Source organism: Oncorhynchus keta, chromosome 18, assembly GCF_023373465.1.
Source record: "Oncorhynchus keta strain PuntledgeMale-10-30-2019 chromosome 18, Oket_V2, whole genome shotgun sequence".
Taxonomy (NCBI): Eukaryota; Metazoa; Chordata; class Actinopteri; order Salmoniformes; family Salmonidae; genus Oncorhynchus; species Oncorhynchus keta.
The window spans coordinates 53,519,268-53,591,356 of NC_068438.1; positions in this window are offsets into that span (position 1 = coordinate 53,519,268).

The window sequence follows — 72,089 nt, forward strand, 5'->3', positions numbered from 1 at the left end:
TACATCAGACACTAACCAGCCAAGCTTACATCAGACACTAACCAACCTGGATCAACATATGCTGCACATTCCATTAATAATAATCATGAATTGATCAAGTTTCTCAACACCCACGCTATATACGCTATATACGCTATATACGATATATATATATACATATATATATATAATAACCATCAGTACGACCATCTATACGACGTAATAACCATCTGTACGACCATCTATACGACGTAATAACCATCTGTACGACCATCTATACGACGTAATAACCATCAGTACGACCATATATACGACGTAATAACCATCTGTACGACCATCTATACAACGTAATAACCATCAGTACGACCATCTATACGACGTAATAACCATCTGTACGACCATCTATACGACGTAATAACCATCTGTACGACCATCTATACGACGTAATAACCATCTGTACGACCATCTATACGACGTAATAACCATCTGTACGACCATCTATACGACGTAATAACCATCTGTACGACCATCTATACGACGTAATAACCATCTGTACGACCATCTATACGACGTAATAACCATCTGTACGACGTAATAACCATCTGTACGACCATCTATACGACGTAATAACCATCAGTACGACCATCTATACGACGTAATAACCATCTGTACGACCATCTATACGACGTAATAACCATCTGTACGACCATCTATACGACGTAATAACCATCTGTACGACGTAATAACCATCTGTACGACCATCTATACGACGTAATAACCATCAGTACGACCATCTATACGACGTAATAACCATCTGTACGACCATCTATACGACGTAATAACCATCTGTACGACGTAATAACCATCTGTACGACCATCTATACGACGTAATAACCATCTGTACGACGTAATAACCATCTGTACGACGTAATAACCATCTGTACGACCATCTATACGACGTAATAACCATCTGTACGACCATCTATACGACGTAATAACCATCTGTACGACCATCTATACGACGTAATAACCATCTGTACGACCATCTATACGACGTAATAACCATCAGTACGACCATCTATACGACGTAATAACCATCTGTACGACCATCTATACGACGTAATAACCATCTGTACGACCATCTATACGACGTAATAACCATCTGTACGACCATCTATACGACGTAATAACCATCTGTACGACCATCTATACGACGTAATAACCATCTGTACGACCATCTATACGACGTAATAACCATCTGTACGACCATCTATACGACGTAATAACCATCAGTACGACCATCTATACGACGTAATAACCATCTGTACGACCATCTATACGACGTAATAACCATCTGTACGACCATCTATACGACGTAATAACCATCTGTACGACCATATATACGACGTAATAACCATCTGTACGACCATCTATACGACGTAATAACCATCTGTACGACCATCTATACGACGTAATAACCATCTGTACGACCATATATACGACGTAATAACCATCTGTACGACCATATATACGACGTAATAACCATCTGTACGACCATCTATACGACGTAATAACCATCTGTATTTGACAACTATAAGCAGTGGCTGTCGAAGTGATATCATGCAGCTCTCAAATTGAAATCTGGACAAGCCTCCAACCAGGGACTGTTTTAGACCCGGGACACCAGGTGGGTGATTCCCCTCCAACCAGGGACTGTTTTAGACCCGGGACACCAGGTGGGTGATTCCCCTCCAACCAGGGACTGTTTTAGACCCGGGACACCAGGTGGGTGCAAGACATGATCAGGTACAACAGAAAAGCAGTACTCCTGGTTGGGTGAGATTAGAGTAACCTTGTGATACAGGGAGGTTAGCATGTGTTGGAGGGGGGGTCTCTTTGTGCATTTGTAACTGTTGTTGTTGTTGTTAGTTTGTACCAGCTGGCTCGTGCTGTGTTTCCCAACTCCAGTCCTAAACGAGAAAGGGTTTGGGGTGTCAGGTGTAATTTCCTATTACCAAACCAGATTAAGCCTAGTACAGGACAGCGTTGCTCACGCTCTATGCTAATATCCTGTTTGACTGACAGCTTGCTACGGCAGACAACAGCTTAGCCGGCCCGAACCTCTCTTACATCCTGTGTATTGCTTGTTCTGGAAATGATACCCTGCATTAAAACATTCATTAGTGTCACGCGGGACTAGGTGTGTGTGCACGAATCAGACGTAGAGAGAGAGAGCAACGGAGTAAAGTGCTTTACTATTGCACACCAAACTGATAAGCCCAATACAATACAGGGAGCAGGACACTATACCAGACAACCCAAAACCACAGGGTGTCCAGTATAGAAAATACAATACACCACGACCTAATATGTACACACGTAACAAAAGACAATCCCGCACGAAACAAGGGCGGGTCCAACTACTACATATAGGGAAGCTAATTAAACCAAAACACACACAGGTGAAACTAATAAGACAAAACCAACGGACAAACGAAAAAGGGATCGGTAGCGGCAGGCAGGGGAGCCACCTTCAGTGGCAGCTAGTAGGACGGTGACGACGACCGCCGAGCACCGCCCGAACAGGTGGGGGAGCCAACTTCTAGTAGGACGGTGACGACGACCGCCGAGCAACGCCCGAACAGGCAGGGGAGCCAACTTCGGGGGAAGTCGTGACAATTAGGCAGTCAGAAATGAAAGGGAGCAGAAATTAGGCATGTTCCTTTTATTGTTGTTTGTGGAGATTCTGAGTGGTGTGGGGCTGCAGAGAGGAGATCAGATTCTGAGTGGTGTGGGGCTGCAGAGAGGAGATCAGATTCTGAGTGGTGTGGGGCTGTAGAGAGGAGATCAGATTCTGAGTGGTGTGGGGCTGTAGAGAGGAGATCAGATTCTGAGTGGTGTGGGGCTGTAGAGAGGAGATCAGATTCTGAGTGGTGTGGGGCTGTAGAGAGGAGATCAGATTCTGAGTGGTGTGGGGCTGTAGAGAGGAGATCAGATTCTGAGTGGTGTGGGGCTGTAGAGAGGAGATCAGATTCTGAGTGGTGTGGGGCTGTAGAGAGGAGATCAGATTCTGAGTGGTGTGGGGCTGTAGAGAGGAGATCAGATTCTGAGTGGTGTGGGGCTGCAGAGAGGAGATCAGATTCTGAGTGGTGTGGGGCTGCAGAGAGGAGATCAGATTCTGAGTGGTGTGGGGCTGTAGAGAGGAGATCAGATTCTGAGTGGTGTGGGGCTGTAGAGAGGAGATCAGATTCTGAGTGGTGTGGGGCTGCAGAGAGGAGATCAGATTCTGAGTGGTGTGAGGCTGTAGAGAGGAGATCAGATTCTGAGTGGTGTGGGGCTGCAGAGAGGAGATCAGATTCTGAGTGGTGTGGGGCTGCAGAGAGGAGATCAGATTCTGAGTGGTGTGGGGCTGCAGAGATGAGATGGCTCTACGGAGAAAGGCGAAGGTCAGTTGTAGAAATGTTGTAGGGCTACAAACAGCAAATATTTTATTACTAAAAACTGTTCATGATCTTTTACACGTTCCCTTTACAGTGCATGACAGAGCCTTATGGGCCTTGACCAAAGTAGTGCACTATATAGGGAATAGGGCTCTGGTCTAAAGTAGTGCACTATATAGGGAATAGGGCTCTGGTCTAAAGTAGTGTACTATATAGGGACTAGGGCTCTGGTCAAAGTAGTGAACTATATAGGGTAGGCAACAACATCTCCTCCCCGCTGATCCTCAACACGGGGGCCCCACAAGGGTGCGTTCTGAGCCCTCTCCTGTACTCCCTGTTCACCCACGACTGCGTGGCCACGCACGCCTCCAACTCAATCATCAAGTTTGCGGACGACAACAGTGGTAGGCTTGATTACCAACAACGACGAGACGGCCTACAGGGAGGAGGTGAGGGCCCTCGGAGTGTGGTGTCAGGAAAATAACCTCACACTCAACGTCAACAAAACTAAGGAGATGATTGTGGACTTCAGGAAACAGCAGAGGGAACACCCCCCTATCCACATCGAGTAGTGTGGAGTGGAGAGGGTAGCAAGTTTTAAGTTCCTCGGCATACGCATCACAGACAAACTGAATTGGTCCACTCACACTGACAGCGTCGTGAAGAAGGCGCAGCAGCGCCTCTTCAACCTCAGGAGGCTGAAGAAATTCGTCTTGTCACCAAAAGCACTCACAAACTTCTACAGATGCACAATCGAGAGCATCCTGGCGGGCTGTATCACCGCCTGGTACGGCAACTGCTCCGCCCTCAACCGTAAGGCTCTCCAGAGGGTAGTGAGGTCTGCACAACGCATCATCGGGGGCAAACTACCTGCCCTCCAGGACACCTACACCACCCGATGTTACAGGAAGGCCATAAAGATCATCAAGGACATCAACCACCCGAACCACTGCCTGTTCACCCCGCTATCATCCAGAAGGCGAGGTCAGTACAGGTGCATCAAAGCTGGGACCGAGAGACTGAAAAACAGCTTCTATCTCAAGGCCATCAGACTGTTAAACAGCCACCACTAACATTGAGTGGCTGCTGCCAACACACTGTCATTGACACTGACCCAACTCCAGCCACTTTAATAATGGGAATTGATGGGAAATTATGTAAATATATCACTAGCCACTTTTAACAATGCTACCTTATATAATGTTACTTACCCTACATTATTCATCTCATATGCATACGTATATACTGTACTCTACATCATCGACTGCATCCTTATGTAATGCATGTATCACTAGCCACTTTAACTATGCCACTTTGTTTACTTTGTCTACATACTCATCCCATATGTATATACTGTACTCTATATCATCTACTGCATCCTTATGTAATACATGTATCACTAGCCACTTTAACTATGCCACTTTGTTTACTTTGTCTACATACTCATCTCATATGTATATACTGTACTCGATACCATCTACTGTATGCTGCTCTGTACCATCACTCATTCATATATCCTTATGTACATATTCCTTATCCCCTTACACTGTGTATAAGACAGTAGTTTTGGAATTGTTAGTTAGATTACTTGTTGGTTATCACTGCATTGTCGGAACTAGAAGCACAAGCATTTCGCTACACTCGCATTAACATCTGCTAACCATGTGTATGTGACAAATAACATTTGATTTGATTTGATTTTATAGGGAATAGGGCTCTGGTCTAAAGTAGTGCACTTTATAGGGAATAGGGCTCTGGTCAAAGTAGTGCACTATATAGGGAATAGGGTGCCATTTATGAAGGAGCCTTGGAGAGGTGGCTATGACCTTGGGGACCAACCAACAGCTGCTAACTAGATTATCATCCTACCGTCCTATTGATGCTTTAAAATCAATGAATCCTATAATAACAACCTTATCACAGACCTGTTATTAAAACAGACCTGAGTCGAGTCCTAATCTAAACCGGCAGGGTGCAAAAAAGGGGATATGCGTGAACTGTGTTCAAAATTGTACCCTATTCCCTGGCCTATGTAGTGTCATTTTTTTTAAACACTTTTAGCCCTAACCCTATGGGCCCTGGTCAAAAGTAGTGCACTCTATAGGGACTAGGGTGCTGTTTGGGACCCGACCCATGAAATATCCAAATAAATCCTGTTTTCACTCCGACACGGGCACAGCCTATTATGTACTACCACAGTATAGCTATGCCAATGATCTGGATATCCTGTTACTTTACACCTCACAATCACGTTACAATTAACACCTCATAATCACATATCACTTTACAATTAACACCTCACAATCACTTTACAATTAACACCTCACAATCACTTTACAATTAACACCTCACAATCACATATCACTTTACAATTAACACCTCACAATCACTTTACAATTAACACCTCACAATCAGGTTACAATTAACACCTCACAATCACTTTACAATTAACACCTCACAATCACATATCACTTTACAATTAACACCTCACAATCACATTACAATTAACACCTCACAATCACTTTACAATTAACACCTCACAATCACATATCACTTTACAATTAACACCTCACAATCACATTACAATTAACACCTCACAATCACATATCACTTTACAATTAACACCTCACAATCACATATCACTTTACAATTAACACCTCACAATCACATATCACTTTACAATTAACACCTCACAATCACTTTACAATTATCACCTCACAATCACTTTACAATTAACACCTCACAATCACGTTACAATTAACACCTCACAATCACATATCACTTTACAATGAACACCTCACAATCACATATCACTTTACAATTAACACCTCACAATCACTTTACAATGAATACCTCACAATCACGTTACAATTAACACCTCACAATCACATATCACTTTACAATTAACACCTCACAATCACATATCACTTTACAATTAACACCTCACAATCAGGTTACAATTAACACCTCACAATCACATATCACTTTACAATTAACACCTCACAATCACATTACAATTAACACCTCACAATCACATATCACTTTACAATTAACACCTCACAATCACATATCACTTTACAATTAACACCTCACAATCACATATCACTTTACAATTAACACCTCACAATCACTTTACAATTAACACCTCACAATCACTTTACAATTAACACCTCACAATCACATATCACTTTACAATTAACACCTCACAATCACGTTACAATTAACACCTCACAATCACTTTACAATTAACACCTCACAATCACATATCACTTTACAATTAACACCTCACAATCACATTACAATTAACACCTCACAATCACATTACAATTAACACCTCACAATCACTTTACAATTAACACCTCACAATCACATATCACTTTACAATTAACACCTCACAATCACATATCACTTTACAATTAACACCTCACAATCACTTTACAATTATCACCTCACAATCACTTTACAATTAACACCTCACAATCACGTTACAATTAACACCTCACAATCACATATCACTTTACAATTAACACCTCACAATCACATATCACTTTACAATGAACACCTCACAATCACATATCACTTTACAATGAACACCTAACAATCACTTTACAATTATCACCTCACAATCACTTTACAATTAACACCTCACAATCACGTTACAATTAACACCTCACAATCACATATCACTTTACAATGAACACCTCACAATCACATATCACTTTACAATTAACACCTCACAATCACTTTACAATGAATACCTCACAATCACGTTACAATTAACACCTCACAATCACATATCACTTTACAATTAACACCTCACAATCACATATCACTTTACAATGAACACCTCACAATCACTTTACAATTATCACCTCACAATCACTTTACAATTAACACCTCACAATCACGTTACAATTAACACCTCACAATCACATATCACTTTACAATGAACACCTCACAATCACATATCACTTTACAATGAACACCTCACAATCACATATCACTTTACAATTAACACCTCACAATCACTTTACAATTAACTTCTCAGAATCACTTTACAATTAACACCTCACAATCACTTTACAATTAACACCTCACAATCACTTTACAATTAACACCTCACAATCACATATCACTTTACAATTAACACCTCACAATCACTTTACAATTAACACCTCACAATCACTTTACAATTAACACCTCACAATCACATATCACTTTACAATTAACACCTCACAATCTTTACAATTAACAACTAACACCTCACAATCACTTTACAATTAACACCTCACAATCACTTTACAACTAACACCTCACAATCACTTTACAATTAACACCTCACAATCACTTTACAATTAACACCTCACAATCACTTTACAATTAACACCTCAGAATCACTTTAGAATTGACTCCTCAGAATCACTTTAGAATGGACTCAATCAGAATCACTTTAGAATTGACTCCTCAGCAAACACCATAAAACATTTCAATGAGACCTTTTCTCTCTCCTTTACATGAACATGATCAAGCATGGATTCATGACGAGATCGCCCTTTTTGAGGCCAAATAAAACCACGTCGTTGTGAGACAATAACCCCATTTCCCCACCAGTCATAGAACAATTAGTAGTAACACATCCAATCATTTTACAACCCAATGAAACCACATGCCATTAGTGTAATCATCAGCTCAGCCTCGGCTGGTGTGCCAGAATGCTGTTGAGAAGAGGACAGTCACAGAAGTGAGTATCATTGAATTGCACCTTTTCCGGGAGCTGTAATCACAGCGGCTGTGTCGGTTGGCGTTGTACGGGGATAGGCACCACCGCCGCTCTGCCACTGTGAGTAATATTCACCAACATGCTCTAGTCTCTTCTTCCCATGGTTAAATCACAGGCCCCTAATCCTCATCAGATGTGATAAACATATTCATATACAGATATTCATGAAGATATTCCCAAGCTATGGATCAGTAGACTGTACATGGCTGTGTCTTAGGCCAGGGAGACAGAGTCTGAGGCTGTGTCTTAGGCCAGGGAGACAGAGTGAGGCTGTGTCTTAGGCCAGGGAGACAGAGTCTGAGGCTGTGTCTTAGGCCAGGGAGACAGAGTGAGGCTGTGTCTTAGGCCAGGGAGACAGAGTCTGGGGCTGTGTCCTTGAACAGGGAGACAGAGTCTGGGGCTGTGTCCTTGAACAGGGAGACAGAGTCTGGGGCTGTGTCCTTGAACAGGGAGACAGAGTCTGGGGCTGTGTCCTTGAACAGGGAGACAGAGTCTGGGGCTGTGTCCTTGAACAGGGAGACAGAGTCTGGGGCTGTGTCCTTGAACAGGGAGACAGAGTCTGGGGCTGTGTCCTAGAACAGGGAGACAGAGTCTGGGGCTGTGTCCTTGAACAGGGAGACAGAGTCTGGGGCTGTGTCCTTGAACAGGGAGACAGAGTCTGGGGCTGTGTCCTTGAACAGGAGACAGAGTCTGGGGCTGTGTCCTACAACAGGGAGACAGAGTCTGGGGCTGTGTCCTACAACAGGGAGACAGAGTCTGGGGCTGTGTCCTAGAACAGGGAGACAGAGTCTGGGGCTGTGTCCTTGAACAGGGAGACAGAGTCTGGGGCTGTGTTCTAGAACAGGGAGACAGAGTCTGGGGCTGTGTTCTAGAACAGGGAGACAGAGTCTGGGGCTGTGTCCTTGAACAGGGAGACAGAGTCTGGGGCTGTGTCCTTGAACAGGGAGACAGAGTCTGGGGCTGTGTCCTTGAACAGGGAGACAGAGTCTGGGGCTGTGTCCTACAACAGGGAGACAGAGTCTGGGGCTGTGTCCTTCGAACAGGGAGACAGAGTCTGGGGCTGTGTTCTAGAACAGGGAGACAGAGTCTGGGGCTGTGTCCTAAAACAGGGAGACAGAGTCTGGGGCTGTGTTCTAGAACAGGGAGACAGAGTCTGGGGCTGTGTCCTTGAACAGGGAGACAGAGTCTGGGGCTGTGTTCTAGTACAGGGAGACAGTGTCTGGGGCTGTGTTCTAGAACAGGGAGACAGTGTCTGGGGCTGTGTCCTTGAACAGGGAGACAGAGTCTGGGGCTGTGTTCTAGAACAGGGAGACAGAGTCTGGGGCTGTGTTCTAGAACAGGGAGACAGAGTCTGGGGCTGTGTTCTAGAACAGGGAGACAGAGTCTGGGGCTGTGTTCTAGAACAGGGAGACAGAGTCTGGGGCTGTGTTCTAGAACAGGGAGACAGGGTGTGGGAATGTGTCCTAAATGGCTGCCTATCCTCTCTCTATAGTGCATAGGGTGCCAATACGAATTGGAGCACAGCCTGCGTGTTACAAGCTAACATCTGTGATGCAATCGACATTTAAAGGGGGAATTAACACCGGTTCTGTTCTAACAAATCGGCCATTTGTCTTCGTCTTGTTACTTTGCTTCTTCTGTTTTGACGTTTGGCTTGAGAAATGGATCATGGGATATTACTCCTTACTTTGGATCTATTCAGAACCTCGTTGGAACGACTGAACTTTCTTTACAATGTGACCGTGAAACATAACAGACATTGAATATAACCGGCACAACCACGAAATCGAAGCAATTTAAAACAAAATCTATAAAGTCAAGTGTAAGCTTTTGGAACAAAGCTTTGACCCACACACACACACACACACACACACACACACACACACACACACACACACACACACACACACACACACACACACACACACACACACACACACACACACACACACACACACACACACACACACACACACACACACACACACACACCTGTATATAAAAGGTATTCGACAGACCACATTTATCTCAACACTGAACTTCTTTCGTGTCTCTCTTTCAAAAGATGCGTGTCTCAATTCCCTCTGATGGTATCTCTCTGTATCTGTATGTATATGTGTGGGGAAAAAAACATCCAATTTTATTACATTTATTAGACTATTCCAATCGCTGTGAGTTGAAGAAACTCCAATCGGATGGAGTTGAAGAAACTCCAATCGCTGTGAGTTGAAGAAACTCCAATCGCTGTGAGTTGAAGAAACTCCAATCGGAGGGAGTTGAAGAAACTCCAATCGCTGTGAGTTGAAGAAACTCCAATCGCTGTGAGTTGAAGAAACTCCAATCTCTGTGAGTTGAAGAAACTCCAATCGCTGTGAGTTGAAGAAACTCCAATCGCTGTGAGTTGAAGAAACTCCAATCGGAGGGAGTTGAAGAAACTCCAATCGCTGTGAGTTGAAGAAACTCCAATCGGAGGGAGTTGAAGAAACTCCAATCGCTGTGAGTTGAAGAAACTCCAATCGGAGGGAGTTGAAGAAACTCCAATCGCTGTGAGTTGAAGAAACTCCAATCGCTGTGAGTTGAAGAAACTCCAATCGCTGTGAGTTGAAGAAACTCCAATCGCTGTGAGTTGAAGAAACTCCAATCGCTGTGAGTTGAAGAAACTCCAATCGCTGTGAGTTGAAGAAACTCCAATCGCTGTGAGTTAAAAAAACTCCAATCGGTGGGAGTGCCTCACCGTGCTCTGCTTCATGGCATTGCAACACTAATTGAAACAGGTGAAATGGTTGCTCAGACAAGGGGAGGGGGGCAGGGTAGATCAATCTAAACAAGTAGCACAACCCTAACCACGTGTCTGATATAAACTGCATTCTAACAGTTCAACAAGGAAATACCTTATCTGGTCTATAAATAATCATTTTATGTTTCACATTGCAAAGATTTGTTTGTTGATTATGCAAAGGGGGTTAATCTTAATCCTGATTGGAGGAGATGCATCCAACCCGCAGATTACGAGAGCTGAAGCCGCCTGGTCTGTTGAACCTCAATGTAACGGCATTCAGAGGTGGGAGAAGGATCGGACCAAAGCGTAGCATGGTAAGTGTTCATGATGATTTATTCAAAACGAACTGAACACTGAAATACAAAACAATAAATGTGAACGAAAACCGAAACTGTACCGTGTGGCCCAAACACTCACACGGAAACAAACACCCACCAACCAACAGTGAAACCCAGGCTACCTTAGTATGATTCTCAATCAGAGACAACTAAGGACATCTGCCTCTGATTGAGAACCATACTAGACTGAACACAAAAACCAACATAGAAAAACACACATAGACTGCCCACCCCAACTCACGCCCTGACCATACTAAAACAAATAATAAAATAACAGAACTATGGTCAGAACGTGACACTCAAAAATGCATGCCTTTGCATCTCAGATGGTGGTTTAGCATCTCAGATGGTGTTTTAGCATCTCAGATGGTGTTTTAGCATCTCAGATGGTGTTTTAGCATCTCAGAGGGTGTTTTAGCATCTCAGATGGTGTTTTAGCATCTCAGAGGGTGTTTTAGCATCTCAGATGGTGTTTTAGCATCTCAGATGGTGTTTTAGCATCTCAGATGGTGTTTTAGCATCTCAGATGGTGGTTTAGGATCTCAGATGGTGTTTTAGCATCTCAGATGGTGGTTTAGCATCTCATATGGTGTTTTATCATCTCAGATGGTGTTTTAGCATCTCAGATGGTGGTTTAGCATCTCAGATGGTGTTTTAGCATCTCAGATGGTGTTTTAGCATCTCAGATGGTGTTTTATCATCTCAGATGGTGTTTTAGCATCTCAGATGGTGTTTTAGCATCTCAGATGGTGTTTTAGCATCTCAGATGGTGTTTTATCATCTCAGATGGTGGTTTAGCATCTCAGATGGTGTTTTAGCATCTCAGATGGTGGTTTAACATCTCAGATGGTGGTTTAGCATCTCAGATGATGTTTTAGCATCTCAGATGGTGCTTTAGCATCTCAGATGGTGGTTTAGCATCTCAGATGGTGTTTTAGCATCTCAGATGGTGTTTTAGCATCTCAGAGGGTGTTTTAGCATCTCAGATGGTGTTTTAGCATCTCAGAGGGTGTTTTAGCATCTCAGATGGTGGTTTAGGATCTCAGATGGTGGTTTAGGATCTCAGATGGTGTTTTAGCATCTCAGATGGTGTTTTAGCATCTCAGATGGTGTTTTATCATCTCAGATGGTGTTTTAGCATCTCAGATGGTGGTTTAGCATCTCAGATGGTGGTTTAGCATCTCAGAATCTCAGATGGTATTTTATCATCTCAGATGGTGTTTTATCTTCTCAGATGGTGTTTTAGCATCTCAGATGGTGGTTTAACATCTCAGATGGTGGTTTAGCATCTCAGATGATGTTTTAGCATCTCAGATGGTGTTTTAGCATCTCAGATGGTGTTTTAGCATCTCAGATGGTGTTTTAGCATCTCAGATGGTGTTTTATCATCTCAGATGGTGTTTTATCATCTCAGATGGTGTTTTATCATCTCAGATGGTGTTTTATCATCTCAGATGGTGTTTTAGCATCTCAGATGGTGGTTTAGCATCTCAGATGGTGTTTTATCATCTCAGATGGTGTTTTAGCATCTCAGATGGTGTTTTAGCATCTCAGATGGTGTTTTAGCATCTCAGATGGTGTTTTAGCATCTCAGATGGTGTTTTAGCATCTCAGATGGTGGTTTAGGATCTCAGATGGTGTTTTAGCATCTCAGATGGTGTTTTAGCATCTCAGATGGTGTTTTAGCATCTCAGATGGTGGTTTAGCATCTCAGATGGTGTTTTAGCATCTCAGATGGTGTTTTAGCATCTCAGATGGTGTTTTAGCATCTCAGATGGTGTTTTAGCATCTCAGATGGTGTTTTAGCATCTCAGATGGTGTTTTATCATCTCAGATGGTGTTTTAGCATCTCAGAGGGTGTTTTAGCATCTCAGAGGGTGTTTTAGCATCTCAGAGGGTGTTTTAGCATCTCAGATGGCATGTGTGTGCGTATGCTGTACAGGTATTTGTTGGTTGCGTGTATCTCATGAGTCAGTAGCTTTACCAGTTGGTGCACTAGCTCTGGTCCAGGGCGTTATGTTTACCAGTGTTGCTTGTGCAGCTAGCTAGTGCACACTAACTAGACTTGCTAGCTAGTGCACACTAACTAGACTAGCTAGCTAGTGCACACTAACTAGACTAGCTAGCTTGTACACACTAACTAGACTAGCTAGCTAGTACACACTAACTAGACTAGCTAGCTAGTACACACTAACTAGACTAGCTAGCTAGTACACACTAACTAGACTAGCTAGCTAGTACACACTAACTAGACTAGCTAGCTAGTACACACTAACTAGACTAGCTAGCTAGTACACACTAGCTAGACTAGCTAGCTAGTACACACTAGCTAGACTAGCTAGATAGTACACACTAGCTAGATAGTACACACTAGCTAGCTAGTACACACTAACTAGACTAGCTAGTTAGTACACACTAGCTAGACTAGCTAGCTAGTACACACTAACGAGACTAGCTAGATAGTACACACTAGCTAGACTAGCTAGCTAGTACACACTAACTAGACTAGCTAGCTAGTACACACTAGCTAGACTAGCTAGCTAGTACACACTAACTAGACTAGCTAGCTAGTACACACTAACTAGACTAGCTAGCTAGTACACACTAACTAGACTAGCTACTAGTACACACTAACTAGACTAGCTAGCTAGTACACACTAACTAGACTAGCTAGCTAGTACACACTAGCTAGACTAGCTAGCTAGTACACACTAACTAGACTAGCTAGCTAGTACACACTAACTAGACTAGCTAGCTTGTACACACTAACTAGAGTAGCTAGCTAGTACACACTAACTAGACTAGCTAGCTAGTACACACTAACTAGAGTAGCTAGCTAGTACACACTAACTAGACTAGCTAGCTAGTACACACTAACTAGAGTAGCTAGCTAGTACACACTATAGTACACACTAACTAGACTAGCTAGCTAGTGCACATCTGTGTTTCCCAACTCTGGTCCTCCAGTAACCCCAACAGTAAAACATTTTTAACCCCCTGGACAAAAACAGCTCATTCAGCTCATTAAGGGCTTGATAATTAGTTGGCAAGTTGAATCAGGTGTGCTTGTCCGAGGCTACAATAGAAATGTGTTGGGGGTACTCTAGGACTGGAGTTGGGAAACACTGCATTAGCTAGCTAGTATACACCTAGCCTGCCAGAGAACCTGAGGGGGCCGGAACTGTGGACATACAGTACCAGTCAAAAGTTAGGACACACCTACTCATTCCAGGGTTTTTCTTTATTTGTACTATTTTCTACATTGTAGAATAATAGTGAAGACATCAAACTTTGAAATAACACAGGTGTCTTTTATACTGATAACAAGTTCAAACAGGTGCCATTAATACAGGTAACGAGTGGAGGACAGAGGAGCCTCTTAAAGAAGAAGTTACAGGTCTGTGAGAGCCAGAAATCTTGCTTGTTCGTAGGTGACCAAATGCTTATTTTCCACCATAATTTGCAAATAAATTCATGGAAAATCCTACAATGTGATTTTCTGGATTTTTTTTCTCATTTTTGTCTGCCATAGTTGAGGTGTACCTATGATGAAAATTAGAGAACACAGAGTTGCAATTTCACAATAATGGATGGACCAGGAAACGAACAGGGTCAACAGCCAAGAGGAGGAAGAAGAGGAGCAAGGATGTGTGGTGGAAGGCAAAACAGAGGAAGAGGCAGAAGAGGACATAGGCGCATATCTGATGACATAAGGGCCACTATTGTAGACCATGTTGTCAATCATGGCCTTACAATGGCTGAGGCGGGTCGAAGGGTGCAGCCGAATATTGGGAGATCAACCGTGTCCTCAATAGTTCAAACGTTTCGAAAAGAGAACAGGTATGTCCACCAATGTACAGTGCACTGTTACTGTATATAAGCAGTATACTGTATACGTCCTACAATGCTTCATATTACAGTAGTCCACTTGTATTTCACAGCATACAGAAATATACTCTACACAGATACATACTGCACCTTACATGCACCCACCTGTATGTTTTACAGTAAAATGTGTGTTCGCATAGTTTTTGTCTATGTGAAAGTGTGTGATGCATCACTGCATTTTTCCCCGCAAGATTACCTCAAACCGGTGGCAGAGGACGCCTTTTCACACCTCAACAGGAGGAGGCTATTTGCACCATGGTCCGAGCAAACAATGCCATGAGACTCAGGGAAATACAAAGGACCATTATAGAAGACAACGATGTCTTTGAAAACATCCATACGGTTAACATCTCAACCATCGACAGGGTGCTGCATAGAAACCAGAGGAGTATGAAACAGCTGTACCGTGTACCATTCCAAAGGAATGAGGACAGAGTTAAGGAGCTACGGTACCAGTATGTACAGGTAAAACATGTATTTATGTAACTACTTTACAGCAACATTTTATAGTGATACATAGTACAGTAAGCATAAACTGCACACATTTCCATTGCTGTGGAAGGAACATGCAATATATGTACATTTTATGTCACTCTTCCTTACCAAAACAAATTCAACTGTGTGTTCTGGGATATAGAGTATAATGGAGTTGGAATCAAGTAAACCCTCTCACAACTTTGTATACGTGAGGATGAGGCTGGCTTTAACCTGGGGCGGCAGGGTAGCCTAGTGGTTAGAGCGTTGGACTAGTACCCGGAAGGTTGCAAGTTCAAACCCCTGAGCTGACAAGGTACAAATCTGTTGTTCTGCCCCTGAACAGGCAGTTAACCCACTATTCCTAGGCCGTCATTAAATATAAGAATTTGTTCTTAACTGACTTGACAAGTTAAATAAATAAAAATTTAAAAAACCTAGCTAAATGCAGAAGGTGGGGTTGGAATATCATCGGTCACAGAGCTACTGTGGATTTGCCAGGCCAACGGGGAGGAAATATCACCATGTGTGCTGCTATTTCGGAGCATGGTGTCCTAACCCATATCCCCCTTATAGGGCCATACAACACCCAGCATCTACTCACCTTTTTAGAGACTCTCTACAGGGCTCTCATCCCTGTTTTGAGAGGATTTGCCAAAGTATGTGGTCATTTGTGATAATGTGAGTTTCCATCGATCAAACATAAGGCAATGGTTTGTGACCCACCCGAGGATGCTCATAGAATTCCTCCCACCTTATTCACCATTCCTTAACCCAATTGAGGAGTTCTTTTCAGCATGGAGGTGGAAGGTGTACGATCGTCAGCCACACACACAGATGACCCTGCAATTTCATTGGTTGTTGGCGAGGGGTTCCGCTAGCGGAACTTCAGGCATGTCAACTACAGAGTCTAGTAGGCCCACTGATCCTGATACAGTTGGAAAAATCCATTCTTGACCGTATGGCTGAAATGCTGTCTAAAGTAGTCGATGTTCTCTCACAGAAAGAGTAGACCGGGGCCCCCATGCCAAAGTGTAAACAACAACAGGCATGTGCCGTGTGTGCAAGGATACAGCACACACCATCCCCACTGTCAGTCTAACCAACTGTGTTTCAGATGTCATGCCACAAGTCATGTGAAGAAAGACCGCCCTGTAGCTGCATCTAAGCCCGACCGACCAGTAAGAATCCACCAGCTCAGGGAAACTAGAAGCATTCGGAGAGGGGAAGTGTAGGTAATAGTAAGAATCCACCAGCTCAGGGAAACGATGCATTCGGAGAGGGGAAGTGTAGGTAATAGTAAGAATCCACCAGCTCAGGGAAACTAGATGCATTCGGAGAGGGGAAGTGTAGGTAATAGTAAGAATCCCTCTGTGGAATTCCTGATTATGAGTCTGTTTATTCTGCACTTAATGATATTTCCCCTGAGTCTCCCAAAGTTGTCTTCCAGAACACACAGCGTGCTGGTCGCTCAAATAGCCCATTTTACACGTCAGTCCTAATTAACAGATCAGATCACATTCACATATGATGGATACCGGCTCAAAGGCCTGCACGCCGAACGAGAACGTAACATGGTTGAAGAGAATGCAAAACATTGTGTCGGTTGGCTGTGGGGGAAAAACGTGTGTTCCCAAAGATTGTGTGTGATTAGACATCAGACGTTTACAGCTGTTGAACTCATCGTACCTACTCCAATCATAAAATAGCAGACGTTTACCGTTGCATTGCAGTGGAGGTTGTGTATACTGACCGAGCCGAAACTGTCATGTCTTCCTCTTCCCAGCACGTAGCCAGCGAGCCACTGAGCCAATCAATGACATCCTGAAGCAAGATGGATCAACGAGAGATGTGTGTCCCCTGATCCGACGAAGGTTGATGCCATTGCGGGCGATACAACAGCAGACCTGATGATGCCCTGATGGTGTCACACTAAAGCCCTTAGAAAATGATGTTCCTTCTTGGCCTGATCATGTGGTACCAGAGATTCATTGAAGATTGAAGCTCTTCAAAAGCGAAACCACTGTTTGAAATGAAAGGAAAGGAAGGAAGTACAGAAACAAGAAAGACCCTCCTCCCAGAAAAGGTACCTCTGCAGACTGGACCCCTGTATGTAATAAAAGGCTGCGGCAGAACTTAAAGCGGCATTAATGGCTTATGTCCTTTTGGTCCACCCTGACTGCCGCCGTCCATTTGTACTCTCTGATGCCTGATCCGACTGCCTTGGTGCAGTCTTATCTCAGGTGACTCCAGGTGAAGAGAGAGCCCGTCCATTTGTACTCTCCAATGATGCCTGATCCGATTGCCTGGGTGCAGTCTTATCTCACGTGACTCCAGGTGAAGAGAGAGCCTGTCCAATTGCTTTCGCTAGCAAGTCATGGAACAGCTCTTAGAACCGATACCCTGTCCATCGCCTGGAGTTTATCTGCAATAAGGTCAGCCATTAGTTGAAAGGGCACCGTTTCACTGCCTGGATAGACAACAATCAGCCGACTTACATTCTGACGAAGCCAAAGTTGGATGCATGTGAGCCGCGGTGGATGGCGAAGCTTGCCGCCTATGAGTTCGACATAAAGTATACCCCTGGCCCACAGAGCACAGTCGCTGATCCTCTGAGCAGAGAACCCTTGGCTTGTAGCAGAATCTGACACCGTCTCATCAGAGAATCAGAGAAACTACCGAGATGCACCATCCGGGACACGTTCTGGATATCCAGTCTGAATGCACAGCGAGTCGGCAAGGGGACATAGTCAAGTACAGATAGCGGGAGTGTACCTTATTCTGAAGTTGCCGCCATTCTCCATAAGCATGTGGATTGGGTGGCCGGAGCGAGAACGAGAGACATCTTTCTGGCAGGCCACGTGCAGCGGTTGTCAGATATCGGGCAGGACATCTACACCCGTCTAGACCTGAAGGCGACGCAGCATGAGGATGGGTCATGGGTTTTGTGGGACTGGGGGCGTAGGCTGTCCAGAAGAGAACGAACAAACCAAGTTACTGAACCAGTGGGACAAACTACCAGTATGTCGTAACTTTATCTCTGGGAAAATACTCTATCAGAGGCTGCCACGATGACGCAGGCCTCCAGGGCCAGAGTAGAATGTTCTAGCTCACACGTCAGAGGTTATTCTGGGTCGACATACGGAGAGACGTGAGAAACCATGTGTTGTTTGGGAAGGAACCAGAACTTGAGGGACCTGCACTGCTGGAAAACATTAATACCACAGCCCCCTTAGAACTCGTATGTATCGACTTCTGCTGTGCCAGGGATTCTAAGAAAAACAATGGTAGATGTTCTAGTAATTACAGATCACTTTACGAAGCTCGCCCATGCCTTTCCCTGTCCTGATCAGATGCCTTTCACTGTCCTGATCAGAAGCCTTTCACTGTCCTGATCAGAAGCCTTTCACTGTCCTGATCAGAAGCCTTTCACTGTCCTGATCACTGTCCTGATCAGAAGCCTTTCCCTGTCCTGATCAGAAGCCTTTCCCTGTCCTGATCAGATGCCTTTCACTGTCCTGATCAGAAGCCTTCCACTGTCCTGATCAGATGCCTTTCCCTGTCCTGATCAGAAGCCTTTCACTGTCCTGATCAGAAACCTTCCACTGTCCTGATCAGATGCCTTCCACTGTCCTGATCAGATGCCTTTCACTGTCCTGATCAGAAGCCTTTCACTGTCCTGATCAGATGCATTTCACTGTCCTGATCAGAAGCCTTTCCCTGTCCTGATCAGATGCCTTTCACTGTCCTGATCAGATGCCTTTCACTGTCCTGATCAGAAGCCTTTCACTGTCCTGATCAGATGCCTTTCACTGTCCTGATCAGATGCCTTTCCCTGTCCTGATCAGATGCCTTTCACTGTCCTGATCAGAAGCCTTTCACTGTCCTGATCAGATGCCTTTCACTGTCCTGATCAGAAGCCTTTCACTGTCCTGATCAGATGCCTTTCCCTGTCCTGATCAGATGCCTTTCCCTGTCCTGATCAGAAGCCTTTCACTGTCCTGATCAGAAGCCTTTCACTGTCCTGATCAGAAGCCTTTCACTGTCCTGATCAGATGCCTTTCCCTGTCCTGATCAGATGCCTTTCCCTGTCCTGATCAGAAGCCTTTCACTGTCCTGATCAGAAGCCTTTCACTGTCCTGATCAGAAGCCTTTCACTGTCCTGATCAGATGCCTTTCACTGTCCTGATCAGAAGCCTTTCACTGTCCTGATCAGAAGCCTTTCACTGTCCTGATCAGATGCCTTTCACTGTCCTGATCAGAAGCCTTTCACTGTCCTGATCAGATGCCTTTCCCTGTCCTGATCAGAAGCCTTTCACTGTCCTGATCAGACATCCAATTCCCTGACTCAAAAGCTATGGGAGAATTATTTTTGTTTCTATGGATTTCCTCAGCGTGTTTGAGTTTATTTTATTTTTACAGTGACCACGGGCATTAATCAACGTTTAAGCCAGCCGTCTAATTTTCAACCGCAGTCCCTGGGCAGGTAATTAAAAACTATGACAATAACAAACAATGAGCAGTAAGCACATGCAGAGCAACATATGACAAGCAACACGTAGTTACTCAAGTAACATCATAACCGTCCTGACCGCCCAGCTCCACGCCCCCGGGGGAGGCCCCCTGCTCAGCTTCCTAGGCCTTCAAGAGCCGCCCGCGGAGGGTGGGGGGCGGGGGAGGGGGGGTACTGTAACATCTGCTTCCAACTCACACTCCCAAACACTTAGATCCCCGGAACGCAGCCCACTTTCCAGCTTTCTCTCCAGATCCCAATCACCGGAATTCTAATCACCTGTTCACACACCTGCATGTCATCCTCCCACACTATTTAATTCAGTTCCTTGCACCCGATCACTGTGAGATATTGTTTTGTTTTGATAGTGTATGATAGTTTTTGCCTGCCTGCCTGCCTGCCTGCCTGCCTGCCTCACGACGCCTTTTGCATTTTTCCTGCCTGTACTGTTGCCATTTTTGGACCTACCGTGTATGACCTTCTGCCTGCCCCTGGACCCAGCTACCTGCCTCCTCCTGTGTATGACCTTCTGCCTGCCCCTGGACCCAGCTACCTGCCTCCTCCTGTGTATGACCTTCTGCCTGCCCCTGGACCCTGCCTCCTCCTGTGTATGACCTTCTGCCTGCCCCTGGACCCAGCTACCTGCCTCCTCCTGTGTATGACCTTCTGCCTGCCCCTGGACCCAGCTACCTGCTTCCTCCTGTGTATGACCTTCTGCCTGCCCCTGGATCCAGCTACCTGCCTCCTCCTGTGTATGACCTTCTGCCTGCCCCTGGACCCAGCTACCTGCCTCCTCCTGTGTATGACCTTCTGCCTGCCCCTGGACCCAGCTACCTGCCTCCTCCTGTGTATGACCTTCTGCCTGCCCCTGGATCCAGCTACCTGCTTCCTCCTGTGTATGACCTTCTGCCTGCCCCTGGATCCAGCTACCTGCCTCCTCCTGTGTATGACCTTCTGCCTGCCCCTGGACCCAGCTACCTGCCTCCTCCTGTGTATGACCTTCTGCCTGCCCCTGGATCCAGCTACCTGCTTCCTCCTGTGTATGACCTTCTGCCTGCCCCTGGATCCAGCTACCTGCCTCCTCCTGTGTATGACCTTCTGCCTGCCCCTGGACCCAGCTACCTGCCTCCTCCTGTGTATGACCTTCTGCCTGCCCCTGGACCCAGCTACCTGCTTCCTCCTGTGTAAGACCTTCTGCCTGCCCCTGGATCCAGCTACCTGCCTCCTCCTGTGTATGACCTTCTGCCTGCCCCTGGATCCAGCTACCTGCCTCCTCCTGTGGTCCCTGTCATTAAACACCTGCTGCGCTTGAAACCAACCCTCTGTCTCCCTCATGTTCATTACAACGCAGGCAGAGCAACATAGAACAAGCGACACATAACAGGCACACAGAGCAACATCACAAAAAAGCAACTAAACCAAAATACCGTAAAGCAACAGTGTTTTCCACACCTCACAAGCTGCAGACAACCGATCACATGGAAACAGCAATACACAGCTCGGGGTTATGTTCACGAGTAGGATTGGCCTTTAGCCATGTCTTCGTGTTTTTTTTGTGAAGGTGTGATATATGTGGTGCAGTTGTGTGTGTGTGTCTGACAGCAGTGTAAGCAGATTGACTAAATGTCCTTTTCCTTAAGGGGACTATACATGCTCATGCTTTCTGAGGATGTAACAAGCACTTTAGACAGACTGAATGAGTTGTAATGTTGTACAGTAAGCTTGGGCCCAGCTTGTCAAGCAGAATGTTAAGTGGGGGAGTATCGTAGATTTGAAGTACAGTTTTGCTACCTTTAGTCAAACAATTTCGTATGAATCGTAATGAGAGATTGGAATCAAGTAGGATGCCAAGGTACCTCAAATCGGATACCAGGTGGAGCTTCTACCCTGACACATAGACATCTGGCTCAGTAGCATCAGATACCACCTTGACCTTCTCCCCTGACACATAGACATCTGGCTCAGTAGCAATAGATACCACATGGAGCTTCTCCCCTGACACACAGACATCTGGCTCAGTAGCATCAGATACCAGCTGGAGCTTCTCCCCTGACACATAGACATCTGGCTCAGTAACATCAGATACCACCTGCAGCTTCTCCCCTGACACACAGACATCTGGCTCAGTAACATCAGATACCACCTGCAGCTTCTCCCCTGACACACAGACATCTGGCTCAGTAACATCAGATACCAGCTGGAGCGTCTACCCTGACACATAGACATCTGGCTCAGTAGCATCAGATACCACCTTGAGCGTCTCCCCTGACACACAGACATCTGGCTCAGTAACATCAGATACCACCTGCAGCATCTCCCCTGACACATAGACATCTGGCTCAGTAGCATCAGATACCACCTTGAGCGTCTCCCCTGACACACAGACATCTGGCTCAGTAGCATCAGATACCAGCTGGAGCGTCTACCCTGACACATAGACATCTGGCTCAGTAGCATCAGATACCACCTTGAGCGTCTCCCCTGACACACAGACATCTGGCTCAGTAACATCAGATACCACCTGGAGCTTCTCCCCTGACACACAGACATCTGGCTCAGTAGCATCAGATACCAGCTGGAGCTTCTCCCCTGACACATAGACATCTGGCTCAGTAGCATCAGATACCAGCTGGAGCGTCTACCCTGACACACAGACATCTGCCTCAGTAGCATCAGATACCACCTTGAGCGTCTCCCCTGACACACAGACATCTGGCTCAGTAACATCAGATACCACCTGGAGCTTCTCCCCTGACACACAGACATCTGGCTCAGTAGCATCAGATACCAGCTGGAGCTTCTCCCCTGACACATAGACATCTGGCTCAGTAGCATCAGATACCACCTGGAGCTTCTACCCTGACACATAGACATCTGGCTCAGTAGCATCAGATACCAGCTGGAGCTTCTCCCCTGACACATAGACATCTGGCTCAGTAGCATCAGATACCACCTGGAGCTTCTACCCTGACACATAGACATCTGGCTCAGTAGCATCGGATACCAGCTGGAGCTTCTCCCCTGACACATAGACATCTGGCTCAGTAGCATCAGATACCACCTTGAGCGTCTCCCCTGACACACAGACATCTGGCTCAGTAACATCAGATACCACCTGGAGCTTCTCCCCTGACACACAGACATCTGGCTCAGTAGCATCAGATACCACCTGGAGCTTCTACCCTGACACATAGACATCTGGCTCAGTAGCATCAGATACCAGCTGGAGCTTCTCCCCTGACACACAGACATCTGGCTCAGTAGCATCGGATACCAGCTGGAGCTTCTCCCCTGACACATAGACATCTGGCTCAGTAGCATCAGATACCACCTGGAGCTTCTCCCCTGACACAAACACATCTGGCTCAGCAGCATCAGATACCAGCTGGAGCTTCTCCCCTGACACATAGACATCTGGCTCAGTAGCATCAGATACCACCTAGAGCTTCTCCCCTGACACATAGACATCTGGTTCAGTAACATCAGATACCAGCTGGAGCTTCTCCCCTGACACATAGACATCTGGCTCAGTAGCATCAGATACCACCTGGAGCTTCTCCCCTGACACAAAGACATCTGGCTCAGCAGCATCAGATACCAGCTGGAGCTTCTCCCCTGACACACAGACATCTGGCTCAGTAGCATCAGATACCAGCTGGAGCTTCTACCCTGACACACAGACATCTGGCTCAGCAGCATCAGATACCTGTCCTATGTAACCTGGACCATTACAGTAGTGAGTCACTATGTAACCTGGCCCACTACAGTAGTGAGTCACTGTGTAACCATGACCACTACAGTAGTGAGTCACTATGTAACCTGGACCATTACAGTAGTGAGTCACTATGTAACCTGGACCATTACAGTAGTCAGTCACTATGTAACCTGGAACATTACAGTAGTGAGTCACTATGTAACCTGGACCATTACAGTAGTGAGTCACTATGTAACCTGGACCATTACAGTAGTGAGTCACTATGTAACCTGGACCATTACAGTAGTGAGTCACTATGTAACCTGGACCATTACAGTTGTGAGTCACTATGTAACCTGGACCATTACAGTAGTGAGTCACTATGTAACCTGGACCATTACAGTAGTGAGTCACTATGTAACCTGGACCATTACAGTAGTGAGTCACTATGTAACCTGGACCATTACAGTAGTGAGTCACTATGTAACCTGGACCACTACAGTAGTGAGTCACTATGTAACCTGGACCACTACAGTAGTGAGTCACTATGTAACCTGGACCACTACAGTAGAGCGTCACTATGTAACCTGGACCACTACAGTAGAGCGTCACTATGTAACCTGGACCACTACAGTAGTGAGTCACTATGTAACCTGGACCATTACAGTAGTGAGTCACTATGTAACCTGGACCATTACAGTAGTGAGTCACTGAGTCACTATGTAACCTGGACCATTACAGTAGTGAGTCACTGTGTAACCTGGACCATTACAGTAGTCAGTCACTATGTAACCTGGACCATTACAGTAGTGAGTCACTGTGTAACCTGGACCATTACAGTAGTCAGTCACTATGTAACCTGGACCATTACAGTAGTGAGTCACTATGTAACCTGGACCATTACAGTAGTGAGTCACTATGTAACCTGGACCATTACAGTAGTGAGTCACTATGTAACCTGGACCGTTACAGTAGTGAGTCACTATGTAACCTGGACCGTTACAGTAGTGAGTCACTGTGTAACCTGGACCGTTACAGTAGTGAGTCACTGTGTAACCTGGACCGTTACAGTAGTGAGTCACTATGTAACCTGGACCGTTACAGTAGTGAGTCACTATGTAACCTGGACCATTACAGTAGTGAGTCACTATGTAACCTGGACCATTACAGTAGTGAGTCACTATGTAACCTGGACCATTACAGTAGTGAGTCACTATGTAACCTGGACCATTACAGTAGTGAGTCACTATGTAACCTGGACCATTACAGTAGTGAGTCACTATGTAACCTGGACCATTACAGTAGTGAGTCACTATGTAACCTGGACCATTACAGTAGTGAGTCACTATGTAACCTGGACCATTACAGTAGTGAGTCACTATGTAACCTGGACCATTACAGTAGTGAGTCACTATGTAACCTGGACCATTACAGTAGTGAGTCACTATGTAACCTGGACCATTACAGTAGTGAGTCACTATGTAACCTGGACCATTACAGTAGTGAGTCACTATGTAACCTGGACCATTACAGTAGTGAGTCACTATGTAACCTGGACCATTACAGTAGTGAGTCACTATGTAACCTGGACCATTACAGTAGTGAGTCACTGAGTCACTATGTAACCTGGACCATTACAGTAGTGAGTCACTGAGTCACTATGTAACCTGGACCATTACAGTAGTCAGTCACTATGTAACCTGGACCATTACAGTAGTCAGTCACTATGTAACCTGGACCATTACAGTAGTGAGTCACTATGTAACCTGGACCATTACAGTAGTCAGTCACTATGTAACCTGGACCATTACAGTAGTGAGTCACTGTGTAACCTGGACCATTACAGTAGTGAGTCACTGAGTCACTATGTAACCTGGACCATTACAGTAGTGAGTCACTGTGTAACCTGGACCATTACAGTAGTCAGTCACTATGTAACCTGGACCATTACAGTAGTGAGTCACTATGTAACCTGGACCATTACAGTAGTGAGTCACTATGTAACCTGGACCATTACAGTAGTGAGTCACTATGTAACCTGGACCATTACAGTAGTGAGTCACTATGTAACCTGGACCATTACAGTAGTGAGTCACTATGTAACCTGGACCATTACAGTAGTGAGTCACTATGTAACCTGGACCATTACAGTAGTGAGTCACTATGTAACCTGGACCATTACAGTAGTGAGTCACTATGTAACCTGGACCATTACAGTAGTGAGTCACTATGTAACCTGGACCATTACAGTAGTGAGTCACTATGTAACCTGGACCATTACAGTAGTGAGTCACTATGTAACCTGGACCATTACAGTAGTGAGTCACTATGTAACCTGGACCATTACAGTAGTGAGTCACTATGTAACCTGGACCATTACAGTAGTGAGTCACTATGTAACCTGGACCATTACAGTAGTGAGTCACTATGTAACCTGGACCATTACAGTAGTGAGTCACTATGTAACCTGGACCATTACAGTAGTGAGTCACTATGTAACCTGGACCATTACAGTAGTGAGTCACTATGTAACCTGGACCATTACAGTAGTGAGTCACTATGTAACCTGGACCATTACAGTAGTGAGTCACTATGTAACCTGGACCATTACAGTAGTGAGTCACTATGTAACCTGGACCATTACAGTAGTGAGTCACTATGTAACCTGGACCATTACAGTAGTGAGTCACTATGTAACCTGGACCATTACAGTAGTGAGTCACTATGTAACCTGGACCATTACAGTAGTGAGTCACTATGTAACCTGGACCATTACAGTAGTGAGTCACTATGTAACCTGGACCATTACAGTAGTGAGTCACTATGTAACCTGGACCATTACAGTAGTGAGTCACTATGTAACCTGGACCATTACAGTAGTGAGTCACTATGTAACCTGGACCATTACAGTAGTGAGTCACTATGTAACCTGGACCATTACAGTAGTGAGTCACTATGTCACCTGGACCATTACAGTAGTGAGTCACTATGTCACCTGGACCATTACAGTAGTGAGTCACTATGTAACCTGGACCATTACAGTAGTGTGTCACTATGTAACCTGGACCATTACAGTAGTGAGTCACTATGTAACCTGGACCATTACAGTAGTGAGTCACTATGTAACCTGGACCATTACAGTAGTGTGTCACTATGTAACCTGGACCATTACAGTAGTGAGTCACTATGTAACCTGGACCATTACAGTAGTGTGTCACTATGTAACCTGGACCATTACAGTAGTGAGTCACTATGTAACCTGGACCATTACAGTAGTGAGTCACTATGTAACCTGGACCATTACAGTAGTGAGTCACTATGTAACCTGGACCATTACAGTAGTGAGTCACTATGTAACCTGGACCATTACAGTAGTGAGTCACTATGTAACCTGGACCATTACAGTAGTGAGTCACTATGTAACCTGGACCATTACAGTAGTGAGTCACTATGTAACCTGGACCATTACAGTAGTGAGTCACTATGTAACCTGGACCATTACAGTAGTGAGTCACTATGTAACCTGGACCATTACAGTAGTGAGTCACTATGTAACCTGGACCATTACAGTAGTGAGTCACTATGTAACCTGGACCATTACAGTAGTTGTTTGCTCTTTGTACATATATCACTGTATCATCTGCAAACATCTGAACTGCAGACCCAGTACAGACAGAAGGTAGGTAGATCATTAATGTACAGGCTGAACTACAGACCCTGTACAGACAGAAGGTAGATCATTAATGTACAGGCTGAACTACAGACCCAGTACAGACAGAAGGCAGGTCATTAATGTACAGGCTGAACTACAGACCCAGTACAGACAGAAGGCAGGTCATTAATGTACAGGCTGAACTACAGACCCAGTACAGACAGAAGGCAGGTCATTAATGTACAGGCTGAACTACAGACCCAGTACAGACAGAAGGCAGGTCATTAATGTACAGGCTGAACTACAGACGCAGTACAGACAGAAGGTAGATCATTAATGTACAGGCTGAACTACAGACCCAGTACAGACAGAAGGTAGATCATTAATGTACAGGCTGAACTACAGACCCAGTACAGACAGAAGGCAGATCATTAATGTACAGGCTGAACTACAGACCCAGTACAGACAGAAGGTAGATCATTAATGTACAGGCTGAACTACAGACCCAGTACAGACAGAAGGCAGATCATTAATGTACAGGCTGAACTACAGACCCAGTACAGACAGAAGGCAGATCATTAATGTACAGGCTGAACTACAGACCCAGTACAGACAGAAGACAGATCATTAATGTACAGGCTGAACTACAGACCCTGTACAGACAGAAGACAGATCATTAATGTACAGGCTGAACTACAGACCCAGTACAGACAGAAGACAGATCATTAATGTACAGGCTGAACTACAGACCCAGTACAGACAGAAGGTAGATCATTAATGTACAGGCTGAACTGCAGACCCAGTACAGACAGAAGGCAGATCATTAATGTACAGGCTGAACTACAGACCCAGTACAGACAGAAGGTAGATCATTAATGTACAGGCTGAACTACAGACCCTGTACAGACAGAAGGTACAGACAGACCCAGTACAGACAGAAGACAGATCATTAATGTACAGGCTGAACTACAGACCCAGTACAGACAGAAGACAGATCATTAATGTACAGGCTGAACTACAGGCAGTACAGACAGAAGGTAGATCATTAATGTACAGGCTGAACTACAGACCCAGTACAGACAGAAGGTAGATCATTAATGTACAGGCTGAACTACAGACCCAGTACAGACAGAAGGTAGATCATTAATGTACAGGCTGAACTACAGACCCAGTACAGACAGAAGGTAGATCATTAATGTACAGGCTGAACTACAGACCCAGTACAGACAGAAGGTAGATCATTAATGTACAGGCTGAACTACAGACCCAGTACAGACAGAAGGTACAGATCATTAATGTACAGGGTGAACTACAGACCCTGTACAGACAGAAGACAGATCATTAATGTACAGGCTGAACTACAGACCCTGTACAGACAGAAGACAGATCATTAATGTACAGGCTGAACTACAGACCCTGTACAGACAGAAGCAGATCATTAATGTACAGGCTGAACTACAGACCCAGTACAGACAGAAGGCAGATCATTAATGTACAGGCTGAACTACAGACCCAGTACAGACAGAAGGCAGATCATTAATGTACAGGCTGAACTACAGACCCAGTACAGACAGAAGGCAGGTCATTAATGTACAGGCTGAACTGCAGACCCAGTACAGACAGAAGCAGATCATTAATGTACAGGCTGAACAGGAGGAGCCCCAGTATTGACCCTTGGGGCACGCTCGCATCATTTTTGAGAGTGGGCGACAGCTCATTTGCTCACTGACACACTGGGTTCTGCCTTTTGGGAGAAAAGATGAACTAGTGAGAAGAACCTCATGGTTAACAGTTAACAGTCTAGAAATACAGTGTTAATCATCCCCCTTTGTCCATCTTCCTTAGGTCCAGAAACACAGCCCCAACAGCGCCCCCTTTGTCTGTCTTCCTTAGGTCCAGAAACACAGCCCCAACAGCGCCCCCTTTGTCTGTCTTCCTTAGGTCCAGAAACACAGCCCCAACAGCGCCCCCTTTGTCTGTCTTCCTTAGGTCCAGAAACACAGCCCCAACAGCGCCCCCTTTGTCCATCTTCCTTAGGTCCAGAAACACAGCCCCAACAGCGCCCCCTTTGTCCATCTTCCTTAGGTCCAGAAACACAGCCCCAACAGCGCCCCCTTTGTCTGTCTTCCTTAGGTCCAGAAACACAGCCCCAACAGCGCCCCCTTTGTCTGTCTTGGACTTCACATTTCCCAGAAGAAAGCAGTTGGCCATTTCTGTCGATTGTAACGTGAAGGGGCTTTTGTTGAGGTTGGCAATCAATTGCTCTGCGACACACTTTTTAGCAACTTTTAACGCCACAGGTAGTATACTTAATGGGCCTGTATTTTCTCACGTCAGCGGGGTTACCTGATTTAAAGATGGCCGACTTCCAGACCCTTGGAAACATCACCTGGTGACCTTAGTAACGGGGATAAGCTGCACTTTTCCCTAATCGGTTCCATAGTGTGGGAACAGCTTTCTAGCTGATCTATAAGGTCAGAGTATGTTAAGTATGACAATTCTGATAATATTTTGAGTGTTCTTACCTCTGGGACATGGCCGTACAAATTTGGGAAGGAGGGGGGGGTTGTTTTGAAACTGTAAATGTTTTAGGTATTTTGGCGAATTCAAGCGGGAATAAGTATATTCTGTTTTAATTTATGAATTTTGCTAAAATTTGTTAAAAAATTCAATGCTAAAATTTGCTTCTTAAGCATTGAATTCATGTTCTCAAGAACAAATGTCAATTGTCTTACAAATGTCAATTATTCCAATTGGTTTTATTCATTGGTACTTGACTGACATCATGTGGTTGGTTGACGGTATTGCAGACTAGCTGCTGTGTTCGCGCATCATCATGCTTTTTATTTTATTTTACCTTTATTTTACTGGGCAAGTCAGTTAAGAACAAATTCTTATTTTCAATGACGGCCTAGGAACAGTGTGTTAACTGCCTGTTCAGGGGCAGAACGACAGATTTGTACCTTGTCAGCTCGGGGATTCGAACTTGCAACCTTTCGCTTGCTAGTCCAACACTCTACCCTGCCGCTCCATGCTGATGGAACTAATGGTCGGTAGGAAACGCTTCTCTGCACTTTCCTTTCATTTCATTACGTCCAAATGGTCACAAAATATGTATGAACTAATATAATGAATGACACGTAGTTTGTCAGAATGTGAAGTGTATTTTGGTTGTTTTAACCAAGTTGTTTTAACCAAGTTTCCATGCTAACTATGCTAGCTATGCTAGCTATGCTAACTATACTAGCTATGCTAACTCTCGTCCTGTTAGCCATGTACACTGTTAGCTAGCTTGTTTTCAACTCCTAGAAGGTTCAACATTTTTATTCAATTTTGGTTATTCTTTTATGTTGTAGGATTATGAGAGAAGCCATAAGTCAACTGACACTGCGGCGTTGTCTGTCCCAGAAATACATTTTAAAAATACAGATTTGATGAGCTCCGGTACCATTGTTTCCATGCCTGCTGATTGGTTGCCTTAGACAGGAGTTAGAATGGGAAGTTTACACTGCCTAGATAAGTGGTAAACAACCTCTCTGGCACCGTTAGACTTGTCTGAGGCCGTATGTCTCACAGCGTCTGTGTTTCTGAGACTGTGACTGCTGGAGGTACTTACTGCATCATGGAGACTGTAAGAGGAAAATCATTGTTTTGTGAAGCATGGAAAAAACCCTGCTGACGTCAGAAGCATGGAAGACAACGTGTGACATCAGAAGCATGGAAGACACTGTGTGACGTTCAGAAGCACGGAAGACACTGTGTGACGTTCAGAAGCACGGAAGACACCGTGTGACGTCAGAAGCACGGAAGACACTGTGTGACATCAGAAGCACGGAAGACACCGTGTGACATCAGAAGCACGGAAGACACCGTGTGACGTCAGAAGCACGGAAGACAACGTGTGACATCAGAAGCACGGAAGACACCGTGTGACGTCAGAAGGACGGAAGACAACGTGTGACATCAGAAGCACGGAAGACACCGTGTGACGTCAGAAGGACGGAAGACACCATGTGACATCAGAAGGACGGAAGACACCATGTGACATCAGAAGGACGGAAGACACCATGTGACATCAGAAGCACGGAAGACACCGTGTGACATCAGAAGGACGGAAGACACCATGTGACATCAGAAGCACGGAAGTACTAAACCACCTGACCATCTCCTCTCATCACATTGTATCCGTCCCAAATGGCCCTATTACCTATACAGCCCATAGTCCTCTGGTCAAAAGTAGTGCGCTATATAGGGAATGGGGTGCCATTTGGAATGCCGCCATTTAACGTCAACCCTCACGGGGCAACACTCTGTTACAGTTTCCGTTAGCTATTAAGCAGATTGAGGGCTAGGCAGGTGATTGACCCCTTGAGCAGGGCCTTCTAGTCGTGTGAAATCAGGCCAGAGCCAAGCTAATCGGCGGCCTGGGGAAGGTTAGTTCACTGTCTCTGGAAAGACGGTGCTCACTGCATGATGGGAAAAGCACTTTGTCATTCCCTGTTCCCTGATTGGTCCTGCAGGCGTTCCAGTGATTCATTCTGCCAGCTCTGCGTTGTGTGAATTAAAATTATTTATATTCCTATATCGTGTTCTATAGGGACGGATATTGAGGATAGAGATAAGTCACAGGAAGTCCCAGAGTTCCTGTGCTTCAGCTAACATTGACTTGTCATTTCATAAAGGATATGTGTCTCTCTTACGACACTGAAGAATACATTCTAGAGAATTATGGAGTATGTATGGAGACACTTTATGGGTACTGTTGTGAAAGGAAAAAACAAACAGAAACACACACACACACACACACACACACACACACACACACACACACACACACACACACACACACACACACACACACACACACACACACACACACACACACACACACACACACACCTGAGAAATAGGTGATCCAGGTGCTAGTTGCCCATTATCTGGATGTCTCTCTCTTCAGACATATGAAATGCTTCATGTAGACATTTACATTGGGTTTGGTTCTGGGCATAGTACCATAGATGGTTCTGGGCATAGTAACAGATGGTTCTGGGCATAGTAACATAGATGGTTCTGGGCATAGTAACAGATGGTTCTGGGCATAGTAACATAGCTGGTTCTGGGCATAGTAACAGATGGTTCTGGGCATAGTAACATAGCTGGTTCTGGGCATAGTAACAGATGGTTCTGGGCATAGTAACAGATGGTTCTGGGCATAGTAACAGATGGTTCTGGGCATAGTAACAGATGGTTCATAGTAACAGATGGTTCTGGGCATAGTAACAGATGGTTCTGGGCATAGTAACAGATGGTTCTGGGCATAGTTATTAGTAACACAGATGGTTCTGGGTTCTGGGCATAGTAACACAGATGGTTCTGGGTTCTGGGCATAGTAACATAGCTGGTTCTGGGCATAGTAACATAGATGGTTCTGGGTTCTGGGCATAGTAACATAGATGGTTCTGGGCATAGTAACATAGATGGTTCTGGGCATAGTAACATAGATGGTTCTGGGCATAGTAACATAGATGGTTCTGGGCATAGTAACATAGATGGTTCTGGGCATAGTAACATAGATGGTTCTGGGCAGTAACATAGATGGTTCTGGGCATAGTAACATAGATGGTTCTGGGCATAGTAACATAGATGGTTCTGGGCATAGTAACATAGATGGTTCTGGGCATAGTAACATAGATGGTTCTGGGCATAGTAACATAGATGGTTCTGGGCATAGTAACATAGATGGTTCTGGGCATAGTAACATAGATGGTTCTGGGCATAGTAACATAGATGGTTCTGGGCATAGTAACATAGATGGTTCTGGGCATAGTAACATAGATGGTTCTGGGCATAGTAACATAGATGGTTCTGGGCATAGTAACATAGATGGTTCTGGGCATAGTAATATAGATGGTTCTGGGCATAGTAACATAGATGGTTCTGGGCATAGTAACATAGCTGGTTCTGGGCATAGTAACATAGATGGTTCTGGGCATAGTAATATAGCTGGTTCTGGGCATAATATTATAGCTGGTTCTGGGTTCTGGGCATGGTAATATAGCTGGTTCTGGGTTCTGGGCATAGTAACATAGATGGTTCTGGGCATAGTAACATAGATGGTTCTGGGCATAGTAACATAGATGGTTCTGGGCATAGTAACATAGATGGTTCTGGGCATAGTAACATAGATGGTTCTGGGCATAGTAACATAGATGGTTCTGGGCATAGTAATATAGATGGTTCTGGGCATAGTAACATAGATGGTTCTGGGCATAGTAATATAGATGGTTCTGGGCATAGTAACATAGATGGTTCTGGGCATAGTAACATAGCTGGTTCTGGGCATAGTAACATAGATGGTTCTGGGCATAATATTATAGCTGGTTCTGGGTTCTGGGCATAGTAACATAGCTGGTTCTGGGCATAGTAATGGTTCTGGGCATAGTAACATATAGCTGGTTCTGGGTAAAGTAATTTAGCTGGTTCTGGGCATAGTAATATAGATGGTTCTGGGCATAGTAACATAGATGGTTCTGGGCATAGTAACATAGATGGTTCTGGGCATAGTAACATAGATGGTTCTGGTTCATAGATGGTTCTGGGCATAGTAACAGATGGTTCTATAGTAACATAGATGGTTCTGGGCATAGTAACATAGATGGTTCTGGGCATAGTAACATAGCTGGTTCTGGGCATAGTAACATAGATGGTTCTGGGCATAGTAACATAGATGGTTCTGGCATAGCATAGAGTAACATAGATGGTTCTGGCATAGCATAGATAGTAACATAGATGGTTCTGGGCATAGTAACATAGATGGTTCTGGGCATAGTAACATAGATGGTTCATAGTAACATAGATGGTTCTGGGCATAGTAACATAGATGGTTCTGGGCATAGTAACATAGATGGTTCTAGATGGTTCTGGGCATAGTAACATAGATGGTTCTGGTTCTGGGCATAGTAATAGATGGTTCTGGTTCTAGGGTTCTGGGCATAGTAACATAGCTGGTTCTGGGCATGGTAATATAGATGGGTTCTAGATGGTTCTGGGCATAGTAACATAGATGGTTCTGGGCATAGTAACATAGTTCTGGGCATAGTAACATAGATGGTTCTGGGCATAGTAACATAGCTGGTTCTGGGCATAGTAACATAGATGGTTCTGGTTCTAGATGGTTCTGGGCATAGTAACATAGATGGTTCTGGGCATAGTAATATAGATAGCTGGTTCTGGGCATAGTAACATAGATGGTTCTGGGTAGTCATAGATGGCATAGTAACATAGATGGTTCTGGGCATAGTAACATATGGTTCTGGTTCTGGGTTCTGGGCATAGTAACAGATGGTGCTGGGCATAGTAACATAGATGGTTCTGGGCATAGTAACAGATGGTTCTGGGCATAGTAACAGATGGTTCTGGGCATAGTAACATAGATGGTTCTGGGCATAGTAACATAGATGGTTCTGGGCATAGTAACAGATGGTTCTGGGCATAGTAACATAGATGGTTCTGGGCATAGTATTATAGATGGTTCTGGGCATAGTCATAGATGGTTCTGGGCATAGTAACATAGCTGGTTCTGGGCATAGTAACATAGATGGTTCTGGGCATAGTAACATAGATGGTTCTGGGCATAGTAACATAGATGGTTCTGGGCATAGTAACAGATGGTTCTGGGCATAGTAATATAGCTGGTTCTGGGCATAGATGGTTCTATGGTTCTGGGCATAGCTGCATAGTTAACTAGATGGTTCTGGGCATAGTAACATAGCTGGTTCTGGGCATGGTAATAACATATATGGTTCTGGCATAGTAACATAGATGGTTCTGGGCATAGTAACATAGCTGGTTCTGGGCATAGTAACATAGATGGTTCTGGGCATAGTAACGAAAGATAGTAGATTCTGGGCATAGTAACATAGATGGTTCTGGGCATAGTAACAGATGGTTCTGGGCATAGTAACATAGATGGTTCTGGGCATAGTAACAGATGGTTCTGGGCATAGTAATATAGCTGGTTCTGGGCATAGTAATATAGCTGGTTCTGGGTTCTGGGCATGGTAATATAGCTGGTTCTGGGCATAGTAATATAGCTGGTTCTGGGTTCTGGGCATAGTAATATAGCTGGTTCTGGGTTCTGGGCATAGTAATATAGCTGGTTCTGGGTTCTGGGCGTAGTAATATAGCTGGTTCTTAGAAATGACCTTGTTTTTGAAAGAAACATGTTTTTTATCCATTAAAATAACATCAAATTCATCAGAAATAAAGTGTAGACATTGTTAATGTTGTAAATGACTATTGTAGCTAGAAACGGCTTATAGAATATCTACATAGGCGTACAGAGGCCCATTATCAGCAACCATCACTCCTGTGTTCCAATGGCACATTGTGTTAGATAATCCAAGTTTATAATTTTAAAAGGATAATTGATCATTAGAAAACCCTTTTGCAATTATGTTAGTACAGCTGAAAACTGTTGTTCTGATTAAAGAAGCAATAAAAGTGGCCTTCTTTAGACTAGTTGAGTATCTGGAGTAACAGCATTTGTGGGTTCGATTACAGGCTCAAAACGTCCAGAATATATATATATATATATATTTTTTTTTATTTAATTTTTATTTTTATCTGGGATGGAAATCGGATCCAAATGAAATTGATCATTTAGTCTTCATTTAGACTCCAATCGCCCATTGTTTAGTGAACTCATTTCATAATAGACTTCGTCAAAAAAAAATAAAGTTAAAATATAAAGTTGCCCATATCAACCATTTCGTCACTCCTCTTTAGATTTTTATGGGAACAAAGCTAGAAAATGTATGAATTTCTCAGTTAAAAAGAGGCACCCGTTGTTGCGTTTGATTAAAATGTTTCAAATGTGTTTATTTCCTACACGCCCTGATGAATGCAATGTAACAACAACGTGCTTCACCCGTCAACCGTCGCCGTCGCCAACAAATGATTTCTCTCCTGTGGAAGTAACATTCTCCCCTGTTCATTTCACTGACCACGTCAAAGACATCTTCAAACTCTAAACCCTTTTCTCTCCTGTGGAAGTAACATTCTCCCCTGTTCATTTCACTGACCACATCAAAGCCCTCTTCAAACTCTAAACCCTTTTCTCTCCTGTGGAAGTAACATTCTCCCCTGTTCATTTCACTGACCACATCAAAGCCCTCTTCAAACTCTAAACCCTTTTCTCTCCTGTGGAAGTAACATTCTCCCCTGTTCATTTCACTGACCACGTCAAAGCCCTCTTCAAACTCTAAACCCTTTTCTCTCCTGTGGAAGTAACATTCTCCCCTGTTCATTTCACTGACCACATCAAAGCCCTCTTCAAACTCTAAACCCTTTTCTCTCCTGTGGAAGTAACATTCTCCCCTGTTCATTTCACTGACCACATCAAAGACATCTTCAAACTCTAAACCCTTTTCTCTCCTGTGGAAGTAACATTCTCCCCTGTTCATTTCACTGACCACATCAAAGACATCTTCAAACTCTAAACCCTTTTCTCTCCTGTGGAAGTAACATTCTCCCCTGTTCATTTCACTGACCACATCAAAGCCCTCTTCAAACTCTAAACCCTTTTCTCTCCTGTGGAAGTAACATTCTCCCCTGTTCATTTCACTGACCACGTCAAAGCCCTCTTCAAACTCTAAACCCTTTTCTCTCCTGTGGAAGTAACATTCTCCCCTGTTCATTTCACTGACCACGTCAAAGCCATCTTCAAACTCTAAACCCTTTTCTCTCCTGTGGAAGTAACATTCTCCCCTGTTCATTTCACTGACCACGTCAAAGCCCTCTTCAAACTCTAAACCCTTTTCTCTCCTGTGGAAGTAACATTCTCCCCTGTTCATTTCACTGACCACATCAAAGCCATCTTCAAACTCTAAACCCTTTTCTCTCCTTTTTTTTTTAAATTTTTATTTTGGCTCCAAAAATATGCTCTGGCTCCTGGTAGCCAGAGGAATGTTTACCCTACGGACACGTTGTATATTTGGATGAGTCCTTTACAGGATTCAAGCTGACAGGTTCTGAGAGGAAGTGTTGTTAGATTGATTAGAAGTGATGCCTTGTTGACAGCGGAAGGAGAAGTCGATCGATGCCGTTACCCGTGGTGACACGTGGAAGAGATCTGGCATGCAAAGTCTCATCCAGACTTGATTAGTGCAGGGTCAGTTAAAGGTTCAGTTTGCATCACAAATGGCACCCTGTTCCCTGCACAGTGCACTATTTTTGACCACAATCCTAGTCAAAAGTAGTGCACTATATAGTAGGGTGGCGTTTTGTGAAGCAAACTGAATCTGTCACGGCTGGGTTCTCAGTTACACCATGGTAAAGACAATATTTAGCAAATTCCTACTTTTCTGTTCATAATCAACATATTTATGGTTATTGCATTTCAATATACTTCTAGACAGCTGTTGCCTGTGGTTGTCAAATACAAAAAGAAATATAATGAGCCAATATTTTTTTCCTACACAATGTAAATCTACTTTCAATCTATTTTTAGATGACGTTTATAGCTGTGTTAATTTCTACTGTGATACTGTAGCACATTAGCTGACACATTTATGCTGTATTGAATTTCATTCCTGTATTGTTCTCAGAATCCAATCTTATCGTGTTCGTCAGGTAGACAGTTTCCAGCAGGTATAGAAGGTTGCAGAGAAATGCTGATGTTTCTAGTTCCATTAACAATGCTAATCAATAATCAATAATCATTCTAATCAAAACGAACAAGGAGTGATAAACTGATATGAACACAGTAAGATATACAATATAAATCAGGAACATGTTGACTGTATTTACAAATATATTTCTATAACGTGGATAGCGTCTTGGTCGGCGCAGTTGAATAAACAGATAAGACAAAATAAAGGGAAATAAACAGGTAAGAAGACAAAATAAAGGGAAATAAACAGATAAGAAGACAAAATAAAGGGAAATAAACAGGTAAGAAGACAAAATAAAGGGAAATAAACAGGTAAGAAGACAAAATAAAGGGAAATAAACAGATAAGAAGACAAAACAAATGGAAATAAACAGGTAAGAAGACAAAACAAATGGAAATAAACAGATAAGAAGATAAAATAAAGGGAAATAAACAGGTAAGAAGACAAAACAAAGGGAAATAAATTAGGTCATTATTTCTATCATAACGTACTGTCAAGCCATGTTAAATACTAATAATAATATGCTACTTTAAACACTCTGTCGTTGCAGTGCCATAGCGTCCGCAGCAGGATGACGTCTGTGTTCGTGGGCTTCTGTGGCTCAGTTGGTAGAGCATGGCGCTTGTAACGCCAGGGTAGTGGGTTCGATTCCCGGGACCACCCATACGTAGAATGTATGCACACATGACTGTAAGTCGCTTTGGATAAAAGCGTCAGCTAAATGGCATATATTATTATTATATTATTCGTCTGTATCCTACCAGCAGCAGCCCAGTGTTATTCTGCTGTACAGCTGATCCTGCTAAGGCTCATCTGATTTCACTTCCCCGGGGTGCAGTTGCTGTAGCAGATTCATGCAATTAAGGTTTTTCATCCCAAATGGCACCCTATTCCCTATTTTAGTGCGCTACTTTTGACCAGGGCACCACAACGCTCTAGTCAAAAAAAAGAGGAGCACTATATAGGGAATAGGGTGGCGTTTGGGTGTCAACATTAAACCTGCTGACTGATATTGAGGAGGAAGACACTCACATCCATGGCAGCTCTATATCTTAACTCAATCAGAAGCTACACTTAAAACAGTGACAGCTAAAGAGGTCATGGATCTCAACAAATGATCTTGTTAACGATTTGTTGATGTTACACACACTCTTAACACATTAACGGACAGAGGCGGCCACTGAAAGATGTCGACGTAGCGCCAGAAAGCTGGACACAAACACAGAGCACCAGTGATGGGTTTCAGGATGTGATACAGCTGAGAAGGTTTACTATTGGACTGTATTGGTAGGAGAAGGAGGAGGTATACTATGGGACTGTATTGTTAGGAGAAGAAGAAGGCATACTATGGGACTGTATTGTTAGGAGAAGTAGAAGACATACTATTGGACTGTATTGTTAGGAGAAGGAGAAGACATACTATTGGACTGTATTGTTAGGAGAAGGAGAAGGCATACTATTGGACTGTATTGGTAGGAGAAGAAGAAGGCATACTATTGGACTGTATTGTTAGGAGAAGTAGAAGGCATACTATTGGACTGTATTGTTAGGAGAAGTAGAAGACATACTATTGGACTGTATTGTTAGGAGAAGGAGAAGGCATACTATTGGACTGTGTTGGTAGGAGAAGGAGAAGGCATACTATTGGACTGTGTTGGTAGGAGAAGGAGAAGGCATACTATTGGACTGTGTTGGTAGGAGAAGGCATACTATTGGACTGTATTGTTAGGAGAAGGAGAAGGCATACTATTGGACTGTGTTGGTAGGAGAAGGAGAAGGCATACTATTGGACTGTATTGGTAGGAGAAGGAGAAGGCATACTATTGGACTGTATTGGTAGGAGAAGGAGAAGGCATACTATTGGACTGTATTGGTAGGAGAAGGAGAAGGCATACTATTGGACTGTGTTGGTAGGAGAAGGCATACTATTGGACTGTGTTGGTAGGAGAAGACATACTATTGGACTGTATTGGTAGGAGAAGGAGAAGGCATACTATTGGACTGTATTGGTAGGAGAAGGAGAAGGCATACTATTGGACTGTGTTGGTAGGAGAAGGCATACTATTGGACTGTGTTGGTAGGAGAAGGAGAAGGCATACTATTGGACTGTATTGGTAGGAGAAGAGAAGGCATACTATTGGACTGTGTTGGTAGGAGAAGGAGAAGGCATACTATTGGACTGTGTTGGTAGGAGAAGGAGAAGGCATACTATTGGACTGTATTGGTAGGAGAAGGCATACTATTGGACAGTATTGTTAGGAGAAGGCATACTATTGGACAGTATTGTTAGGAGAAGGCATACTATTGGACTGTATTGTTAGGAGAAGGCATACTATTGGACTGTATTGGTAGGAGAGGGTATACTATGGGACTATGTTAGAAGGAGAAGGTATACTATGGGACTGTATTGTTAGGAGAAGGCTTACTATTGGACTGTATTGGTAGAAGGCATACTATTGGACTGTATTGTTAGGAGAAGATTTACTATTGGTGTCACGTTCTGACCTTTTTTTCTTGTTGTTTTGTATTTCAGTTTTCAGTTCGTTTTTAATAAATCGTCATGAACATTTACCTGCATCTTGGTCCGATCCTTAGTCCTCTTCAGACGAAGACGAAATCACACCCACCTCAAAAGGACCAAGCGGCGTTGTAACGGGCAGCAGCAGCAGTAGCTGTGATCACAAGACTCCTGGACTTGGGAGGAGATTATGGACGGTAAAGGACCCTGGGCACAGCCAGGGGAATATCGCTGTCCCGAGGCAGAGCTGGAGGCAGCACGGCAGTGTGGCTGGAAGCCCGAGAGGCAGCCCCCAAAAATCTATTGGGGGGAAGGAACATGGGGAGTGTGGTGAAGCCAGGTAGGAGATCTGCGCCAACTTCCTGTGCTTACCGGAGAGAGAGAGGGACCGGGCAGGTACCGTGTTATGCTGTGGAGCGCACAGTCTCCCCAGTGCGTGTGCATAGCCCAGGTAGTGGGAATCGGGCCAGGTGCCATGAAGCCGGCTTTATGCATCTGGTCTCCAGTGCGTCTCCTTGGGCCGCCGTGCGTACATGGCACCAGCCTTACGCATGGTGTCCCCGGTTCGCCAGCGGCTATTCCAGGTTGGGCAGGCTCGATGCTCAAGAGCTCCGGTGCACCTGCACGGTCCGGTCTATCCAGTGCCACCTCCACGCAGCAGCCCTCCGGTGGCAGCCCCCAGCACCAGGCTGTCTCTCTGTCTCCTCCCTACAGGTGCTCCCGTCTGTCCTGAGCTGCCAGAGTCTCCCGTCTGTCCTGGGCTGCCCGAGTCTCCCATCTGTCCTGAGCTGCCTGTCACGCCGGCGATGCCAGAATCGGGCCTTCACTCTGGCGCTGCCGGAGTCTCCTGCCCGTCCGGCGCTGCCGGAATCTCCCGTCCATTCTGGACCCATGGCTAGGGTCCCCAGTCGGAGGTCAGCGGTGAGGGTCGCCGCTCGTACGTAAGACGCCACGGGGGAGGTTGAGGAGGCGGACAAAAACTGTGGTGAAGTGGGGTCCACGTCCCGCGCCTGAGCCGCCACTGCGGACAGACACCCACCCAGACCCTCCCCTATAGGTTTAGGTTTTGCGGCCGCACCTTTTTTTTTGGGGGGGGGTACTGTCACGTTCTGACCTTTATTTCCTTTGTTTTGTCTTTATTTAGTATGGTCAGGTCGTGAGTTGGGGTGGGCAGTCTATGTTTGTTTTTCTATGTTGGTTTTTGTGTTCAGTCTAGTATGGTTCTCAATCAGAGGCAGGTGTCGTTAGTTGTCTCTGATTGAGAATTATACTAAGGTAGCCTGGGTTTCACTGTTGGTTGGTGGGTGTTTGTTTCCGTGTGAGTGTTTGTCGCCACACGGTTCTGTTTCGGTTTTCGTTTTCATCAAATCGTTTATTGTTTTGTATTTCAGTGTTCAGTTCGTTTTTAGTAAATTGTCATGAACACTTATCACTCTACATCTTGGTCCGATCCTCACTCTTCTTCAGACCAAGATGAAATCTGCCGTTACAATTGGACTGCATTGGTAGGAGAAGGAGAAGGTATACTATTGGACTGTATTGGTAGGAGAATGTATACTATTGGACTGTATTGGTAGGAGAAGGAGAAGGTATACTATTGGACTGTATTGGTAGGAGAAGGAGAAGGTATACTATTGGACTGTATTGGTAGGAGAAGGTATACTATTGGACTGTATTGGTAGGAGAAGGTATGCTATTGGATTGTATTTGTAGGAGAAGGTATACTATTGGATTTTATTGGTAGGAGAAGGTATACTATTGGACTGTATTGGTAGGAGAAGGTATAATATTGGATCTTTTAACATGACAGGTATGATACTGTATGTCTTGACAGGTATGATACTGTGTGTCTTAACATGACAGGTATGATAATGTGTGTCTTAATAGGTATGATAATGTGTGTCTTAACAGGTATGATACTGTATGTCTTAACAGGTATGATACTGTATGTCTAAACATGACAGGTATGATAATGTATGTCTAAACAGGTATGATACTGTATGTCTTAACAGGTATGATACTGTATGTCTTAACAGGTATGATACTCTATGTCTTAACAGGTATGATACTCTATGTCTTAACAGGTATGATATTCTATGTCTTAACAGGTATGATAATGTGTGTCTTAACAGGTATGATCCTTTATATCTTAACAGGTATGATATTCTAGGTCTTAACAGGTATGATAATGTGTGTCTTAACAGGTATGATCCTTTATATCTTAACAGGTATGATATTCTAGGTCTTAACAGGTATGATATTCTATGTCTTAACAGGTATGATCTTCTATGTCTTAACAGGTATGATAATGTATGTCTTAACAGGTATGATATTCTATGTCTTAACAGGTATGATATTCTATGTCTTAACAGGTATGATATTCTATGTCTTAACAGGTATGATACTCTATGTCTTAACAGGTATGATACTGTATGTCTTAACAGGTATGATACTGTATGTCTAAACATAACAGGTATGATAATGTATGTCTTAACAGGTATGATACTCTATGTCTTAACAGGTATGATACTGTATGTCTTAACAGGTATGATACTCTATGTCTTAACAGGTATGATATTCTATGTCTTAACAGGTATGATACTGTATGTCTTAACAGGTATGATACTGTATGTCTTAACAGGTATGATACTCTATGTCTTAACAGGTATGATACTCTATGTCTTAACAGGTATGATACTGTATGTCTTAACAGGTATGATACTGTATGTCTTAACAGGTATGATACTCTATGTCTTAACAGGTATGATACTCTATGTCTTAACAGGTATGATACTGTATGTCTTAACAGGTATGATACTCTATGTCTTAACAGGTATGATACTCTGTCTTAACAGGTATGATACTCTGTCTTAACAGGTATGATACTATGTCTTAACAGGTATGATACTCTATGTCTTAACAGGTATGATACTGTATGTCTTAACAGGTATGATACTGTATGTCTTAACAGGTATGATACTGTATGTCTAAACAAACAGGTATGATACTGTATGTCTAAACAGGTATGATACTGTATGTCTAAACATGACAGGTATGATATTCTATGTCTTAACAGGTATGATATTCTATGTCTTAACAGGTATGATATTCTATGTCTTAACAGGTATGATACTGTATGTCTAAACATGACAGGTATGATACTGTATGTCTTAACAGGTATGATACTGTATGTCTTAACAGGTATGATACTGTATGTCATATCATGACAGGTATGATACTCTATGTCATAACAGGTATGATACTGTATGTCATATCATGACAGGTATGATACTGTATGTCATATCATGACAGGTATGATACTCTATGTCTTAACAGGTATAATACTGTATGTCCGGACAAACCTGGTCTCACTCCCTATAGTCCACTTCATTAAAAACAACTATTGATCTCGCAATTCCCTTTTTTTCATAATTTACCAGCAGTGTCAACTCCGTCTGAATTCAGAAGACTATAATAGTGGACCACACTGTGTTTCATCAAATATTGTCTTCCGAAATGTCAAGAGAAATGTTAAATCTGACGTTGTGGTGGTGACCCTCCATTTGCACTCTGAGAGAGAAACATACATTATTAATTGTCCATGTCTGTGAATGAATGAATGCCTCACAGCCTCACTGCGTTCCAAACGGTACCCTATGCCCTACCATTGTGCACTACCTTTTCACCACAGCCTTATAAGCCCTGGTTAAATGTAGTGCACTATGTAGGGAATAGGGTGCCATCGGGCTCTGGTCAAATGTAGTGCACTATATATGGAATAGGGTTGTGCACGATATAGGGAATAGGGTGTCATTTGGAACGCAGACCCTAAGTCCCTCCCAGAGAAAATTTCTAAGACGACAGAAAAAGAGATGAAGGTGGTCAAAGGTCAGGAAACTCCAATAAGAAATTGTGTCTCAGGTGGGACCCTATTCTCTACATATTGCAGTACTTTTGCCCGAAAGCCCTATGGGCCCTGGTCAAAAGCAGTGCACTATATAGGGAATAGGGTGCCGTTTGGGATGAGAAAAATATATTCCAGGTTGTTAAAAACAAAACAAAAAAGTGCTGGGTTTCTTCTAAACTTTTAATTGGAAAGATTCATTAGGGAGATTAAATATCCCCAAATCATTAGCGCTTCAAAATTATGGTGTTTATTCTGCTTTTATGTGATTGAATGAAGCACATAGCCAATCTTTAGAGTAAATGATTGTACAGTATACAAATGCAACATGTCTGAAATTATAATGAACCATAGATTCAAATTTTAGATTTATCTGAATTAAAAACGGGTGAATATTGTACGGGATGTGTCCCAAGTGGAACCCTAGTTTCCTGTGCACTACATTTGACTAGAGTCCTATGGACCAAGTAAGCATGATCCACAGTACATCTATGGAAGACGGTTCCATTTGGGACTAACTCAAACACTAAACACTCCTGACCTGTTTACCCTCAAATGATACAACTGACCAATTACAGCCAAAGAAAATGCTGCAACGGTTGTCAAGTAATGTTGTTAGGTTACGATTTCGGTTGAGAAAGACAAGGTCCATTCACTCATTCAAGGTCCTAAAGCTCGACTTATAATTTCCTACTTTTTATACGTAAAGCACAAGGTATCGACCAGTCTCCACAGATCCAATTTTGTTTGTACGCTCAGATGAGTCCTCTTTGATTACATTCTGTGTGAAAACAGAAGTTGGTCCTTCAGGAACCATCCACCACTGAATAAATAATGAACAGCATGGTGAAACAGAATGTATAATGGTGTAACAGAATGTATAATGGCGTAACAGAATGTATAATGGTGAAACAGAATGTATAATGGTGAAACAGAATGTATAATGGTGTAACAGAATGTATAATGGTGAAACAGAATGTATAATGGTGTAACAGAATGTATAATGGTGTAACAGAATGTATAATGGTGTAACAGAATGTATAATGGTGAAACAGAATGTATAATGGTGAAACAGAATGTATAATGGTGTAACAGAATGTATAATGGTGAAACATAATGTATAATGGTGTAACAGAATGTATAATGGTGTAACAGAATGTATAATGGTGTAACAGAATGTATAATGGTGTAACAGAATGTATAATGGTGTAACATAATGTATAATGGTGTAACAGAATGTTGAATGGTGTAACATAATGTATAATGGTGTAACAGAATGTATAATGGTGTAACAGAATGTATAATTGTGTAACAGAATGTATAATGGTGAAACAGAATGTATAATGGTGAAACAGAATGTATAATGGTGTAACAGAATGTATAATGTTGTAACAGAATGTATAATGGTGTAACAGAATGTATAATGAACAGCATGGTGTAACAGAATGTATACTGGTGTAACAGAATGTATAATGGTGTAACAGAATGTATAATGGTGAAACAGAATGTATAATGGTGTAACAGAATGTATATTGGTGTAACAGAATGTATAATGGTGTAACAGAATGTATAATGAACATAATGGTGTAACAGAATGTATAATGGTGTAACAGAATGTATAATGGTGTAACAGAATGTATAACAGAATGTGTAACAGAATGTATAATGGTGTAACAGAATGTATAATGGTGAAACAGAATGTATAATGGTGAAACAGAATGTATAATGGTGTAACAGAATGTATAATGAAACAGAATGTATAATGGTGTAACAGAATGTATAATGGTGTAACAGAATGTATAATGGTGTAACAATGTAACAGAATAATGGTGTAACAGAATGTATAATGGTGTAACAGAATGTATACTGGTGTAACAGAATGTATAATGGTGTAACAGAATGTATAATGGTGTAACAGAATGTATAATGGTGTAACAGAATGTATAATGGTGTAACAGAATGTATAATGGTGTAACAGAATGTATAATGGTGTAACAGAATGTATAATGGTGTAACAGAATGTATAATGGTGTAACAGAATGTATAATGAACAGCATGGTGTAACAGAATGTATAATGGTGTAACAGAATGTATAATGGTGTAACAGAATGTATAATGGTGTAACAGAATGTATAATGGTGTAACAGAATGTATAATGGTGTAACAGAATGTATAATGAACAGCATGGTGTAACAGAATGTATAATGGTGTAACAGAATGTATAATGGTGTAACAGAATGTATAATGAACAGCATGGTGTAACAGAATGTATAATGGTGTAACAGAATGAATAATGAACAGCATGTTGTAACATAATGTATAATGGTGTAACATAATGTATAATGGTGTAACAGTATGTATAATGGTGTAACAGAATGTATAATGAACAGCATGTTGTAACATAATGTATAATGAACAGCATGGTGTAACAGAATGTCTCCTAGGCCTACGTTCTGAGCTAACACATCTCCTAGGTCTAACAGAATGAATCTGAGCCAGTACATCTCCTGGTGTAACATAATGTATCTGAGCCAGTAACATCTCCTATGAACGTTCTGAGCCAGTACATCTCCTAGGCCTGCTAACAGAACGTTCTGAGCCAGTACATCTCCTAGGCCTACGTTCTGAGCCAGTACATCTCCTAGGCCTACGTTCTGAGCTAACACATCTCCTTGGTCTACCTTCTGAGCCAGTACATCTCCTAGGCCTACGTTCTGAGCCAATACATCTCCTAGGCCTACGTTCTGAGCCAGTACATCTCCTAGGCCTACGTTCTGAGCCAATACATCTCCCAGGCCTACGTTCTGAGCCAGTACATCTCCTAGGCCTACGTTCTGAGCCAATACATCTCCTAGGCCTACGTTCTGAGCCAGTACATCTCCTAGGCCTACGTTCTGAGCCAATACATCTCCTAGGCCTACGTTCTGAGCCAATACATCTCCCGGGCCTACGTTCTGAGCCAATACATCTCCTAGGCCTACGTTCTGAGCTAACACATCTCCTAGGCCTACGTTCTGAGCCAGTACATCTCCTAGGCCTACGTTCTGAGCTAACACATCTCCTAGGCCTACGTTCTGAGCCAATACATCTCCTAGGCCTACGTTCTGAGCCAATACATCTCCTAGGCCTACGCTCTGAGCCAATACATCTCCGAGGTCTACGTTCTGAGCCAATACATCTCCGAGGTCTACGTTCTGAGCCAATACATCTCCTAGGCCTACGTTCTGAGCTAACACATCTCCTAGGCCTACGTTCTGAGCCAATACATCTCCTAGGCCTACGTTCTGAGCCAGTACATCTCCTAGGCCTACGTTCTGAGCCAATACATCTCCTAGGCCTACGTTCTGAGCCAATACATCTCCTAGGCCTACGTTCTGAGCCAATACATCTCCTAGGCCTACGTTCTGAGCCAGTACATCTCCTAGGCCTACGTTCTGAGCCAATACATCTCCCAGGCCTACGTTCTGAGCTAACACATCTCCTAGGCCTACGTTCTGAGCCAATACATCTCCTAGGCCTACGTTCTGAGCCAATACATCTCCTAGGCCTACGTTCTGAGCCAGTACATCTCCTAGGCCTACGTTCTGAGCTAACACATCTCCTAGGCCTACGTTCTGAGCCAGTACATCTCCTAGGCCTACGTTCTGAGCCAATACATCTCCTAGACCTACGTTCTGAGCCAATACATCTCCTAGACCTACGTTCTGAGCTAACACATCTCCTAGGCCTACGTTCTGAGCCAGTACATCTCCTAGGCCTACGTTCTGAGTCAGTACATCTCCTAGGCCTACGTTCTGAGCCAGTACATCTCCTAGGCCTACGTTCTGAGCTAACACATCTCCTAGGCCTAAAAAGTGTGTTGTCACAGTCCGAGTTCCAATTGAGCTTGTGCCTCCTCTTTCTATCTTGTCTTGGGGGGGGGGGGTGCATTGGTGTCCCAATGCATGTGAAGTCCTTCACAAAGCAGCGATAGTATCCCAAGAACCCAAGGAAGGACTACATTTTCCAGAGAGTTTATGTCTTCTTCCAGTCCTTCACTGCACGCACCTTGTCCTGGTCAGGCGCTACCCCCCTTCTGACACCTAGTGGCCCAAGTAGTTTACCTGGGTTTTAGCTTCAGGCCATACTGGGCATGTCCGGTGGCCATACTGAGAGAGTCCGGTGGCCATACTGGGCGTGTCCGGTGGCCATACTGGGCGTGTCCGGTGGCCATACTGGGCGTGTCCGGTGGCCATACTGGGCGTGTCCGGTGGCCATACTGGGCGTGTCCGGTGGCCATACTGGGCGTGTCCGGTGGCCATACTGGGCGTGTCCGGTGGCCATACTGGGCGTGTCCGGTGGCCATACTGGGCGTGTCCGGTGGCCATACTGGGCGTGTCCGGTGGCCATACTGGGCGTGTCCGGTGGCCATACTGAGAGAGTCCGGTGGCCATACTGGGGAGTCCGGTGGCCATACTGGGCGTGTCCGGTGGCCATACTGGGCGTGTCCGGTGGCCATACTGGGCGTGTCCGGTGGCCATACTGGGCGTGTCCGGTGGCCATACTGGGCGTGTCCGGTGGCCATACTGGGCGTGTCCGGTGGCCATACTGGGCGAGTCCGGTGGCCATACTGGGCGTGTCCGGTGGCCATACTGGGCGTGTCCGGTGGCCATACTGGGCGAGTCCGGTGGCCATACTGGGCGAGTCCGGTGGCCATACTGGGCGTGTCCGGTGGCCATACTGGGCGTGTCCGGTGGCCATACTGGGCGTGTCCGGTGGCCATACTGGGAGAGGCCGGTGGCCATACTGGGCGAGTCCGGTGGCCATACTGGGCGAGTCCGGTGGCCATACTGGGAGAGTCCGGTGGCCATACTGGGAGAGTCCGGTGGCCATACTGGGCGAGTCCGGTGGCCATACTGGGCGTGTCCGGTGGCCATACTGGGCGTGTCCGGTGGCCATACTGGGCGTGTCCGGTGGCCATACTGGGCGTGTCCGGTGGCCATACTGGGCGTGTCCGGTGGCCATACTGGGCGTGTCCGGTGGCCATACTGGGCGTGTCCGGTGGCCATACTGGGCGAGTCCGGTGGCCATACTGGGAGAGTCCGGTGGCCATACTGGGCGTGTCCGGTGGCCATACTGGGCGAGTCCGGTGGCCATACTGGGCGAGTCCGGTGGCCATACTGGGCGTGTCCGGTGGCCATACTGGGCGTGTCCGGTGGCCATACTGGGCGTGTCCGGTGGCCATACTGGGCGTGTCCGGTGGCCATACTGGGCGTGTCCGGTGGCCATACTGGGCGAGTCCGGTGGCCATACTGGGCGAGTCCGGTGGCCATACTGGGCGTGTCCGGTGGCCATACTGGGCGTGTCCGGTGGCCATACTGGGCGTGTCCGGTGGCCATACTGGGCGTGTCCGGTGGCCATACTGGGCGTGTCCGGTGGCCATACTGGGCGAGTCCGGTGGCCATACTGGGCGAGTCCGGTGGCCATACTGGGCGAGTCCGGTGGCCATACTGGGCGTGTCCGGTGGCCATACTGGGCGAGTCCGGTGGCCATACCGGTGGCCATACTGGGCGTGTCCGGTGGCCATACTGGGAGAGTCCGGTGGCCATACTGGGCGAGTCCGGTGGCCATACTGGGCGTGTCCGGTGGCCATACTGGGCGTGTCCGGTGGCCATACTGGGCGAGTCCGGTGGCCATACTGGGCGAGTCCGGTGGCCATACTGGGCGAGTCCGGTGGCCATACTGGGCGAGTCCGGTGGCCATACTGGGCGAGTCCGGTGGCCATACTGGGCGAGTCCGGTGGCCATACTGGGCGTGTCCGGTGGCCATACTGGGCGAGTCCGGTGGCCATACTGGGCGAGTCCGGTGGCCATACTGGGCGAGTCCGGTGGCCATACTGGGCGAGTCCGGTGGCCATACTGGGCGAGTCCGGTGGCCATACTGGGCGAGTCCGGTGGCCATACTGGGCGAGTCCGGTGGCCATACTGGGAGAGTCCGGTGGCCATACTGGGCGAGTCCGGTGGCCATACTGGGCGAGTCCGGTGGCCATACTGGGCGAGTCCGGTGGCCATACTGGGCGAGTCCGGTGGCCATACTGGGCGAGTCCGGTGGCCATACTGGGCGTGTCCGGTGGCCATACTGGGCGAGTCCGGTGGCCATACTGGGCGAGTCCGGTGGCCATACTGGGCGTGTCCGGTGGCCATACTGGGAGAGTCCGGTGGCCATACTGGGCGAGTCCGGTGGCCATACTGGGCGTGTCCGGTGGCCATACTGGGCGAGTCCGGTGGCCATACTGGGCGTGTCCGGTGGCCATACTGGGGAGAGTCCGGTGGCCATACTGGGAGAGTCCGGTGGCCATACTGGGCGAGTCCGGTGGCCATACTGGGCGTGTCCGGTGGCCATACTGGGCGTGTCCGGTGGCCATACTGGGCGAGTCCGGTGGCCATACTGGGCGAGTCCGGTGGCCATACTGGGCGAGTCCGGTGGCCATACTGGGCGTGTCCGGTGGCCATACTGGGCGTGTCCGGTGGCCATACTGGGCGAGTCCGGTGGCCATACTGGGCGAGTCCGGTGGCCATACTGGGCGAGTCCGGTGGCCATACTGGGCGAGTCCGGTGGCCATACTGGGCGAGTCCGGTGGCCATACTGGGCGAGTCCGGTGGTGGGCGAGTCCGGTGGCCATACTGGGCGAGTCCGGTGGCCATACTGGGCGAGTCCGGTGGCCATACTGGGCGAGTCCGGTGGCCATACTGGGAGAGTCCGGTGGCCATACTGGGCGAGTCCGGTGGCCATATTGGGCGAGTCCGGTGGCCATACTGGGCGGAGTCCGGTGGCCATACTGGGCGAGTCCGGTGGCCATACTGGGCGTGTCCGGTGGCCATACTGGGCGTGTCCGGTGGGCGGTCCGGTGGCCATACTGGGCGTGTCCGGTGGCCATACTGGGCGTGTCCGGTGGCCATACTGGGCGAGTCCGGTGGCCATACTGGGCGAGTCCGGTGGCCATACTGGGCGAGTCCGGTGGCCATACTGGGCGAGTCCGGTGGCCATATTGGGCGTGTCCGGTGGCCATACTGGGCGTGTCCGGTGGCCATACTGGGCGAGTCTTGAAAACGCCATCTTTGTAGGAGGTGGCCTGTGGTTCAACCTCGGGCCAATCAAATCCCTGTTGCCTTGGCAAACTCGGACACTCCTCACTTGGACACAGCTGATGCCAGATGCGTTCCAATTGCCTTCGTCAGGATAGAGGATATGCAGCGAGATGTATAAGTCTACTTGTGCATAGTACCTCTGGACTCCTGCGCTCGGCAAGGCGAGTTTGTAAACCACTCAAGATTTGTGCTTCCTTCATTTGAACCATTGAACTTTAATAACCTTCTAAAAAAAAACTGCGTAATAAACTGAAAAAAAAAATGTAATTCTGTTTTCGTTTGATGTGTTTCCATGGCCTTTATACCCAGTTCAAGTCCTTATTGGCTCTGTCCTATCCATGTCACACTAGTCTACGCTGAGATGTTCTGTGGCTGCACCTCCAGATGCTACACAATGCAGGTTGGAAAATATTCTGGAAGGAAGAGAGGGAGGCATAGAGGGAGGGAGAGGGAGGCATAGTGGGAGGCATAGAGGGAGGGATAGAGGGAGGGATAGAGACAGAGGGAGGGATAGAGGGAGGGATAGAGACAGAGGGAGGGATAGTGAGAGGGATAGAGACAGAGGGAGGGATAGTGAGAGGGAGAGGGAGGCATAGAGGGAGGGATAGAGACAGAGGGAGGGATAGAGACAGAGGGAGGGATAGAGGGAGGCATAGAGGGAGGCATAGAGGGAGGGATAGAGACAGAGGGAGGGATAGTGAGAGGGATAGAGACAGAGGGAGGGATAGTGAGAGGGAGAGGGAGGCATAGAGGGAGGGATAGAGACAGAGGGAGGGATAGAGACAGAGGGAGGGATAGAGGGAGGGATAGAGACAGAGGGAGGGATAGAGACAGAGGGAGGGATAGTGAGAGGGATAGAGACAGAGGGAGGGATAGAGACAGAGAGAGGGATAGAGGGAAGGATAGAGACAGAGGGAGGGATAGAGACAGAGAGAGGGATAGAGGGAAGGATAGAGACAGAGGGATAGAGGGAGGAATAGAGAGAGGGATAGTGTAATTTTAATGGATTAGATCAGAGTATCACGCCATGCACTCTCCTCAAGTTAAATTGGGCTTCATGTGAAATTAATGTTTGAACAAGTAAAGGAAATAAGAAGAAGTAGAATTCAGGAAGGAAGTGAAGTAGGAGGAGAGGGAGTATCCCCACAGTAAGGCTGGGGCCGTTCTGAATGGTCCCCTTATTCCTTATATACACCGCAGCACTTTCAACCTGGGCCCAGAGGGACTAGGGTGACATTTGGGATGCATCATACACGTTGCCCGCATGGTCTCACTTTGATCTCGGTAGATATTTTTATTCAAACTTCAATTCCTTTATATCTTACGGCGGGGTATCATTCCTCTTAAAGCCATCTGGTCTGCTTTCCATCCTCCTCCAGACTACGGAATGCGTCCCAAATGGTACCCTACTCCCTGTATAGTGCACTACTTTTGACCAGCGACCTACGCACTACATAGGGTATAGGGTGCTATTTCAGACACAAGCCCAAGGCAGTGTCTCTTTTGCTGCTCGAGAGCCTTGACGGGAAAGTCACTTTATAGGCTATCCAAGCTCTTAGAGGAAAATAATATACTGGAGCCTTGTTGCACCTTGAACTGCAATATGCATCTATTTTGGCCGGATACTTTACATTTATGAGCTACCGAACACTCAATTCCCCCCAAAAAAACGTATTCATGTTTTTCGTTGTGAAGTCATAGTCATCGCTTGTAAAAAAAAATACAAAAAATAAAAAATGTAGCTCTGAGCCCATTGGTCAACGAGGAAACACTGCTGACAGGAAGTCATAAAGGTCAGGGGTCGTATGAGACATAAATCCTCCTGGAACATTATGTTTTACTGGGTTGACTCAGCGCTATGTGGGTTATTGGATGGAGAGAGGAAACCAGAAACAACCGGGGATATAGCTAAAGTTCTTTCCCCCTAACACAAAAACACACACACAGACACACACACACACGCATGCACGCACACAGACACACACGCATGCACGCACACACACACAGACACACACGCCCCCACGCACACACACACACACGCATGCACGCGCGCACACACAGTAGAAGCTAAAGGTCTCTCCCCCTAATAGCCAATGAGAAGATGGCTAGGCCTGCTGCTGTTCCAATGCGTTCATTTTAATTGGGGTTTGACAGTGAATGGACTCACTTCCTCTTCCTCCTTCCTCTCACGGTTGCCCTGGAGATTGTAAGGACACTAATGCGTATTGGGAGCCTCCCTGGAAAATTGGGGTTATGACAACAAATTACCTTTTCGGGAGAAGATGGAACCCAATTGACATGTATTTACTCTGTTGTTGTTGTTGTTTACAGGGCAGAATACACAGAGAGTCCATAGGGAAGGCTTAGGACAGGACAGAATACACAGAGAGTCCATAGGACAGGACATAATACACAGAGAGTCCATAGGACAGGACAGAATACACAGAGAGTCCATAGGACAGGACAGAATACACAGAGAGTCCATAGGACAGGACATAATACACAGAGAGTCCATAGGACAGGACAGAATACACAGAGAGTCCATAGGACAGGACAGAATACACAGAGAGTCCATAGGGAAGGCTTAGGACAGGACAGAATACACAGAGAGTCTTTAGGACAGGACAGAATACACAGAGAGTCTTTAGGACAGGACAGAATACACAGAGAGTCTTTAGGACAGGACAGAATACACAGAGAGTCTTTAGGACAGGACAGAATACACAGAGAGTCTTTAGGACAGGACAGAATACACAGAGAGTCTTTAGGACAGGACAGAATACACAGAGAGTCTTTAGGACAGGACAGAATACACAGAGAGTCTTTAGGACAGGACAGAATACACAGAGAGTCCTTAGGACAGGACAGAATACACAGAGAGTCCATAGGGAAGGCTTAGGACAGGACAGAATACACAGAGAGTCCATAGGGAAGGCTTAGGACAGGACAGAATACACAGAGAGTCCATAGGGAAGGCTTAGGACAGGACAGAATACACAGAGAGTCCATAGGGAAGGCTTAGGACAGGACAGAATACACAGAGAGTCCATAGGGAAGGCTTAGGACAGGACAGAATACACAGAGAGTCCATAGGGAAGGCTTAGGACAGGACAGAATACACAGAGAGTCCATAGGGAAGGCTTAGGACAGGACAGAATACACAGAGAGTCCATAGGGAAGGCTTAGGACAGGACAGAATACACAGAGAGTCCATAGGGAAGGCTTAGGACAGGACAGAATACACAGAGAGTCCATAGGGAAGGCTTAGGACAGGACAGAATACACAGAGAGTCCATAGGGAAGGCTTAGGACAGGACAGAATACACAGAGAGTCCATAGGGAAGGCTTAGGACAGGACAGAATACACAGAGAGTCCATAGGGAAGGCTTAGGACAGGACAGAATACACAGAGAGTCCATAGGGAAGGCTTAGGACAGGGCAACATACACAGAGAGTCCATAGGGAAGGCATAGGACAGGGCAACATACACAGAGAGTCCATAGGGAAGGCTTAGGACAGGGCAAAATACACAGAGAGTCCATAGGACAGGACAGAATACACAGAGAGTCCATAGGACAGGACAGAATACACAGAGTATCCATAGGGAAGGCTTAGGACAGGACAGAATACACAGAGAGTCCATTTAGGACAGGACAGAATACACAGAGAGTCCATACACAGAGAGTCTTTAGGACAGGACAGAATACACAGAGAGTCCATTTAGGACAGGACAGAATACACAGAGAGTCCATAGGGAAGGCTTAGGACAGGACAGAATACACAGAGAGTCCATAGGACAGGACAGAATACACAGAGAGTCATAGGGAAGGCTTAGGACAGGACAGAATACACAGAGAGTCCATAGGACAGAATACACAGAGAGTCCTTAGGACAGGACAGAATACACAGAGAGTCCTTAGGACAGGACAGAATACACAGAGAGTCCATAGGGAAGGCTTAGGACAGGACAGAATACACAGAGAGTCCATAGGACAGGGCAGAATACACAGAGGTCCTTAGGACAGGACAGAATACACAGAGAGTCCATAGGACAGGACAGAATACACAGAGAGTCCTTAGGACAGGACAGAATACACAGAGAGTCCATAGGGAAGGCTTAGGACAGGACAGAATACAGAGAGTCCAGAGAGCTTAGGACAGGGCAAAATACAGAGGCTTAGGACAGGACAGAATACACAGAGAGTCCATAGGACAGGGCAAAATACACAGAGAGTCTTAGGACAGGACAGAATACACAGAGAGTCCATAGGGAAGGCTTAGGACAGGACAAAATACACAGAGAGTCCATAGGGAAGAGCTTAGGACAGGACAGAATACAGAGTCCTTAGGACAGGACAGAATACACAGAGTCCATAGGACAGGGAAGAGCTTAGGACAGGACAGAATACACAGAGAGTCCATAGGACAGGACAGAATACACAGAGAGTCCATAGGACAGGACAGAATACAAAGAGAGTTAGGACAGGACAGAATACACAGAGAGTCCATAGGCTTGGGAAGGACAGAATACACAGAGAGTCCATAGGACAGGACAGAATACACAGAGAGTCCAGGACAGGACAGGAGAGAGTCCTTAGGACAGGACAGAATACACAGAGAGTCCTTAGGACAGGACAGAATATACAGAGAGTCCATAGGACAGGACAGAATACACAGAGAGTCCATAGGACAGGACAGAATACACAGAGAGTCCATAGGGAAGGCTTAGGACAGGACAGAATACACAGAGAGTCCATAGGACAGGACAGAATATACAGAGAGTTAGGACAGGACAGAATACACAGAGAGTCCATAGGGAAGGCTTAGGACAGGACAGAATACACAGAGAGTCCATAGGAAGTCCTTAGGACAGGACAGAATACACAGAGAGTCCATAGGACAGGACAGACAGAGAGTCCATAGGACAGGACAGAATACACATAGAGTCCATAGGGAAGAGTCTTAGGACAGGACAGAATACACAGAGAGTCCATAGGACAGGACAGAAGAGTCCTTAGGACAGGACAGAATACACAGAGAGTCCATAGGGGACAGAATACACAGAGAGTCCACAGGACAGAATACACAGAGAGTCAGGACAGAATAGAGGACAGGGCAGAATACACAGGAGTCTTTAGGACAGGACAGAATACACAGAGAGTCCATAGGACAGGACAGAATACAAGAGCCCATAGGACAGGACAGAATACAGTCCATAGACAGGACAGTCCATAGGGAAGGCTTAGGACAGGACAGAATACACAGAGAGTCCATAGGACAGGACAGAATACACAGAGAGTCCTTAGGACAGGACAGAATACACAGAGAGTCCATAGGACAGGACAGACAGAGAGACCATAGGACAGGACAGAATACACAGAGAGTCCATAGGACAGGACAGAATAAACAGAGAGTCCTTAGGACAGGACAGAATACACAGAGAGTAGGACAGGACAGAATACACAGAGAGGGAAGGCTTAGGACAGGACAGAATACACAGAGAGTCCATAGGGAAGGAATACACAGAGAGTCCTTAGGACAGGACAGAATACAAAGAGAGTCCATGGGGAAGGCTTAGGACAGGACAGAATACACAGAGAGTCCATAGGGAAGGCTTAGGACAGGACAGAATACACAGAGAGTCCATAGGGAAGGCTTAGGACAGGACAACATACACAGAGAGTCCATAGGGAATGCTTAGGACAGGACAGAATACACAGAGAGTCCATAGGGAAGGCTTAGGACAGGACAGAATACACAGAGAGTCCATAGGGAAGGCTTAGGACAGGGCAACATACACAGAGAGTCTCTGGCACATAGGGAAGGTCTCTCTCTCTCTCAGGTGTCTCTCTCTCTCTCTCTCTCTAGGACAGGGCAACATACACAGAGAGTCCATAGGGAAGGGCTTAGGACAGGGCTAGCCAAGGCAATACACAGAGAGTCCATAGGACAGGGAGCCAGGCCTCTTTCTCTCTCTCTCTAGCCATACTCTCTCTCAGAGAGTCCTAGCCAGGCCTTTCTCTCTCTAGCCAGGGACAGAATACACTAGCCAGGCCTTTCTCTCTCTAGCCATCTCATAGCCAGGGAAGGCTTAGCCAGGGTCTCTCTCTCTTCTAGCCAATATTCTCTCTCTGCCATAGCCAGGTAGCCAGGCCTTTCTCTCTCTCTAGCCAGGCCTCGCTCTCTCTAGCCAGGATGTCCTCTCTAGCCAGGTAAGCCAGGCCTTTCTCTCTCTCTAGCCAGGCCTTTCTCTCTCTCTCTTGAGGCCTCTCTCTCTCTCTAGACCCCTGTCTAGCCAGGGAATAGGATGTCCTCTTAGCCAGGGTAAGAGTTGAAGCCACCCTGATGTAGGGAATAGGGTGTCCTCTTAGGGAAGGGTTGAATAGCCAGGCCCTCTCTCTGGGAAGGCCTGCCCTCTTAGGGAAGGGTTGAATAGCCAGGCCCTGTTAGCCAGGAATAGCCAGGCTTCTCCTCTTAGCCAGGAAGGGTTGAATAGGCCCCTCTCTGCCAGGAATAGCCAGGCCTCTCCTCTCTAGGGAAGGGTTCTCTCCCTCTAGCCAGGAATAGCCAGGCCTGTCCTCTTAGCCAGGAAGGGTTGAATTTTTCCCTGTAGGGAATCTAGCCTGCCCTCTTAGGGAAGGGTTGCCAGGCCTTTCTCCCCTGATGCCAGGTAATAGGGCCTTTCCCTCTTAGCCAGGAAGGGTTGAATACCCCTGATAGCCAGGTAATAGGCCGTTTTGCCCTCTTCTAGCCAGGGGAAGGGTTGAATACCCTAGCCATGTAGGTAATAGCCAGGCCTTTGCCCTCTTAGGGAAGGGTTGAATAACCCTCTCTCTAGCCAGGCCTCTCTCTCTCTCTCTAGCCATAGGGTGCCCTCTTAGGGAAGGGTTGCCAGGCAAACATTCAGTCGATTTAAAATTATGTGTTTGGTAAACTTGTGTCTTGTACCTTAGGGCCAGAGTTTCCCTGATGTAGGGAATAGGGTGTCTCCTGATGTAGGTAATAGGGTGTCCTCTTAGGGAAGGGTTGAATACCCCTGATGTAGGTAATAGGGTGTCCTCTTAGGGAAGGGTTGAATACCCCTGATAGGGTGTCCTCTTAGGGGAAGGGTTGAAGAACCCTGTAGGGAATAGGGTGTCCTCTTAGGGAAGGGTTGAATACCCCTGATGTAGGTAATAGGGTGCCCTCTTAGGGAAGGGTTGAATACCCTGTAGGTAATAGGGTGTTGAATACCCCTCTTAGGGAAGGGTTGAATACCCCTGTACAAATGTGGTAATAGGGTGCCCTCTTAGGGAAGGGTTAAATACCCCTGTAGGTAATAGGGTGTCCTCTTAGGGAAGGGTTGAATACCCCTGATGTAGGGAATCGGCTGCCCTCTTAGGGAAGGGTTGAATACCCCTGATGTAGGTAATAGGGTGTCCTCTTAGGGAAGGGTTGAATACCCCTGTAGGTAATAGGGTGTCCTCTTAGGGAAGGGTTGAATACCCCTGTAGGTAATAGGGTGTCCTCTTAGGGAAGGGTTGAATACCCCTGATGTAGGTAATAGGGTGTCCTCTTAGGGAAGGGTTGAATACCACCTGATGTAGGTAATAGGGTGTCCTCTTAGGGAAGGGTTGAATACCCCTGTAGGTAATAGGGTGTCCTCTTAGGGAAGGGTTGAATACCCCTGTAGGTAATAGGGTGTCCTCTTAGGGAAGGGTTAAATACCCCTGTAGGTAATAGGGTGTCCTCTTAGGGAAGGGTTGAATACCCCTGTAGGGAATCGGCTGCCCTCTTAGGGAAGGGTTGAATACCCCTGATGTAGGTAATAGGGTGCCCTCTTAGGGAAGGGTTGAATAACCCTGATGTAGGTAATAGGGTGCTCTCTTAGGGAAGGGTTGAATACCCCTGATGTAGGTAATAGGGTGTCCTCTTAGGGAAGGGTTGAATACCCCTGATGTAGGTAATAGGGTGTCCTCTTAGGGAAGGGTTGAATACCCCTGTAGGTAATAGGGTGTCCTCTTAGGGAAGGGTTGAATACCCCTGTAGGTAATAGGGTGTCCTCTTAGGGAAGGGTTGAATACCCCTGATGTAGGTAATAGGGTGTCCTCTTAGGGAAGGGTTGAATACCCCTGTAGGTAATAGGGTGTCCTCTTAGGGTAAGAGTTGAATACCCCTGATGTAGGGAATAGGGTGTCCTCTTAGGGAAGGGTTGAATACCCCTGTAGGGAATCGGCTGCCCTCTTAGGGAAGGGTTGAATACCCCTGTAGGTAATAGGGTGTCCTCTTAGGGAAGGGTTGAATACCCCTGTTGGGAATCGGCTGCCCTCTTAGGGAAGGGTTGAATACCCCTGTAGGTAATAGGGTGCCCTCTTAGGGAAGGGTTGAATACCCCTGTAGGGAATCGGCTGCCCTCTTAGGGAAGGGTTGGATACCCCTGATGTAGGTAATCGGCTGCCCTCTCAGGGAAGGGTTGAATACCCCTGTAGGGAATCGGCTGCCCTCTTAGGGAAGGATTGAATACCCCTGATGTAGGTAATAGGGTGGCCTCTTAGAGAAGGGTTAAATACCCCTGTAGGTAATAGGGTGTCCTCTTAGGGAAGGGTTGAATACCCCTGTAGGTAATAGGGTGCCCTCTTAGGGAAGGGTTAAATACCCCTGATGTAGGTAATAGGGTGTCCTCTTAGGGAAGGGTTGAATACCCCTGTAGGTAATAGGGTGCCCTCTTAGGGAAGGGTTAAATACCCCTGATGTAGGTAATAGGGTGGCCTCTTAGAGAAGGGTTAAATACCCCTGTAGGTAATAGGGTGTCCTCTTAGGGAAGGGTTGAATACCCCTGTAGGTAATAGGGTGCCCTCTTAGGGAAGGGTTAAATACCCCTGATGTAGGTAATAGGGTGTCCTCTTAGGGAAGGGTTAGGTAATAGGGTGTCCTCCCCTGTAGGTAATAGGGTGCCCTCTTAGGGAAGGATTGAATACCCCTGATGTAGGTAATAGGGTGCCCTCTTAGAGAAGGGTTAAATATCCCTGTAGGTATGTGTGTATGTGTGTGTGTGTGTGTGTGTGTGTGTGTGTGTGTGTGTGTGTGTGTGTGTGTGTGTGTGTGTGTGTGTGTGTGTGTGTGTGTGTGTGTGTGTGTGTGTGTGTGTGTGTGTGTGTGTGTGTGTGTGTGGCCATCCCTCAGGAGAGGCCTGGCACGCTTTGTCTTCCAGAATGAAACTTCCAGGCCAGTGTGAAATGGAGGTCAGTACCTTTGCACCCAGTCAGAACATTTCTACAGTATTTATCTATCTTCGTCATCACTGTCTCTTTTTTTCACTCTATCAAGCATGTACGTTTCACTTCAGGGCTTTACGAAGCCTTTTAATGTATAGGCAGAAAGAGTTACATTGTATCCTTGTCATTTATAGGTAGATAGAGTAACATTGTATCCTTGTCATTTATAGGTAGATAGAGTAACATTGTATCCTTGTTATTTATAGACAGATAGAGTTACATTGTATCCTTGTCATTTATAATCAAATTAAATCTTATTTGTACCATGCTCAGAATACAACAGGTATTACCATGAAATGCTTATCTACAAGCCCTCTACAGGATTGGTGGGTTCCCCACGGGATGTTTGAGCTAACGTAGGCTAATGCGATTAGCATGAGGTTGTAAGTAACAAGAACATTTCCCAGGACATAGACATATCTGATATTGTCAGAAAGCTTAAATTCGTGTTAATCTATTTACAGTAGCTATTACAGTGAAATAATACCATGCTATTGTTTGAGGAGAATGCACATTTATGAACTTGAAAGGTTATTAATAAACAAATTAGTCACATTTGGGCAGACTTGTACATTTTTACAGAAATGCAATGGTTCATTTGATCAGTCTAAAACTTTGCACTTACACTGCTGCTATCTAGTGGCCAAAATATCAAATGCGCCTGGGCTAGAATAATACACAATGGCCTTTCTCTTGCATTTCAAAGATGACGGTACTAAAAAAACATGCATGTTTTTTCTTTGAATTATCTTTTGCCAGATCTAATGTGTTATATTCTCCTACATGAATTTAACATTTCCACAAACTTCAAAGTGTTTGCTTTCAAATGGTACCAAGAATGTGCATATCCTTGCTTCAGGTCCTGAGCGACAGGCAGTTAGATTTGGGTATGTTATTTTAGACCCTGAGCTACAGGCAGTTAGATTTGGGTATGTTATTTTAGACCCTGAGCTACAGGCAGTTAGATTTGGGTCATTTTAGACCCTGAGCTACAGGCAGTTAGATTTGGGTCATTTTAGGTCCTGAGCTACAGGCAGTTAGATTTGGGTCATTTTAGGTCCTGAGCTACAGGCAGTTAGATTTGGGTCATTTTAGGTCCTGAGCTACAGGCAGTTAGATTTGGGTCATTTTAGGTCCTGAGCTACAGGCAGTTAGATTTGGGTCATTTTAGGTCCTGAGCTACAGGCAGTTAGATTTGGGTCATTTTAGGTCCTGAGCTACAGGCAGTTAGATTTGGGTCATTTTAGGTCCTGAGCTACAGGCAGTTAGATTTGGGTCATTTTAGGCGAAAATTGAAGAAAAGGGACGGAACCTCAAGAGGAATGCAGTTCAATAAATAGAGTTAAGAAAATATTTACTAAATAAACTAAAGTAAAAAATGTAATAAAAAATGACACAATTAAATAACAATAATGAGGCTTCGGAAAGTATTCAGACCCCTTGACTTTTTACAATTTTTTTATATTATTCTAAAAGCGATTGAATGGATTACCCCATAATGACAAAGAAAAATTGGATTTTAGACATTTTTGCAAATTAATTTTAAAAAATTGAAATCTCATTTACATAAGTATTGAGACCATTTAATCAGTACTTTGTTGAAGCACGTTTGGCAGTGACTACATCCTCGAGTCTTCTTGGGAATAACGCAACAAGCTTGACACACCTGTATTTGGGGAGTTTCTCACATTCTTCTCTGCAGATCCTCTCAAGCTCTGTCAGGTTGGATGGGGAGCGTCGCTGCACAGCTATTTTCAGGTCTCTCCAGAGATGTTTGATCCGGTTCAAGTCCGGGCTCTGACTGGGCCACTCAAGGACATTCAGAGACTTTCCCCGAAGCCACTCCTGCGTTGTCTTGGCTGTATGCTCAGGGTCGGTGTCCTGTTGGAAGGTGAACCTTCGCCCTAGTCTGAGATCCTGAAGCAGGTTTTCATCAAGTATCTCTCTGAACTTTGCTCTGTTCATGCTCTGCCGCTGAATAACACCCCCACAGCATGATGCTGCCACCACCATGTTTCACCGTAGGGATGGTGCCAGGTTTCCTCCAGACGTGATGCTTGCTGAGACTCCCCATACTGAGTAGTGGCTTCCATCTGGCCACATAACCATAAAGGCCTGATTGGTCCTGGCGTTCCAGTATAGCTTGCCATGTGGTAGCAGAGAGAGCAGCCCATGACTTGGCTGACTGGAGTCTTTGACAATTTTATGGGCTTTCCTCTGACACCACCATGTTTCACCGTAGGGATGGTGCCAGGTTTCCTCCAGACGTGACGCTTGCTGCTTTCCTCTGACACCACCTGTTATTTAGGTCCAGGAAGCTCGGCCCCAGTGATGTACTGGGCCGTACGCACTACCATCTGTAGCACCTTACGGTGAAATGCCGAGCAGTTGCCATACCAGGCGGGGATGCAACCAGGATGCTCTCGATGGTGCAGCTGTAGATCATTTTGAGGATCTGAGGACCAATGCCTAATCTTTTCAGTCTCCTGAGGGGGAAAAGGTGTTGTCCTGCCCTCTTCATGTTTGGATCATGATAGTTTGCTGGTGATGTGGACACCAAGGAACTTGAAACTCTCGACCCGCTCCTCTACAGACCTGTCAATGTTAATGGGGGCCTGTTCGGCCTTCCTTTTCCTATAGTCCTTGGATGAGCTCCTTTGTCTTGCTCACCTTGAGGGTGAGGTTGTTGTCCTGGCACCACACCGATCATTTAAGCAGGTTACCTTCACTTTCTTGAGCACAGGGACTATGGTGGTCTCCTTGAAACATGTAGCCATTACAGACTGGGTCAGGGAGAGGTTGAAAATGTCATTGAAGACACTTGCCAGTTTTTCCGCGTATGCTCTGAGTACACATTCTGGTAATCCGTCTGGCCCAGAGGCTTTGTGAATGTTGACCTGTTTAAAGGTCTTGCTCACATCGGCTACAGTCATCCGGAACAACGGGTGCTCTCATGAATGCTTCAGTGTTGCTTGCCTCGAAGCAAGCATAAAATGCATTTGGCTAGTCTGGTAGGCTCGAGTCACTGGTTAGCTCGTGGCTGGCTTTCCCTTTGTAATCCTTAATGGTTTCCAGGACCTGTCACATCCAACGAGCATAAGAGCTGGTGTAGTACGATTCAATCTTAGTCCTGTATTGATGCTTTGCCTGTTTGATGGATCGTCTTGAGGGCATAGTGGGATTTCTTTTTTAAGCATCCAGATTAGTGTCCTGTTCCTTGAAAGTGCCAGCTCTAGCCTTTAGCTCGGTGCGGATGTTGCCTGTAATCCATGGCTTCTGGTTGGGATATGTACGTGTGGTCACTGTAGGGATGACGTCGCCGATGCACTTATTGATGAAGCCAGGCTTGGGGAAGAGAAGGGAAAAGATAATGGTGGTTTAAGATTGAAAGATGGGAAGAAAATACAGATAGACCACTACTCTTTTTGGTCACCTTGGTTCCTTGATTCCTTGGTTCCATGGTTCCTTGGTTCCATGGTTCCTTTGGTTCCATAGTTCCTTTGGTTCCATGGCTCCTTGGCGCCTTGGTTCCATGGTCCCTTGGTTCCATGGTTCCATAGTTCCTTGTTTCCTTTTTCCTTTGATCCTTGGTTCCGTGGTCCCATGGTTCCTTGGTTCCATAGTTCCTTGTTTCCTTTTTTCCTTTTTTCCTTTGATCCTTGGTTCCGTGGTCCCTTGGTTCCATGGTTCCTTGGTTCCATGGTTCCTTGGTTCCTTTGTTCCTTTGATCCTTGGTCCCACGGTTCCTTGGTCCCTTGGTTCCGTGGTTCTATTCTAATCCTAGTAGACCCAACTGATGATATTACAGATCAAATAACCATAATAAGCCACTCTATAATCTGCATGTAGAACATTGTGTAAACATGAGACAAGAACATTTGATTTCCTCTTATATGCATATTGTGAAAATCAGATCCACTATATTGAATTGCTTCAGTTGTAATGATTTTCAGAGTAGTTTAGCTATAGGGGCCATTTTCACACATACAGGACAATAGTTTAGCTACAGTGGCCATCTTCCGGCGAGACTAAGAACATTAGCAGGGATACCAGGCTAGACTATGAAGGGTCACAGTAGCAGGGACACCAGGCTAGACTATGAAGGGTCACAGTAGCAGGGATACCAGGCTAGACTATGAAGGGTCACAGTAGCAGGGATACCAGGCTAGACTATGAAGGGTCACAGTAGCAGGGACACCAGGCTAGACTATGAAGGGTCACAGTAGCAGGGACACCAGGATAGACTATGAAGGGTCACAGTAGCAGGGACACCAGGCTAGACTATGAAGGGTCACAGTAGCAGGGATACCAGGCTAGACTATGTAGGGTCACAGCAGCAGGGACACCAGGCTAGACTATGAAGGGTCACAGTAGCAGGGACACCAGGCTAGACTATGAAGGGTCACAGTAGCAGGGACACCAGGCTAGACTATGTAGGGTCACAGTAGCAGGGATACCAGGCTAGACTATGTAGGGTCACAGTAGCAGGGACACCAGGCTAGACTATGTAGGGTCACAGTAACAGGGACACCAGGCTAGACTATGAAGGGTCACAGTAGCAGGGATACCAGGCTAGACTATGAAGGGTCACAGTAGCAGGGATACCAGGCTAGACTATGTAGGGTCACAGTAGCAGGGACACCAGGCTAGACTATGTAGGGTCACAGTAGCAGGGATACCAGGCTAGACTATGAAGGGTCACAGTAGCAGGGACACCAGGCTAGACTATGAAGGGTCACAGTAGCAGGGACACCAGGCTAGACTATGAAGGGTCACAGTAGCAGGGACACCAGGCTAGACTATGAAGGGTCACAGTAGCAGGGACACCAGGCTAGACTATGTAGGGTCACAGTAGCAGGGACACCAGGCTAGACTATGAAGGGTCACAGTAGCAGGGACACCAGGCAAGACTATGAAGGGTCACAGTAGCAGGCACACCAGGCTAGACTATGAAGGGTCACAGTAGCAGGGATACCAGGCTAGACTATGAAGGGTCACAGTAGCAGGGACACCAGGCTAGACTATGAAGGGTCACAGTAGCAGAGATATGAGAATAGTTCCCGAGGTGTAAAGTTACTCTGCCCGGTGAAGACTGAACGTCTCAAATGGCAGCCTATTCCCTTCATAGTCCACTACTTTTGACCAGGGCCCATAGATCTCTGGTTAAAAAAAGTAGAGTACTCTTTATGGAATATGGTGCAATTTGGGACACAGCCCCTAGTCTCTATGGTTTAATAATATCCGCTGGATAACAACACCGGACCGATTAATCATCTCTGAGCAACAACATTTAGGGAGGCAACCCGAATGGCACCCTATTCCCTATGTAGTGCACTACTTCTGACCAGAGGCTCTGGTCAAAAGTAGTGCACTTTGTTAGATACAGGGTACCGTTTGGGATGTCGTCGTAGAGATGGCTGTGGAGGTACATCTATGGAAATACACTTTCCAGGAAGAGACGTTATTGGCGGAGGAGAAGAAGAAGCACTGGGTGCTGAAATGACTATTGATTAACAAGTCAATGTAATTCCCTCTGTTTTAAAGAAAGCTATGTTTGTCGCATTGGGTTTGTAGCGATGTCGTACTTGCGCACCAGATTATTGCAGCTCTTAAAGTGGATATTGATTGAGATGAAAACATATTTAATGATGATGTTCATCTTGAATACCCGGTGTAACCTTGTACAATTGTAGGTAAATAATTCATTTTCGGTGATTTGTGATCCTCGACATAAATAGTCATTATTGATAGAACTCATTATTGATAGAACTCATTATTGATAGAACTCATTATTGATAGAACTCATTATTGATAGAACTCATTATTGATAGAACTCATGGCTTGGGGGTAGAAGCTGCTGAGAAGCCTTTTTGTCCTAGACTTGGCACTCCGGTACCACTTGCCATGCAGTAGTAGAGAGAACAGTCTATGACTAGGGTGGCTGGGGTCTTTGACAATTTCTAGGGCCTTCCTCTGACACCGCCTGGTGTAGAGGTCCAGGATGGCAGGCAGCTTAACCCCAGTGATGTACTGGGTCTTACGCACTACCCTCTGTAGTGTCTTGCAGTCGGAGGTCGAGCAATTGCCGTACCAGGCAGTGATGCAACCTGTCAGGATGCTCTCGATGTTGCAGCTGTAGAACCTTTTGAGGATCTGAGGTCGCATGCCAAATCTTTTTTCGTTTCCTGAGGGGGAATAGGCTTTGTCGTGCCCTATTCACAACTGTCTTGGTGTGTTTGGACCATTCTAGTTTGTTGGTGATGTGGCCACCAAGGAACTTGAAGCTCTCAACCTGCTCCACTACAGCCCTGTCGATGAGAATGGGGGCGTGCTTGGTCCTCATTTTCCTGTAGTCCACAATCATCTCCTTTGTCTTGATTAAGTTGAGGGAGAGGTTGTTATTCTGGCCCCACCTGGCCAGGTCTCTGACCTCCTCCCTATAGGCTGTCTCGTCGTTCAGGTCTACCACCGTTTTGTCGTCTGCAAACTTAATGATGGTGTTGGAGTCGTGCCTGGCCGAGCAGTCGTGGGTGAACAGGGAGTACAGGAGGGGACTGAGCACGCACCCCTGTGGAGCTCCAGTGTTGAGGATCAGAGTGGCAGATGTGTTGCAACCTACCCTCACCACCTGGGGGCGGCCTGTTAGGAAGACCAGGATCCAGTTGCAGAGGGAGGTGTTTAGTCCCAGGGTTCTTAGCTTAGTGATGAGCTTTGAGGACACTGTGGTGTTGAACGCTGAGCTGTAGTCAATGAACAGCATTGTCATGTAGGTGTTCCGTTTGTCCAGGTGGGAAAGGGCAGTGTGGAGTGCACGCTATTCTTGTTAGAGCCAGTTTGCACTGTTCTGTGAAGGGAGTAGTACACAGTGTTGTACGAGATCTTCAGTTTCTTGGCAATTTCTCGCATGGAACAGCCTTCATTTCTCAGAACAAGAATAGACTGATGAGTTTCAAAAGAAAGTTATTTGTTTCTGGTCATTTTGAGCCTGTAATCGAACCCAAAAATGCTGATGCTCCAGATACTCAACTAGTCTAAAGAAGGACAGTTTTATTGCTTCTTTAATCAGAACAGTTTTTAGCTGTGCTAAAATAATTGCAAAATGGTTTTCTAATGATTAGTTAGCCTTTTAAATTGATGAACTTGGATTAACTAACACAACGTGCCATTGGAACACAGCAGTGATTGTTGCCTATGTAGATATTCCATTTTAAAAATCTGCCGTTTCCAGCTACAAAATTAATTTACAACAATTTGATGTTATTTTAATGAACTAAAAAATGTTTCTTAGTGACCCCAAACTTTTTGGGGGTCACATATGACATGAGTAACGCAAGATATGTAAACATAATTAAAAATACATTATTAAAGTGACCAATGATTTCTGTCTGTCGGCAGCAGCCTCTGTGCTAGTGATGGCTGTTTAACAGTCTGATAGCCTTGATATAGAAGCTGTTTTTCAGTCTCTCGGTCCCAGCTTTGATGCACCTGTACTGACCTCACCTTCTGGATGATAGCGGGGTGAACAGGCAGTGGCTCGGTTGGTTGTTGTCCTTGATGATCTTTTTGACCTTCCTGTGACATCGGGTGGTGTTGGTGTCCTGGAGGGTAGGTAGTTTGCACCCGGTGATGCGTTGTGCAGACCTCACTACCCTCTGGTGAGCCTTACGGTTGTGGGCAGAGCAGTTGCCGTACCAGGCGGTGATACAGCCCGGGAGGATGCTCTCAATTGTGCATAATGTAAAAGTTTGTAAGGATTTGAGGTTTTAGGCCAAATTCCTTCAGCCTCCTGAGGTTGAAGACACTCCGAGAAACCCTCACCTCCTCTCTGTAGGCTGTCTCGTCGTTGTTGGTAATCAAGCCTTCTACTGTTGTGTCGTTTGCAAACTTGATGATTGAGTTGGAGGTGTGAATGGTCTATCGGGGGAACAGGGAATACAGATCAAATCAAATCAAATCTAATGTATATAGCCCTTCGTACATCAGCTGATATCTCAAAGTGCTGTACAGAAACCCAGCCTAAAACCCCAAACAGCAAGCAATGCAGATGTAGATCCAGGTCTGGGACAGGTAGCAGGTAGCAGGTCTGGGACAGGTAGCAGGTCTGGGACAGGTAGCAGGTCCGGTGAACAGGTAGCAGGTCTCGGACAGGTAGCAGGTCTGGGACAGGTAGCATGTCTGGAACAGGTAGCAGGTCTGGGACAGGTAGCAGGTCTGGGACAGGTAGCAGGTAGCAGGTCTGGGACAGGTACCACGTCAGGTGAACAGGTAGAAGGTCTGGGACAGGTAGCAGGTCTGGGACAGGTAGAAGGTCTGGGACAGGTAGAAGGTCTGGGACAGGTACCACATCCGCTGAACAGGTGAACAGGAGGGTGCTGAGAACCCTTTTGGGCTTGGAGGGTACTATGGTATAAAGCGAATAAAGTGTCTGAATACTTGTTTATTTTTTATAAATTTGCAAAAGTTTATAAAATCCTGTTTTTTTGCCTCCTAGTCATTATCGAGTAGTGTGTGTGGATTGATGAGGATTATTTTTTTTTTAAATCCATTTTAGAATATGTGGAAAAAGTCAAGGGTTCTGAATACTCTCTATATATAGACACATAGATATAATCACACCCTACTGCCTACTTTTGACCAGCGTCCATTAACAATAGGATGCCCACAGCTTAGCCAGAGCACCCCCTCATTCATCCATCCCGAGCCCCCAGCTTCATCAGTACGTGGGAGAGAGAGAGAGACAGAGAGACAGAGAGAGAGAGACAGACAGAGACAGAGACAGAGAGACAGAGAGAGAGAGAGAGAGAGAGAGAGAGAGAAAAAAAACTCTCCCCTAATTAGATTCGATCGCTCATCCACTGAAGACGGTTTGAGTTTCATATTTATTTATCAATCATGCATGAGGTCACAGAGATAACACCAAGGTCAGTTAGTATTAATACGGTGTACATTTTAGGACATCCCCATCCTAAACCTCAAGCCTCACTAAGTTTTGCGGCTTCATATCAAATCAAAGCAAACTTCATTTAGGCCTGAAGTGCATTTAAAATCCCAACATTCTTTACGGGAGATTATTTTTTAAACACACAGCAACAACAAAAACTGAAGGCCATAAAAAGAGATGAAAAATGATATGAAATAAAATAAAACAAAACAGATGTCTCAACTAACAGTAAAATCATTGATTAAAGTTGTCTCCACCCCAGCTGAGGGGGGTCTGGAGAAATGTAACCACTCTCACAATCATAGAGCTATAGATGGAAGGACTGACCATCCTTGATACCAACATTTATAGTTTTAACAATGTTTTGGCGGCTATATGAGTGTTTGTTAACAATTCATTCGTTTGCATTAAAACGTTTATATTTTGGGTTTCTGATTGTGTAGTTGAACTAAGCTCCCGAGACATTTATAAGTTATGTTCTTTACAAACCAACGGGTAGGCTATATATCATTAATTTATACGTTCAAAAATGGATGTTGCATCTAAGGATTCTATCTTTAAAGTCCAAGCCTTTAACCTTGAGACTGCTGGTGCCCCAATACGTACACTGTGTACATCCTAGCAGGGAGACTAACAGTAATACTCCCTGAACGACCGCTCTGTCTTCTGTTCTGTTCTGTCTACACACACACACACGCACACGCACACGCGCACACACGCGCACAAACATACACACACACACGGCGCACACACACACACACACACACACTCTTCCGTCTTCCAGGCTCAGCTGTCTCCATCCTCAGGATAATTTATTATTGCTAGCAACACAGTCAGTTGGAGCATCTGCTGGCATCTGCAGGGCAGGTAAGTCAGCCAGCTGGACCTTGGATCAGTTTAGGGGGGAGAACAGGTACCCTGGGTAAAGGACAGGTACCCTGGGTCAGTGTAGGGGGAGAACAGGTACCCTGGGTCAGTGAAGGGGGAGAACAGGTACCCTGGGTAAAGGACATGTACCCTGGGTCAGTGTAGGGGGAGAACAGGTACCCTGGGTAAAGGACAGGTACCCTGGATCAGTGAAGGGGGAGAACAGGTACCCTGGGTAAAGGACAGGTACCCTGGATCAGTTTAGGGGGGAGAACAGGTACCCTGGGTCAGTGTAGGGGGAGGACAGGTACCCTGGGTAAAGGACAGGTACCCTGGATCAGTGTAGGGGGGAGAACAGGTACCCTGGGTAAAGGACAGGTACCCTGGATCAGTTTAGGGGGAGAACAGGTACCCTGGGTCAGTGTAGGGGGAGGACAGGTACCCTGGGTCAGTGTAGGGGGAGGACAGGTACCCTGGGTAAAGGACAGGTACCCTGGATCAGTTTAGGGGGGAGAACAGGTACCCTGGGTAAAGGACATGTACCCTGGGTCAGTGTAGGGGGAGAACAGGTACCCTGGGTAAAGGACAGGTACCCTGGATCAGTGAAGGGGGAGAACAGGTACCCTGGGTAAAGGACAGGTACCCTGGATCAGTTTAGGGGGGAGAACAGGTACCCTGGATCAGTGTAGGGGAGAACAGGTACCCTGGGTAAAGGACAGGTACCCTGGATCAGTGTAGGGGGGAGAACAGGTACCCTGGGTAAAGGACAGGTACCCTGGGTCAGTGTAGGGGGAGGACAGGTACCATGGGTCAGTGTAGGGAGAGGACAGGTACCATGGATAAAGGACAGGTACCCTGGGTCAGTGTAGGGGGAGGACAGGTACCATGGGTCAGTGTAGGGGGAGGACAGGTACCCTGGATAAAGGACAGGTACCCTGGGTAAAGGACAGGTACCCTGGATCAGTGTAGGGGGAGGACATGTACCCTGGGTAAAGGACAGGTACCCTGGATCAGTGTAGGGGGAGGACAGGTACCCTGGGTAAAGGACAGGTACCCTGGATCAGTGTAGGGGGAGGACAGGTACCCTGGGTAAAGGACAGGTACCCTGGATCAGTGTAGGGGGAGGACAGGTACCCTGGGTAAAGGACAGGTACCCTGATCAGGGGGAGGACAGGTACCCTGGGTCAGTGTAGGGGGAGAACAGGTACCCTGGGTAAAGGACAGGTACCCTGGATCAGTTTAGGGGGGAGAACAGGTACCCTGGGTAA